The sequence below is a fragment of the Cajanus cajan genome, chromosome 2 (assembly GCF_000230855.2).
Source record: "Cajanus cajan strain Asha chromosome 2, NIPB_CcT2T_4, whole genome shotgun sequence".
Lineage (NCBI taxonomy): Eukaryota > Viridiplantae > Streptophyta > Magnoliopsida > Fabales > Fabaceae > Cajanus > Cajanus cajan.
Window position 1 is genome coordinate 51,793,538 of NC_138518.1, and position 72,089 is coordinate 51,865,626.

Consider the following 72,089-nt stretch of genomic DNA (forward strand, 5'->3'; position numbering starts at 1 on the left):
GTTATAATTGTAAATCAGTTTAATTCTATCAACGATCTCAAACATGGCAAGTATACCGGCCGTTCAAGTAGTAAAATTATCGTATCCAACGGGATTAGAAGGTAACATAAGCATTTATTGACTATTCGTGACTAAAGAATAATTCCAATTTGTAGTTTGTCATATGAATGTGAATTGAAGAGCATGACTACTGGAATGTTAAAACTATAAAATATTGGTTTTAGTGTGGAAAAGGGTTAGAAATGGTATTATGGTTTTTGTGAGATTGTGGGGTCAGATTTCACCGAACGTTATACTAATGAATCATGAATCTCTTGTTACATACATTGTTTAGTCAACCCATAAGTTTACTCAAACCTAATCCCTTAGAGCAAGAGCCTAGGTGTGGATATTGAATATCAATTCCTTGAGTATCCAATATCTAAACCCGCATTACGGCTAGGGTTTAAGACTACTAATGGGCCAAGCTCCTTTCCTAGATACATTTCCCACTAGGAATTTGTTTCAGAGCTAGTTTCAAAGGTTATTTTTCAATACCCAATGGAACCTATATCATGCAAGGAGAATCAATCCAAGGCAAGCATTAAGAATAGAAACATACACAACAATGAATGAAACAACATGTTTATATATCATTAAAACGTAAGGATTACAATAGAGTACGTTGGTTACATCTAACCCCAAAAAAAATGGGTAGAACCACTCAAAACAATGAGGGTAAACACAAAATAGAGATGAAGAGAGAATGAATAACCGAAGGAAAGACCCACACACGAACGGCTCCAAGCTCCGGGAATCCTTTCCACAGCTCCTAAAAGGCGCCCAATGTGTGAATGAGGAAGAAACCCTCGAAAATGGCTTCAAATACGAGCTTGGGGAGTCAGATCAGGGTTACGCGCCCGGCGCATAAGTCTTTGCACCCGGCGCAGGGCCTTCCAGAGAAGTTGAGCATTATCTGCCTCAGGGTACGCCCGGCGCATTTTCCTTTTACGCCCGGCGCAATGGCTTCCAGAGAGTTTGAGTTACTCTCTGCCTCGATCACGCCCGGCACAGGTAGTCTTGCGCCCGGCGCATATATAACTTGCAGAGATAAGGCACTCTGTTCTGCTCAAGCCCGGCGCGGGTAATGTGGCACCCGGCGCAGTTACTCTTCCCTGTTCCTTAGCTTCTTAGATTTCCAATCCAAAGGATCTTCTATCCTCAATTCTCTAGCTCAATACCTGCACAAAAATGAGGTGTATTAAGGTATTGTTAGCTACATTCTGGGTTAGCTATATCTTCACAAAGAATGGATCAAAAAGAGAACAATTATATTACAGTGGTTCAAAGAATGAGTAGAATTGTTCATTAAGTCTTGTCCAAAAAGAGGTATAATTGAGACTTAACAAATATCTAGTACACTGAAGAGCTTTATCTACTACTTATCTTTAAATGAAACTATCCTTAAAAGGAAAATGTAAGAACTTTAATCATTATTGTTATATGAAACATTTTCCTTCAGTAGACGATAAATCTTTCAGATGCAATGACCTTGTGTTAAGCAAATTCTGCATAACCGTCTGGTATCTAAAAAGTACATTGGACGAAGAACATTATTCTTGCGAAAATGGTTTAAAATTCCTTCTTACACACACACACATATTCAACCCCCCCTTTCTATGTGTTCCATGTCTAACTTCAGTGACCCTTGGCACTCTGATTGACTCTTCTAGATCTAAGTGTTCCTACCTTTTTTATCTTACTTTTTGATGATATTTCTGAGTTTAGATAAGAATTTACTCTCAAATTCTCTCTCTCAAAAGTCTAAATTCTCTCTTTGATTTGCTTCCATTTCTCTTATCCTCTTTATAAAAGTGTGGTGAGATTTGAAGTGGTTTATCTTCTATCTTGAAGTGACACCACTTGAAAAGAGTTTTTCACCATTGAAGGTGAGACCAGAAGTTTCCTCTTCCATAAAAGACCTTGAAAAATCTTAAGTGTCAAGAAGTCAAAAATCTAGGAATAAACTTGAAAGAGAAGCCTCATTAATCACATCTCTTCTTGAGGTTTCCATCAATTATTATAGGGTAGAGCCTAGAAATGTTTGACTATAAAAGAATACTTAGGGTTAAGCCTAAAGAGTCTTGTTTGTAAAAAGAATACTTGGATAGTGGCTTAGTAAAAGAATACTTGAAACTTTGTTGAAAGTTAGTGGAACTCAATCTGGTTGGATTGAGAACTGAATGTAACCTTAGTGGTTGATGTGAACTAGTATAAAAACTTCTTGTGTTCATAAACTACTCTTACTAACCATTCATTTATTGTAGATACTACTTCACGTACTTGAAAACGTGCGAGTTTTTTATATACATTATTCAACCCCACATCTTCTAGTGTCTATCTTTTCTTTACAATATCTACCTAGAATTAATATATATATATATAATACCTAGATATATGTATAATAATATATACGCATAAAATTTTAAAGCAACAACTAAGAGTATATAATATTTGCATAAGTATATAAAATATGTAAAATAATCTAATAGTTAAATAATAACCCTAAGTTGTTGGTCAAGCAAAAACTAAACCATTTGGTTACAACAGAGTAATTGATGGAAGACCATGGGCCAAAGGCCCAATTACTAGAGCTATGGCCAAGAGCATTCATGATGGACGGGCTATCTTAGAGGATGGTGGGCTTTCTAAGCCCAAGCTACTCTTTTCATGGTCCACTACACTTTGAGGCTACATTGTATATAGAATAGGGTTAAGTCTTTGTATTCCCTTTTGTATTTTGGGTGAATTTGAGACTGGGCTTTACATAGCCAATATTGGTATCATTTTCTTTGTCTTTTAATTTTATGAATTTTTGACTAGTTTATTTTTGACCTTGTATTTTAGGTCATGTAGTTTAGGACCATTTAGGGTAGAATGGATTAAATGTACATTAGAATATAAATTAAGATGCATTTCATTTGAATTTGAAGCATGCATGGAAGGCCACACTTAGGTGTCGTCCACATGCTTTAAACCTAAGTGAAATGCACCTTAAATTACATTCAATTAGACATGAAATTCGTGTGTGTGTGTGTACAGCTTGTGCGTGACCGGCCAAGGCACCCAAAATTTCAATTTCAAATTCAAATTTTGGGCGAGTAAGGTTTAAAGTGGCCATACCATGGTTTACTTTAAACCGTAGTTAATCTAGCTTCTCCTACAAGCTTCTCCACCTTATAAATACCCTAAACCTGTGTAGCTGATCATTTTTTGATGATATATGAATTTCACTTCAGAAATTTCTCTCAAAGAGTCCTTAGAACCTTAGGAAAATTCTCCCTCCTTAAGCACCTTCACAAAGGAATCCTTCCTTTGTGCTTTGGAGCTTCTTCTTCCTTCTCTAGGAAGATAAGAATAGCCACGGATTTAGCTGCTTCTACACCATCTTCAGAATCTTTTTCTACTATTGGAACCTCAAAGAAAGATCTCATGGATTCGGAGGAAGCTAGGATGAGCTCATTCTTCCACTTCTTCAAGTGTTCCTCCATCAGTAACCCAACAAATAGTAGCAAGCCATCCACTAGCATGGCCTCACAAAATTCATATTGTCTCTAACCTAACCCTGCCTTTCTCCCATGTAAACATGATCATTGCAGTCCAACAACAAGTAAACATGCAAGGTTAAGCTAGTATTCAAAAAAAATAATTATACAAGTATAGGAGTAAGGGCCACTATCCTACCAACAAAGACATGTAAACCATGCAATATATCACCTCATGGTCTACAACATAGCAACACAATAGATATCACTGGAACATGATATTCAAATCATACAACATATGAACAACACTAAAATTACCACATCTTATGCATAATATTTCAACTACATGTGTCGTCATGCATTCACCTATGGAGACCTTTTACAATAAAGATGAATAGTCTACGTGGCTTGACCTTATCACACTCACACGATTTTTTTACACCTGCTAGATCAACAACCAATTGAGATACCAATCCCTAACAACATGGTTTCTTGAATATTACTACTTAAACTAGGAAGTCTAGTATTCTTGTTAGGGTAGAATAATTTGGGTGTGAGCCTACAATGACATTAGTTTGCATAACTAAGCCCTTTATGGAATTAGCTCAATAATTATCCTCCAAATACTACACTCTTCCAGTACTCAATTAGATACTAGCCTTCAACCTTATACCTTACTCGATTGGTCACTTTATACATGTATGTCTCAACCTTACCTACATACAAATCAATGGCCACTTGTAATCAATATAGCTCGACCTAGTCCCTCTACCATGGTCACTTATAGTTGGTATGTCTCAACCTAGCCCACATATCACATCAATTAAAATCCTAGAGAAGACCCAATTATCCACTTCAAGAGTCAACTACTCAAGAAAATTTCTCAATAATTGGGCTCATAGAGCACCACACAAATATCCTCACAATGAGATATCCAACTTTTGAAAACACTCTCTCCTCTAGTCTTAGGTCAATCAACATAACACACCCTGATGCCTAAATGCCTCGAGCACTTTCAACATCACCACCTCACCATTTAATAGTTAATCAACATAACATGCCTAAATGCCTAAAGCATTTGCAACATCAATGTCTCAATAGTTCAACAATTGTTCATCTATAATATCCTAGATCAATGAATATATAACTATCAACATTAATCAACATACAACATGCAATAGATTCACCTAACCTATCCATATTCAACATTTTCTCAATCAATCAACAAAGTTTTCATAAAGAAACTCATGCCCAGTGCCATTCATATTGCGCCTAGTGTCATTGAGATAGTGAGCTCTTTTTCTCGCCCATGCCTAGGGCATTCAACTTGTGCTCAGCATGGATGAGATCAAAGATCCTTTGGGACAATCACGTCTAGCATGGCTAAATTCATGCCTAGCCCCAATTTAGGCAAAGGTGATTCTCTTTCTTCACATCTAGCGTCACTCCATTGGTGCTAGTGTTAATCAGGCAAAAAGCTCTATCTTGGTCATGCTAGGCTATACATAACCTAGGCCCTAGCATCACCAAGTTAGAGACAATTCTCTCACCTCAGGCCTAATATCACTCAACCAATGCACGACATGACCGAGTCGAGGGTTTTCTTTCTCCTCATGCCCGGTGCAAGTAAGATAGAGAACCCCTAATTTGAGTCACGCCTAGCTCCATAAAGGTGCGTTCGACGTGATGATGAGTCTTGCACTTAGTAGATTTCGAAATTGACTCAAACTACTTGAAATTCAAAAAAGTTCTAACATGCAATATAAGATATCATTCATACACATTATCAATAACTTGAATCAAATCCTAATAACAACATGCAACATAGATTTGATCACTATTCATTAAAAAACCTTCCCACATATTCAAAACTCTCAAAACTTCACAACATAAGAAAATCCATCATTCAATCATCAATACAACCACATTTTGAGTAGTTCAAACAACATTCAATTCATCAACTCAACAAAATATCATTTCTAACTTCTTTTACCTCGTAATCAAAGAGATAGAGGAGAAGGAAGAATAACATTGAGGCCCTCCAAGAACTCCACACCAATCCTCTAGGGTCTTCGATTATCAGCTCTCTAGGCTTAAATCAACCAACAACAGCCACAAGTAGTAAAGGAATGATCCTACAAGTACTTTGGATTAGTAGAAGAAGAAAAATCCAACTAGCTCCAAAACACTTCGCTCTAGCTTATCTTTATAAGGTTCTCAAGAAATAAACTTATGAAACTCAAGTCTTAAAAAAGACCTTATATATTTTTCCCTTAAGGTCAAACTAGAGTTATGCCCTAAGAAACCCTTTAAATGCCTTAAGCTCGCAAGAATTTCTTAATTTTTAGAGTTTCTCAACAAATAAATTTATATTTCTAATCAATAAATAAAATAAAATATGAAAAGAATATCCTAACTAATATGTAAATACATAAATTATATAACATAATACATAGAGAGGTAGGAATAAAGGTGGATATTTAAGCAAGCTTGGCTCATTTAAGGCCTAACTCGCAAAACTAGCATTTTTAATGGGTTAGATAAGTCTTATCCGCAAAATAAATGGTCTTTTTCTCTTGATTCATATTTGCCTTGCGAAACATGCAGTTAAACCAGCAACTTCACGACCCTAAATAACAACATTGAAAAAAAATTACAAATTTATCAATCAATAATGATTTTTTCCATCCTTTTTTTCTATGCTAAGAAAATATGATGCAGAAATATATTAAAAATATTATATAAAGTATAAATATCAAACATTATAAGATAAAAATAAATTATGAAAGTCTTAACATAGTAAGGTTTACACATTTTAAAGTAAAACACTAAAGTATTAATTTATCAAACTTACACATTAATCTAAAAATATTAAGATAGAAAGAGTACAATACCTTTTAAAAATTGAAAATATACTAAATTCAATACTTATTATTGTAACTGTTAGACAAGTAGCCTCATATAACTTAAGAGGGAGGTGAATTAAGTTATCCAAATTTTCCTCTTTTTACAATTTTTTCGAATTACTTTCTTATAAGTCTAATTCCTTAGATAAATTTATATGTAAAGAACTAAGATGCACACTACTTAAACACATTTAAAACAAATAAATAAAAGCGTAGAGAGAAAGAATTGCAAACTCATTTTATAATGGTTCGGTCAATCCTGCCTACATCTAGTCCTCAAGTCTCCAACTTGAGTTTTCACTATTCTTGTAATTCTTACAAGACTTGAATCCTCCAACACCTTGGAATCTCCTTTCTTTGTGTTGAGATTCAAAACCACCAAGGAGAATAACACTTTCTCCTTTACAAATTGAAAGATAAAATGGGTATTACAGAATTACTCTCTAGGAAGAGTATATATTACAATATGATGATCTTAAGGAACTCTTAGAGAATTTGCAAATAATTTTTGCCAAGAAGTTTTTGTAATGGTTTTTCACTCTTAAGTCCGTAACCCTTTCTTGAAAAATTATACATATTTATAGTCAAGTATCTCATGGTTGTATCTTTTCATGAAAAGTTGTAACTCTTTGAATTTTTCAGAGAAGATACACTACTGATCAATTACAAGGGTTTGGTAATCGATTACAACAATTATAATTTCAAAATAATTTAAATGTTATATCTTCCAATTTGAATTTTGAAGTTTCCTCTTTTGGTAATCGATTACAGCAACTCGTAATCGATTACAACAGTTATAATTTTGAAATAACTTAAACGTTGTATCTTGGAATTTGAATTTTGAAGCTTCCCTCTTCTGGTAATCGATTACCTGACCAATATTATTACTTTTGCTTCAAAAACTTTTGATATAGAAAAATTCGTTTCAATGATTAAGGATATAGTTTTAAAAACTATTCCTTAGAAAATATTTTTGTTAATTCTTTTTGAACATTCTTTTACTTTCTTTTCAAAAGATTTAAAACTTGCTTTTAAATTCAAAAAGATTAATTGAGGTTTTTGAAATCTTAATTTTAATGGCCAAGCATACTTGCAATTTCTAAAAGTTTTTTTTACATGTTTAGCTAAGTTGACAAGACTTATCTATTTAATTCTTGAGATCTTGTTCCTTGATCAACTTGTTTTAACTTGACCTTCAATTTTCTTCAATGCATTTGGCATCATCAAGACTTTTGAGCTTATTTTCTTCCACAGTAACGACCTAGCATGTCTTACACATGTACAACTATAACATAAACATCAACTATGTAGCAGAAAAACATAGATCATCCATCATAGGTTTATCATGTTTGTACAATTATATCTACTTGGGATCTTAATGATCAACTGAAATCAAAAGAAGTAAAACAGTCCCTAGTCATTAAAGTAGTAAAATAAAATTCCTTTATAGGGTTAGAGTCCCATAATATATAACATATACTCCCTTTGTTCTCTATTATAAGCAACAAAAAATACATATTTTTTTTTCTTAAATACAACTAAATTTCAATTATTTTTGTATCATTTATAGATATTCTCCCTAAAGTTTTCTTTCTTTAATACATGACCTTTTAGTTGTATTACTTTTCTAGACATTTATAAAACAGACAATTTGCAAAGAATGTTTTGGAATTAGTAATATTTAATACAATTAACTAATTTCTTTAATATGTGTGAAATCAATTTTTCTGGTTATAATAACTAACAAATGGAATACATATAACAACCAAAATGGCTATACAACCAAGTCAATCCTAAACAACACAAAACAAAGTCTTAAGACCAATTGCCCCAAACTTCCACCATCCTACTAGATGGTAACCAAAACCATCTCCAAGTTGACTCGTCGTCCTCCAACTAAACTTGATATGCTCCCATGTTAAAACATTATCATCATAGTTATAAACAAACAACACAATAAACTTGATAAAAATAGCATAGGATATAATAACATAGAAGTTTGTATAAATATAATCATAACATACAACTCCAAGCCTTATCACATTGCTCACTACCCTATCATATAATTCCCACCACAGGGATTCATGCAAAATCATATCGTCATACAAGGTTGTATGTCATAACTTGAATACATCACAACACTGTGACTACTTGTACTTTATGTTGTCACATGTGAACGGTAGAGATCTCCTATACAAGCGATCTACTCGAATCAACCTACAAGATAGTAACAACCTTAGTTACTCAGGTATCATCGACATAGAATTGAAAGGTCCAATATCATCATCAGTAGAAAACAACTAGTACGAGCCTTACAACAACATATTGGTCTAAAATAACCAAGCCCCTTATGGAATTAGCCTATTTCCTAACTCTAATATACCATGCACCTTTCCAGCATTAGGTCAAGGTACACCTCAGGTGACCCCTTTTGACTTATGTGTCAACTCAACATCTAGATAACTCATCATTCTCCATTAAACCATCTAAAGGCTCTTTTCCAAACAACATGGATAAGAGGATCATGTCTTCACAACATCCACTTATAACATAATGAGCTAGGGGCTCAGGCCTTCCTTACACTCATCCTCAACAACTAGGGTGGGTATACGGATTGGTCCGGCCCGTTTAAGGCTCGGTCCGTAAAACCCACATTTTATACGGGCCGGATAAGTCCGGTCCGTAAAATAAATGGACTTATTTTTTAAGTCCCTATCCGGCCCGCCAAAATCCGCGGATAACGGACCGGTCCGCGGGCCTAAATAATGGTTCAAAAAAATAAATTTTTAAAAAATAAAAATACATAAAATTAGAAGAAAAAAAATATTTTTTTATTTATAAGCTAAATTTTATCATACTAAATTTTATCAATAGTTAAAATGGTTTAAAATACCAAATATTAAAATATTAAAATAAAAATAATTACAAATACTTAAATAATAATACCAAACTTTCAATAATAAAAGCATCAAAATGTCATAAAAGTAATTCAAATGACAAATACCTACCAACTAAACATAATTTTAATGTCATAATAATTTAAAAAATTAAATACACAACTTAATAACAAAATCATAATATTTAAAAATATTAATTAGTGAAGTCCGCGGACTAGCCCGCGAGCCCGTGGATTAAATCCGCCAAGTCCGCGGACTTCACGGGCCGGGCTCAAAATTTAGACATAGTCATACGGATTTGAAAAAAAAAAGGGTTCGTTATCCGCGAAATCCGCGGACTTACGGACTGGTCTGCGGACCCGGGTCCGTCTACCCACCCCTGTCAACAACATGTATAAAGCATACAATAATCAACTACTACCACTATTGGCTCATGCCAACATCTAAGCACTCAACATTATATATATATATATATATATATATATATATATATATATATATATATAAACATAATCAACATGATTAACATCATCATAATCACCATCACTATCATTAACATAAGCCATCAATAACATCAACATATGTAACATAAGCACCATCACTCATCAAATATACATCACACAGTGAATTAGGGGCTCAATCTTCCCTACATTCACCTTTAACATCATTCACAAGGCATAAGCAACCACATCATATCACCACCCAATATAACTATTGTCTCAATAGGCTTATGCCCACAATAGAACATACAACACAATACAACTACAACACATCTATAGCCTCAACAGGTTCATGCCCATAGCAAGGCATACAACACATATGTGTATAAACATGTAACTGCATACTTCATTGTCCTTCAAAACATCTCAAAACAGAAACATCATCCTCAACACAAAGCAACACTCATCAAAACAACTACCATCCTAACACATCACAGAACCCAAGGTAGAAGCCTCTTGTTCTTGACCTTTTAGGCTTTCTAGAACTCAACACTTATCCTAAGTTAGGACAATCCCAACATAAACCTCTAAGGGTCAAGAACATCACTTCCTAGTCCACTTAGATGTAGGAGTACACTACACAACACCAACAACACATATAAGGAAAACAGAACTTTCACTCAAGGAGTTTCAGCTTACTGAGCGACTAGAGCCCTCTATGGCTTCTCTCTAAGTGAAAATATACTCGTTGAGTGCCCCGAGCACTTTGTGGCTCCTCATTGACTAATCCGGACTGTTTGGAAGTCCTTTCCCTAAGTCAGCTCATCTCACTCAATAACCATCACCCTCTATGGTCATTCTCACCAAGTGAGCTATGGCTCACTAGGCAAGCCTTCATCAACCAACCCAAATTGTTGAGCAAAAGGAAGATTTTTGAATTTCTAGCCTTTATACCGTGAATGCTCGCTAAGTGTGAATATGCAACATCCCATGGTGTTGGGGCTATACATTCTACAACCATCTCCAACACTCCAAACTCACATGCAAACAATACAATCTAACTAATAGAACAACTAAATCATGAATTTAATCATAAACACACATGCAACCACAATCCAACACAAGATCAACAATTCCACTTCATCTTCACCAACACCCAAAATCCCAAATTATATTTTTGTATTTTTATTTTTATAGTTATTAAAAATATAAATTAATTATTTTAATAGTTGAATAATTTGAATTATAACAATGTAGGTAACAAATTTAAAAATATACATTTAACAAAAATATAATTTAATTCTTAAATATTTACTTGTCATTTCTTTCTTATTTATTTTATATAATATTTACATTATAATATAATTTATAACTTAAAATTTAATTTATTTAAAATGCATAAGTGAATTTAAATTATAAAAAAATGTAATGATTTCTTGTTGAGTATAATTCATTCATTTGAGTCGAACTTTATAACAATAACTGGTAGTTTTATTTTGATCGATACTAAATCAAGAATCAAACTCTTAGTTAAGAAATAAAGTATTAAATTACTTGTGTTAACCACCTTTTGGTTAAAGTGAGCATATTTGATGGTAAAGAAATCACTCAATTTTATTTTGACACAAAAATGACAAGAAATGTGGAGCGTCTTTACATACATTTGATTTTACACCGTAATAATCGTTTGTCAATAATTCTTAATCGATTATTATTTGTATTTTTATGCGAAATCGTTAATTTTATGATTTAATCAATTAAATCTTTTATTTATTAGATTAAATTGTAAAATCAATCAATTATTTAATTTAAAGTAAATTTTTAAAAAATAATTTTTTCTATTTCTTAGATCAAATATTTTTTATTTACACTTTATTTTCACATTTTTTTCATTTACTAATTTTTATCCGCATCTATGAAAGTTAAACACATGTAACTAATGTGAAAATCCAAAGCTATATGTAAAGTTGTCAATTTTGGACCCGACCCGATGGGTTGGTTTGACCAACTCGCAAATAAAGTCAAGTTGATCCTTAAAAATAATAGCCTAAATAGAATTAGATCATTTTAACCTAGTCCACTAAGTAAAATAATCTAAATTATCACCAACCTATAAATCTATAATGTATTATAAAATAATAGGGTAAAATAAAATATAATCATAGTAATAGTCTTTCACTTTTTTGTATTTGTTTAAAGATGTGGTTATAAGCTTAAAATTAGGGTTAGTTACAATGAGAATTTTGTCGTTCTATCTCATTGTGTCCTTGATGATTTAACCATCATCTCTATTTCATTTGTTGAAGAAGACAGACGCAAACATACTTGTGTTTGTGCTCACGAAGTCACGGTAAAATTAAGAGTAAGAGTGTTAATGATAAAGATCAATATATTGTAAATCTTTGAGGTGTGGAATTATTATGAAAAGATTAATCTAGTTGATAGAATAAATAAATGCAAATGTAATGATTGTGAAAAATTATATATATGTAAAGTTATTAGGTGTTTTATGATAATATATAGTATCAATTAATCATATTATAATTTTTATTTTTTTCACTATAAAAGAATAGATTTAATTTTTCTAGATGTATTTTTTTTAATTTGACCCGTTGACTTGATAATCCGAGATGAACCAAGTTAAGCCAAATAAATGACAGGCCAAAAAATATATAAATCAGAACAATCACTAATCAAACTTAAAATTGCATTTAACTCAAATTGAGTTAGATTCACTCGAACTATTTGAAACCATTAGCTCTATGGAATAACTTTGCCGAGGACGTAACTGCTGTATTCGCGTCTAGCCAGATGCGTTGAGATTCTAAACATGCACAAATTCTTCTTTGCCGAGGACGTGACTCTTTTATCCGCGTCTAGCCAGATGCGTAGAGATTCTAAACACGTACAAATTCTTCCATGATATGTAAAAATCGTTGAAGTAGATTTTTACCCCTTGATAGAGTTTTCTTTACGTGCGTACACCAAAGAAATAAATTTCTGTCGCCATCACTAAGAAATTCAACTTATATTCGATCTAGTTGGTTGGTTTCAATATTGAAGTCATTAATTAAACCTTTTGCCAACGACATAGCGTAGTCATTTCTCTGTCTATATATAGGGAGAAATACTACGTAATAACTACTGTACATGTCTGATGGGCACACTAAGTCTTCTAGTAGTCCAAAGGCCGAACGAGAACTCCGATCCGAGACGTGGATGAAGGGGTTGGTACCTGCAAAAGGCACTCCAACGCTCAAGTCAGGACAAGCACAAATATCTAGGGTAATTAATGAACAGTGACGTTACCTTTTGTCCTGAGCTATTTATACTGACATTTATGGGCCTTGGACCCCATGGGCCCTGTGACATACTTACCGTATTAGGTAATACACCTTAATCGACTAATTAACCCCTAATCTTTGATTAAGAATACCAAATGATGTTAGGCCGATCCTGGTGGCCGATTGGCATTCGGCTTCCTGGTTCCGCCATTCGGCGGCCGATGGGGTGGTGGCCGAACCCCGCTACCTGTACACTGCCCCCCAGCCTTGAGGAAAGGTGAAGCTTTCTTCAAGGGTAAAATGGAGACAGTTGCTAGGGTAAGGTGAACGGTTGCATGCCTCTAACCGTTGGATTTCGGAGATCGAACGGTTACATTTTTTTTTTAAACTTGAATTTTTTTTCCTGCCCATTTTTGAGCTTATAAATAGCTGGTTGGTATGGCCATTCACACGTATTGCTCTTAACCGAATTGTGGTAGCAGAAGGTCTGAAGCCGATCCGACTAACGATTGTGGCAGTGTGAAGAAATTGGTAAGTTTTTATCGTCATGGTTAATACTTCTGGAAGTTCTTCGGCCAGTAGCTCTCGGTCATCGTCGTCTGAGGGGGCCTCGTCCGGTAGTTCGAGCTTTTCTAGTGTGGTTCGGTCTTTAGATCATGCCGAAAGGCCGAATGAGAATACTTCGGAGGAAACTTCTACTAGCGGGGTTGCCGAGGTACAGGGAAAGTCGAAACGCGTGTCGAATCGGCAACGGTATGGTCCGTCCGAGGTGCCTGGCTACGAGTGGGTGAACGGGGAGGTGACCTCCTACTATTCACGATACCAAGACACAAGCATGATCACCAACCTTCTAGATTATACAAATTGCTTAACTTTTAATGCTAAGGAGAATCCATACCCGATTGGTATTCGATCGTGCCGAAACAATGCCTTTCCGAACCCTGATACCGTTTGTCTTGATCAAAGTGGGGCGAAAATGGAATCGTTCTACATATATGATTGTCTCCTTCGGGATCTCAAAGTAAAACTACCTTTTGATGAGTTTACTATGGGAGTGTTGAGGGTTCTCAATGTTGCCCCAACCCAATTACATCCAAACAGCTGGGCTCAACTGCAGGGTTTCAAGCACTTGTGCCGATGTATTCACATTAAGCCTTCCCCACTGCTCTTTCTTTATTTCTACTCGTCCAGACCCTCCATATTGGCCAAGTGGTTGTCATTGAGCCGAGTAGGGGAACGACAATTGTTGGATAGCTTTACATCTTCCTATAAGAATTTCAAGGCGGGATTTTTTCGAGTGACCATTCGTCCAAATGGGAGACGTTTCTTTTTCGGTGAGGATAACAGAAGCTTGTTTCCTCTATACTGGACACGGGCCCCTCGGCCATACGATGTAGTACCGAAGAGTCTTCTTTCGGCCGAAGAACGGAAAGATTTAAAACTGTTACTCCGCCTTCCTCGGCGTTTGCCGACCCGATCTCTGATTAACTTGGTTGAGTCTCCCCTATGGGAGAACGACCTGATAGGTACGTTATCCCTCCTATTTCGGCTATTGGATAAATTCCTATTGATGTTTACTTTATCTTTTTGCAGGAATTATGGTGTTTAGTGGAGCTGACGAACTTAACATCCGCAACTTGTTAGCCGCTCGAGTGAAGCAGGTTAAGCAAGTCAGGGGTGTTGGTACTTCGACTGTTGCGCGCACTCCCCAACGTGAGCAAGATAACCGAGAGCTTCCTTCGCCCGAACGGAAAAAGAAGAAGGGGAGGAAGGGTAAAGAGGCTGATCGGGAGCGAATGAAGAGGAAGGGTTCTGAGGAACAATCAGGGAATCCGAAGAAGGCTAAATCGGTGCCCGAGGCATCACCCAATCGGACTGTGATTGTGGTGCCGCCCCAACTAATGTCTCGGGCTTTTCTGAGTGATGATGTATCGGCCGATACCCTGATTCGGTCTGATGCAGTTTCGCTATTCGGGCAGGAGTTCTTGGCCGGCCTGGAGACGAGAACCAAGTGGAGACTTTTCTGCGAGATGCAAGCGCGTTCGTTGGCCTTGGCTCATCACCTAGCCATGGATCCTGTCGGCGAGGTGATGCATCTGAAACAAAGTCTCGAAGAGGCCGAGAAGGCCACAGCCGAAGCTATTTCGGACACCGAACAAGCAGCAGCCAGAAATCGCGAGTTGGCTGCCGAGCTGGATTCTGTTAGGCGGGAGAATGACACTCTTCGCCTGGATCTACAAAAGGAAATCAATGAAGAGCGCCGCCGAGCAGAGATCGCCCAAGCTGAATACAACCTCCTGAAAGAGCAGGCTAAGGAGAAGATCGTCGCTCAGCACGAGGCTGGATTTAAACATGATGTTCGGCAGGCAAAGCACTTCGGCCAATTCCCAGAGGACTTTGAATTCGACATGACCCAGGATTTTTATCAAGGGTCATTTATATCCTTTGCTGAGATGCCCGAGGGGGCGAATCTTGATGACTCGGAGCCGGGAGCTGCCCCCCAGCCAGAAGGAGATGCTGACGCTTTGTCTGGTGAAGAGGAAGATGAAGAACATGTCAATCCCGAGCCAGAAGGGGAAACCGAGACTCATGCTCAGGATGACACAGTCAGAGATTCGGAGGAGTAGTGTTGATATTTTACAAGGTTTTTTGTAACAAGGGGAGCCGATAGAGCCTCCGTTTTTTTAATTTTTGTAGCAAGGGGGCCGGTAGAGCCTCCACTTTTGAATGAAATGGCACTTTCTATTGAATCATGTGGTGTATTTTTGAATCAATGCTAATTCGGATCGTCTCTCTTAACTTAAAAACTTAACCAATTTATTCCAAGAGTATTTTATATAAACTGTTCCGAAAGAGTTGTCGAAAACCGAGTGGACGTCACTCGAAAATGCTTTGATTTCCTAGCGAAACCGAGTGGATGTCATTCGGAAATGTCTTGATTTCCTAGCAAAACCGAGCGGATGTCGTTCGGAAATATCTCGATTGCCTAGCAAAGCCGAGCGGATGTCGTTCGGAAATATCTTGATTTCCTAGCAAAGCCGAGCGGATGTCATTCAGAAATATCTCGATTGCCTAGCAAAGCCGAGCGGATGTCGTTCGGAAATATCTTGATTTCCTAGCAAAGCCGAGTGGATGTCGTTCGGAAATATCTCGATTGCCTAGCAAAGCCGAGCGGATGTCGTTTGGAAATATCTTGATTTCCTAGCAAAGCCGAGTGGATGTCGTTCGGAAATATCTTGATTTCCTAGCAAAGCCGAGCGGATGTCGTTCGGAAATATCTCGATTGCCTAGCAAAGCCGAGCGGATGTCGTTCGGAAATATCTTGATTTCCTAGCAAAGCCGAGTGGATGTCACTCGGGAATGCTTGGCATTCTAGCAAAACCGAGTGGAGGTTACTCGGAAATGCTTGATTTCCTAGCAAAACCGAGAGGGGGTTACTCGGGAATGCATGGCATTCTAGCAAAACCGAGTGTAGGTTACTCGCAAATGCTTGATTTCTTAGCAAAACCGAGTGGAGGTTACTCGGAAATGCTTTGATTTCCTCGTTGGCCGAGTTGAGCAATTCGATAGAGAATTGGCCGAGCTAATTACTTTGGGAGGGAAACCTTTATGATTTATAAGGTACATCCTTAGCCGAGTTGACCAACTCGGGAGGGAAACCTTTTTTGATGATTGTGAAGGTACATCCTTAGCCGAGTTGACCAACTCGGGAGGGAAACCTTTTTTATATTTTGGAACAAGTAGAAGAGTAAGAATAACCATGACATGAATTGTCTTTCATTGATGTGTGTGTGCCTCGTTAAAAACCTTGTCGGCCAAAACCCCTTTTCACTTTTTTATAAGGGGAGAAAAGACCGATCAAGGAAAAGAGTGCACTTTGGAATTACATTGTCATTATATTACAACCTTAACTATAGTATGTTTTCAAATGCGACGCGTTCCACGTTCTTGGGATGATCTTGCCCGAGAGCTCTTCAAGCTTATATGCTCCGTTGTCGAGGCTGTGTCGGACTCGAAATGGGCCATCCCAATTTGCCGCCAGCTTGCCTTCTCGCGGATTGCGTCTTGCCGACCCTTGTACTCGCCACACTAAATCTCCCTCCTTGAAGCTTCTCTTAGTGAGATTAGAATTGAATCTTCGAGTCATCCTCTGCTTACACGCTTCGGCCACGATCTGAGCCTTAGCACGTACCTCGTCGACTAAATCAATATCCACCCGAATAGATGCATCATTAGTGAGTTCATCGAAATGTGCTCGGCGGAACGAGGGTTCGCCTACTTCGACAGGTATCATTGCATCAACACCATATGTCAATCGGAAGGGGGTCTCCTGGGTGGTGGATTGAGGGGTACAACGATACGCCCATAACACTTCCAAAAGCTCTTCGGCCCATGTGCCCTTGGCTGTCCCTAGGCGCTTCTTTAGTTCCGAGAGGATGACCTTGTTGGCCGCTTCGGCTTGGCCATTTGACTGTGGGTGCTCAACTGATGTGAATCGGTGTTTGATCCCCAAGTCTTGAAGGAACTTATTGAACTTCTGATCTACGAACTGAAGTCCGTTATCTGTGATGATGGCATGTGGGATACCGAATCGTGTGATGACACTCTTCCAGAGGAACTTCTGCACATTGTTTGCCGTGATTGTTGCGAGAGGTTCAGCCTCAATCCACTTAGTAAAATAATCCACCGCGACCAGCAAGAACTTGCATTGCCCTTTAGCGAGTGGAAACGGTCCTAATATATCCATTCCCCATATGGCAAACGGCCATGGGGAAGTGATGCTGTGTAGCTGCTCGGCTGATGCATGTATCAAATTGCCATGCTTTTGGCATTGGATGCATTTTTTGACGAATTCCATGCAATCAAATTTGAGTGTCGGCCAATAATAGCCGGCCCGAAGGACCTTTGTTGCTAAAGTTCTCCCTCCCGAATGAGAGCCGCAGATTCCTTCATGCACTTCCCGCAACACATAATTAGCCTCTTTATTGTTTAAACACTTGAGTAAAGGAGACGAGAAATCTCTTCGAAAAAGCTCCCCTCCTATAACAGAATATCTCGCAGCTTGGGTTCTTAACTTTTTGGCTGCCGAAGGACATGTCAGCACGACTCCTTCAGTGATGAATCGTAGTATGTCGGTCATCCATGTTGCCGACTGCTCGGAGACTGATAAGCATTCAACTACCTCAATACTTGGGGTTGAGAGCTCCAAATGAAGGGTGGTTCGAAGCTGTCCTGGTTTCTGATTGCTGGTTGCCAGTCTGGCTAGCTGATCTGCCCTGTCATTATGTTCGCAGGGGGTGTGCTTCACCGATACTTGGTCAAAATGTTGGCACATGTTTTGAAAAGTATGATAGTATTTTAACAGTTGGGCATCCTTAACCTGAAAATTCTCGTTGACCTTCTCCGAAACAACTTTTGAATCAGTCCAACATAGCAAATTCTGAACGCCAACTTCCCGAGCCAACCTCAATCCCGCCAGTAATGCTTCGTATTCGGCTTGATTATTTGAGGCTTTGAAAGCAAAACGAAGGGATTGCTCAAGTGCCAAGCCTGTTGGTCCCTCGAGAATTATTCCCGCCCCACTTCCTTGGTTATTAGACGAACCGTCGACACGAAGTACCCATTGATCATTCTCAAAATGGCCCATCGGTTGCAACTCATTGACGAAGTCAACTAGGCACTGAGATTTGATCGGTCCTCTTGGTTCAAACGCTATGTCAAATTCAGATAACTCTACAGACCAGGCCATCATTCGTCCTGCTAGCTCGGGTTTTCGTAGGACCTTGGCAATGGGACAATCAGTCCGAACGATTACCTTATGGCTGTGAAAATACTGCCGAAGACGTCGTGCTGTGTGGACCAAGCCGAGTGCCATCTTCTCGAGTAGTTGGTATCTTTTTTCGGCATCTTGTAGCATTCGACTCACGAAATATACCGGCTTCTGAGATTCTTTTTCTTGCACGAGGACGGCGCTGATTGCCTCATTGGAAACACACAAATACACTATCATGTTGAGGCTTGGATCGGGTTTTGAAAGTATCGGGGGTGTGCCGAGTCGATGTTTGAGGATCTTGAATGATTCTTCACACTCTCCAGTCCAAGTGAACTTATTGGCCTTTTTTAACAACCTGAGGATGGGCTTAGCCGTTTCGGCTAGGCAGGGAAGGAACCGAGAAAGAGACGTGAGTCGTCCGGATAACACTTGAACTTCTTTAATATTATGCGGGCTTCGCATGCCGATGACCGATTGACACTTATCTGGGTTAGCTTCAATACCTCTGGCAGATAGCATGAATCCAAGAAACTTACCCCCCGCTATACCGAAGACACATTTTTCAGGGTTCAGTCTCATGTCATGCTTTCGGACTTGCTTGAAAACTTCTTCAAGATCACTTTGGTAGGTGCCGAGGTCATCTGATTTGAAAACCATATCATCAACATAAACTTCCAAGTTTCGGCCGATCTGATGTCTGAAAATTTTGTCCATAAGTCGTTGGTACGTTGCTCCGGCGTTTTTTAGGCCGAAGGGCATGACTCGGTAGCAGTAGTTGGCCGAGTCCGTGATGAAAGCTGTTTTCTCTTCGTCCTGCGGGTGCATGCGTATTTGATTGTAGCCCGAGTAAGCATCCAAGAAAGTCAATAAACGATGTCCAGACCCCTCTCAACCAAGCGGTCAATGTTAGGTAGTGGATAGGCATCTTTCGGGCATGCCTTGTTGAGATTGGTATAATCTGTGCACATTCGCCATTTGCCACTTGGCTTTTTAACCATGACTACATTGGCTAGCCATGTGGTGTACTGTACTTCCCTAATGAAGCGGGCTTGCAATAACATGGCTACTTCTAACTCAACAGCAGCTTTTCTCTCTGATCCCATTTTCCTTTTTCTTTGTGCCACGGGTTTAGCGGCCGAGCAGATCGATAGCCTGTGACACATAAAGCTCGGATCTATTCCAGGCATGTCGGACGGAGTCCAGGCAAATAAGTCTTTGTTCGAGGCAATTACTTTACTCAATTCAAGTCTTTCAGTGTCTGACAAACCACTGCCGATGTAGGTGACTTGAGATGCCTGTTTTCCAATTTGTATTGGGATCTTTTCTTCCATCGGTTCTGCCCTTTCATCATTCATTCATGGATCGAGATCACATAGTGAAGCCGATTCTTGAGAAGGGGTGATCGCATGAACCCTCCTTGATTTTGCTGATTTTTCTTGAACAGGTGGTACGCGCAAGCTGGCAAAATAACACTCCCGAGCTGCCTTTTGATCGGCGTGTATGGTGAGAATGTTTCCTTTGGCCGATGGGAACTTCATAGCCAGATGCGGGGTTGACACAATTACCCCCAGGGCGTTCAATGATGGCCGACCAAGTAGTATGTTATAAGATGTGTTGGCTTGGACGACAATATATTTCACCTGGATATCTCGGTGCTCCCTTTCGTCGAAACAAAATCGAGTAGAGAGTTTAATAAATCCCTTGGTGTTGACCCTTTCCCCTGCAAAACCAACCAGCGGCTCATTGTAGGGGGTTAGCTCTTCTTCGGGGATACCGAGCTGTACGAAAGTGTTCCAATATAGAATATCAGCCGAACTGCCCTGATCAATTAGTGTCTTCTTCACAATACAATTGCGTATTTCTACGCTGATGACCATAGGATCATCCTGAACTGGATCAATGCCCTTAAAATCCTCATCAGTGAATGTGATGGTGGGCAATCGCCGAGTCACCCGTTGCTCAAGAGCATTCACCGATCGAACAACTCGCAAATTTCATTTTTGAGCCGATGATGTCGACCCGCCACCGGCAAAACCCCCGGCAATTGTGTTGATTACCCGGCGATGCATTGTATGAGGGTCCTCTTTCCGATCCCTTGATCGGCTGCGCTCGCGGCGATGCCTATCTGAGCGGTCAGACCTGTCTTGCTGCCGAGGTTGGTATGTTGACTGATGGCGAGATGAGTTTGGCCGATCCACGAAATTTCTGAGTTGCCCTTGTTTGATCAAATCTTCAATTTTATCTCTCAACGCCGCGCACTCTTCGATCGAATGTCCGCGATTGCGGTGATACTTGCAAGATTTGTTGACATCGGCGCGGGGCGGTGTTGAGGCTCTTTTTGGGACTGCTAACACTTCTGAGGCGAGTGCTTGTTCAAGCACAACGGCTCAGCTTGCATTGAGTGGTGTGTAATGGGAGTACTTCGGACCTCGCACAGGTCGATCACGTAAGGTTAACTCTTTGTCTCACCCCCTGTATGGTTGTTCTGGTTGCTTCTCAGGTTTTCCACACTGTTCGGCTCGGGCCTGATTGCGATACTCTGCCAATTCTTCCATCTGCATGTATTTATCTGCCCGCCTTCGTAGGTCATTCATGTCCGAAGGAGGTTTCTTGCAGATGCTATTAACAAATGGTCCAGGTTTCAAAGCTGTTGTGAGATGGTGGAGCGCTACAGCCGGATTAAGATCTTGGATCTCCAAGGTGTGACACCCTCTACCCCAACATAATTACAATAGATATAAACCATCTATATATAAATTCTTTCTTAGTCTAATATAAAATAATTATCTCAAGTATCATTGGGTAAAAGGTGCACATTCATAGTTTTCAACTGTAAGTATCAAATTATCAAGAAATAATAAAATAAAGATTATAGATTAATTCCAGTAAAGGTGGCAGGGCCTCCTAGTTAGGAATTAACTTATAATCTTTTAGTAAAATTATAATATGACAAAAATACACACTTTCAACATAAATAACATAAAAATTACAAAAGAAAAATAATAATAATTTAACAATAAGTCTAGCTAATCCCGATGTCACATCCTATCAGAGCGAAACCCAAACAGAAGCCTAAGCTTCACCACCAATATCCTCAGCCTCATGCTAATTATCTGCATCATAATTTAAATATACACAAAAATGACAAGGGAGTGAGAAACTTCTCACTCAGTTGCAGATATAGAAATAAAAGTTAAATAGCACACACACACGCAATATAATTCACATATATAATCAATCTCACATATATGCTTATGTATAATGATTTTCTTGACTTGACTCACTAATGTATGCATGTGGCGCCATACGGAAGTTTCAGAATTTATCACTGGTGACCCAAAGGTACACCTATCACTGGTGTTCATACACCTCGTTAGCATGTTACATCACTGGTGTCCCGAAGGCACACCTATCACTGGTGTTCATACACCTCGTTAGCATATCGTGGGTGACTCAAAGGTACACCTTGTTAGTCGTGGGTATGCGGCCTCAGCGGCACACCTGGAGTAATATGTGCATATGATGCATGTCATACATTCACAGACTCAACCTTTAGCATGTTACACATATCATATTCATATTTCATAATTAAGAATTATTTCAATAATCCAATTTAATAGTCCAATAGTCCAACAGTCCAAACAGTCCAACAGTCCAAACAGTCCAACAGTCCAACAGTCCAACAGTCCAGAGGTTGCTTAGGTATCATATTTTTCAATAATAATATATTAAGATCTTTTAAGTAAAGTAGGAAGCTTAAAAGGTAATATAAGATAATAAGGAGGCTCAGCCTTCCATTTAAATAACAGATTACAAATTTATAAATACTTAGGAGGCTTAGCCTTCCATTCAAATAACAGATTCTAATATGTAAATAAATAAGATATAAAACAAAACACATCAATAATACATATTCAAAGAAATAAACAACAGGTAAGGGATCGGGAGCCAATCCAACAAACAAACTATTTAACAATTATTCCCACACCCCCAAGCGAGGTTTCCCACTCCCCCCTTACCTGGGTTTACAGAAATTTGGGCAGAATCTCCTCCTCTCTATCTTTCCTTAAAAGGAATCGGAATTAGGGCAGAATCTCTTCCTCTTTCTCCTTAAACAAGGCACTAGAGCAGAACCTCCTTTTCTTTCTCCTTCTCTCTCTCTTACTTTCTCTCTCTAATTCTCCAGAATTTCCTTCTCTCTAGAATTCTAAATTTTCAAAACCTTAGGCCCCTATTTATAGAATTTTTGAAGTTACTATGCACTATGCACTATTCATTAAAATAATATTATAAATTACTATGCACTATTCATTATTATATTCAAATTAATTAAAATTTTGAAACGGAAAGAATCCGCAGCCCACGTTTCAGCCGCCCCTTCACTGTGCAATTGCATAGTAAAATACTATTCATACATACGTATTCGTAAATAGTAAAATACGTATACATAAATAGTAAAAATATGTATACATAAATAGTAAAATACGTATAAGTAAATAGTAAAATACATAAATAAAATACTTATTCACATAAAAAAAAATATTTCTTTTCATTGAATAAAATTTGGGATGTTACAATTCTCCCCTCCTTTTAGAAATTTCGTCCCCGAAATTTTTGCAATGGTAAACTCTTCGCATTCTTACTTCTAATTCTTATGCAACATCACTACCTTGTTGATGTACAACTTTTATCAATTTCCTCAAAGGATTTGCTTAGGGAAAGATCTTGACGAATTTATCCACTTAAACACAAACAAAATCAATTTCTTAAGCGTCTTAGACAAATCTTCCACTAGGGTCTATCTATTCACCATCTTACTTCCAAAATGGAGCATCTAAGTGCTACAAGATTCTTAAAAACTTTTAGTATGCTAACCATAAATATACAATTGCTTTACTCCTCTCTTCATCTTAGGTCACAAAATATCTTCTTAAGATTTTGGTACATCTTAGTAGTTTCTGAATGGATACTAAAGATACTCTTATGACCTTCTTCTAGGATTGCTTTATTAAATTCTAGCACACTAGGAATGCCCAACTTATCCTTAAATCTCAAAACTCCATCCACTCTAAATTTAAACTCACTCTCCATACCTTGATTCAAGTTCTCTACTTCTCTTTCCATATTAGACCATCACGCTTCCCCTGCGCCACTCTGATACATTTTAGTAACTCCTAAATAAATGTTAAGAGTACTCTTATGTCCTTTCAAGTTTTATAACTAAACATTCAACTGTGTCCTTTCTGATCTCTTGCTTACTTGGGTCACTAATAAAGGATCTAACTCCTAGTTCCTCTAATCTCATCTATTAATCCGATAGTTACTTCCAACATAAATAATTCAATGCTACTAGGGTAATCTTACACATCAAGCATAAGTTTCTAAATTCTGCAATCAAATTCAATCCTTAAATCATCAAAATAATAATTTGGTTATCATTGTAATCCAGATATTTGCCACAACATCAACACCTAAGCATTAGATACACATATCAGATCACTAATTTTACTACTCTATCTACAACCAATTCAAACTCTTCTATGATCAATTCTAAAGATCAGGTACCTAAGCATAATGTACACTCGGTATCCATATCAGTTCTCTAGTTTCACCATTTCATCTTCACCCAAGTCATAATCATATCCATCACCTTAACCTATAGCCTTATAACTTGTTACCAAAATAAATCAACTAATTATGCTCCTATAATTTTCTTCAACAATCCATTCGTTATTCATACTTAATCTCACAATACTAGAAGTAACCTTATAATCCAAACTTAAATTTCTAATTTGAGCCAAAAAGATTCATCTCTCTAATCATAATGAAAGATAAAGATTTCCTCAAAACATCAATCACCACAATGGCTTTAGCCAAATAATAAGATCAAAATTTTACTCCTTAAGAAATTTCAACTATTTCTTTTATCTCGTATTCAACCCCTTTGGTCAAAAGATATTTAAGGTTCTTATGATCATTAAATACCTCAACCATAGAATCATATAGTTAGTGTCTCCAAATCTTAGTATAAATGACAAAGTCGCTAACAAGGTTATGGGTAAGGTAATTTCTCTCATGAATTTTCAATTTCTTAGAAACATAAGCTACTATCTTTTCTTCTTGCCACAATATTCTTCCTATACCTATTTTCAGAGACATATTTATATATCACAATAATCTTACTAAAATCTAGTAATATTAACACTAGTCAATCTTTCCTTAAGAGTTTGAAAACTACTTCCTCAATTGTTATCCCATACTAATGTAACTCCTTTCTAGTCAATTCAGTCAAAGGTACTAGTAAGTAATTCAAAGAAGTAAGCAACAAAATGATTTGGGTAGTTAAAAATATACAAAGGTTCAAGAATTCCTGATATAGATTATCCTTACGGTTGATTCCAAGGGTAGGCAAGAAACAACCTAGTGAACTGAAACATCTTAATAACCAAAGAAACGAAGGCAAAAGCAATTTTTATAGTGAGAGCAGTTTAAACCATGAACAGCTGTTAAAAAAAAATTACTCACTGAATTTTCATATAAACTATCAAACAAGACTCCTGATTTTACTAATTGACTCAAGTATCTCTCACTTAAGCATAACTTAAGTAGATCTTCCTCCGCAAGAAATTTCATGGTCTAAAATACTCACTTCATACAATCCAAATTCATACTTAGACAATCTAGTTTAAATCTATTTTTATGCCTAACAACTCAAAATATCATGATAGCATATATCTGCCTGACACACAGAGTTGTATTCATCCAAGTGATTTCAAACTTATCTCAAACGAAAGTTAAGTGAATAAGCTACAACTCTTTATGAAGACATAAGATTTCCAAGAGATCATCTCTTTAGCTAAAGATTCAAATATCACCACTAATAAATTCAGTGCTTACTAAATTTCTAATCACCAAGGCAGTCATAACTTGAAGTTCTAGATTTTTGTTTCATCTTATCCTAGTTCTATTGAAAAGATAATATCTAAAACCATATTCTTCATAAAGACCTCAAAATATAAATTTTGTCGATATAATACTCATACTATCATAAAAAACTATAATGAGAATATTTTCGACACCAAATAGCAATAATGTATCAATATATCTAATGCCACAAAATACCTCAACTCTTTCCAAATTCACTACTTAATTTCTCATTCAAGTCTCTCCTTACTTTTCTCAATCAAAACAACTCACATGCTATCTAAATCATAAATAATTAACATACCAATAATAACACTTAAGGGAATTAACATCATTTCGATCTCTCACCAAAGAGACAACCACCTTTAGATTCAACCTGCTACAACTATAGATGTCAGAAACTTCACCAATCATAAACTCTTAGTACACTCAATATATCACCTCCCATCCAAGGTTCTAATAATTCGAGTTGGCTAACACTATCATGATTATCATTCCTCTGATTACAAACTAACTTAACAATCTCAAACTCAACAATATCAACACAGGACGAACATCATCATCATAGTACACAACAAACAAGACATAGTCAGAGTACACAACAGAGTCATGATAAGCACATAACACACACGGTTGATAAAATCGACTTGCTCTGATACCACTAAATGTGACACCCTCTACCCCAACATAATTACAATAGATATAAACCATCTATATATAAATTCTTTCTTAGTCTAATATAAAATAATTATCTCAAGTATCATTGGGTAAAAGGTGCACATTCATAGTTTTCAACTGTAAGTATCAAATTATCAAGAAATAATAAAATAAAGATTATAGATTAATTCCAGTAAAGGTGGCAGGGCCTCCTAGTTAGGAATTAACTTATAATCTTTTAGTAAAATTATAATATGACAAAAATACACACTTTCAACATAAATAACATAAAAATTACAAAAGAAAAATAATAATAATTTAACAATAAGTCTAGCTAATCCCGATGTCACATCCTATCAGAGCGAAACCCAAACAGAAGCCTAAGCTTCACCACCAATATCCTCAGCCTCATGCTAATTATCTGCATCATAATTTAAATATACACAAAAATGACAAGGGAGTGAGAAACTTCTCACTCAGTTGCAGATATAGAAATAAAAGTTAAATAGCACACACACACGCAATATAATTCACATATATAATCAATCTCACATATATGCTTATGTATAATGATTTTCTTGACTTGACTCACTAATGTATGCATGTGGCGCCATACGGAAGTTTCAGAATTTATCACTGGTGACCCAAAGGTACACCTATCACTGGTGTTCATACACCTCGTTAGCATGTTACATCACTGGTGTCCCGAAGGCACACCTATCACTGGTGTTCATACACCTCGTTAGCATATCGTGGGTGACTCAAAGGTACACCTTGTTAGTCGTGGGTATGCGGCCTCAGCGGCACACCTGGAGTAATATGTGCATATGATGCATGTCATACATTCACAGACTCAACCTTTAGCATGTTACACATATCATATTCATATTTCATAATTAAGAATTATTTCAATAATCCAATTTAATAGTCCAATAGTCCAACAGTCCAAACAGTCCAACAGTCCAAACAGTCCAACAGTCCAACAGTCCAACAGTCCAGAGGTTGCTTAGGTATCATATTTTTCAATAATAATATATTAAGATCTTTTAAGTAAAGTAGGAAGCTTAAAAGGTAATATAAGATAATAAGGAGGCTCAGCCTTCCATTTAAATAACAGATTACAAATTTATAAATACTTAGGAGGCTTAGCCTTCCATTCAAATAACAGATTCTAATATGTAAATAAATAAGATATAAAACAAAACACATCAATAATACATATTCAAAGAAATAAACAACAGGTAAGGGATCGGGAGCCAATCCAACAAACAAACTATTTAACAATTATTCCCACACCCCCAAGCGAGGTTTCCCACTCCCCCCTTACCTGGGTTTACAGAAATTTGGGCAGAATCTCCTCCTCTCTATCTTTCCTTAAAAGGAATCGGAATTAGGGCAGAATCTCTTCCTCTTTCTCCTTAAACAAGGCACTAGAGCAGAACCTCCTTTTCTTTCTCCTTCTCTCTCTCTTACTTTCTCTCTCTAATTCTCCAGAATTTCCTTCTCTCTAGAATTCTAAATTTTCAAAACCTTAGGCCCCTATTTATAGAATTTTTGAAGTTACTATGCACTATGCACTATTCATTAAAATAATATTATAAATTACTATGCACTATTCATTATTATATTCAAATTAATTAAAATTTTGAAACGGAAAGAATCCGCAGCCCACGTTTCAGCCGCCCCTTCACTGTGCAATTGCATAGTAAAATACTATTCATACATACGTATTCGTAAATAGTAAAATACGTATACATAAATAGTAAAAATATGTATACATAAATAGTAAAATACGTATAAGTAAATAGTAAAATACATAAATAAAATACTTATTCACATAAAAAAAAATATTTCTTTTCATTGAATAAAATTTGGGATGTTACACAAGGTTGCCTTGTTGAACCGATCCATGAAAGTTCGAAGCGACTCCTTCTTGTCTTGCCGAAGGCTAACCAGCGACAAGGACGTCAAACTGTGAGGGCGACTTGTTGCAAACTGAATAGTAAAGTGGGACGACAAAGTGTTGAACGAGTCAATGGAATTGGGGGGAAGCCGAGTGAACCAACTCAAGGCCCTGCCCTTGAGGGATGTTGGAAAAATTCGACACAACGCGACATCATCTGTGGTGCTCAAAGTTACCTGCGTCAAGAAAACATCCAAATGTTCGTCAGGATCTGTTGTACCATCATATTTGTCAATAGGCAGAGATTTCCAATTGTCCATTAAGAGGAGTTGCATAATAGAGGGGGTGAAAGGATGTCGGTGCGATCCGATAGTTGCCACATCTGCAGGACGACCAACTGTGGGGAGGGCCGAAGGGAACTTCTCGGGTGCTGCTGCCGAAGCATGGGGAACCGAGGTGTGGATCGCCTGGGACTGATAAGACCCTTGAGTTTGCGAGTTTGCCACTTGAGAGGGTTTCCATGACATATTATCCTTTTTTAAGGCCTCGTTCTCGGCTTTCAAGGCCGCAAGTTCCCTTGCATCTTTTTCTCGTTGCTGTTTCATGATCTCCATTTCCTGCTTTAACACCCGAACAGCTTCAGAAAGATCTGTTTCGTCAACAACCTCAACATGTTCTTCATTCTCGTGTTGGTGGTCCTGTGTATTTGTTCTCCTAGTTATCGCCATGACTTAATCCAATTAATCTTCGAACTCTCCGTTCGTCCCCACGGTGGGCGCCAAATGTACCTGTCTGATGGGCACACTAAGTCTTCTAGTAGTCCAAAGGCCGAACGAGAACTCCGATCCGAGACGTGGATGAAGGGGTTGGTACCTGCAAAAGGCACTCCAACGCTCAAGTCAGGACAAGCACAAATATCTAGGATAATTAATGAACAGTGACATTACCTTTTGTCCTGAGCTATTTATACTGACATTTATAGGCCTTGGACCCCATGGGCCCTGTGACATACTTACCGTATTAGGTAATACACCTTAATCGACTAATTAACCCCTAATCTTTGATTAAGAATACCAAATGATGCTAGGCCGATCCTGGTGGCCGATTGGCATTCGGCTTCCTGGTTCCGCCATTCGGCGGCCGATGGGGTGGTGGCCGAACCCCCCTACCTGTACAACTACTACAACCACCACAAGAATACTCACCATGAGTTCAAAAATTTATTTGTTTGCATGTTTATTTTTGATAAGCATGAGTTCAGGAAATTGTACAGATAGCAGGAAGCATTATGTTCTAGTGCATGGGGCTTGCCATGGAGCATGGAGTTGGTACAAACTGAAGCCACTCTTGGAATCTGCTGGCCACAAGGTCACGGTGCTTGATCTAGCAGCTTCTGGCATCAACATGAAGCAAATAGAAGATGTTGATACATTCTTAGAGTACACTGGGCCTTTGTTGCTGCTATTGGCCTCACTTCCCACAAATGAGAAGGTAGTTCTAGTTGGTCACAGCCTTGGGGATTGAACATAGCACTTGCCATGGACCAATTCCCACAAAAGATAGCTGTTGGTGTTTTCTTAACAGCTTTTGCTACAGACACTCAACACCGCCCATCTTATGTCTTGGAACAGGTCTGTTTCTAATACTTCTGAAAATTAATATGAAAGTTCTTTAAATTTTAACTATCACAAGTTTCACTGATGTCCTTTTCTCCATTAAAAAACAAAATCATCTCAAAAGCTTTAACTGTGATGAATGAATAGACAAGACACACGCATTCGCATCTTATTCATTGTCAAAAAAAAGAGTGAGATTATAGATTATACTCATCTTCACGATAAGATATTTTTTACTTCAACAGTATAATGAGAGGACCCCATCGTCTAATTGGTTGGACACTGAATTTGTCCCAAGTGGAAACAAAACAACAATGTTATTTGGTTCCGAGTTCTTGGCCAACAAGCTCTACCAGCTCTCCTCCGTTGAGGTAATATCAAGTCTTATCTTTCTATTTACTTGTATATATAACAATGATATTTGAACGCTCTTTAATTACAAACATTTCATCAATACCTATTTATTCTCTCTACAAACCCGTGCAACAAAACTTGTGCGATAGTGGTTACTAGCTATGCTACAAAGTGTTGGAAAATTTCAAGTCTCAAGTCTTGAATGAAAACAAATTAATTTGCAGGACCTTGAATTGGCCAAGACTTTAGTGAGGCGATCGTCACTCTTCATCGAAGACTTGTCGAACCAAAATAACTTCTCCAAAGAGGGATATGGATCAGTTTCACATGTCTTTGTCGTTTGCACTGAGGACCAAGAATTCCATTGGATTTCCAACTCTGGATGATCCAAAACTTTGGGTTCGATGACGTTGTAGAGATCAAAGGCGCAGATCATATGGCTATGCTTAGCAAGCCACAAGAACTATCTAATTCTCTCCAACAAATAGCTACTAAATATGCATAGCTTCACGATTCATAACACAAGCTTTACTTTTACTTGTGTTTGAATAATAAGATCTCGTTTGAAATCACGAGACAAATAAATAAAGCGATAATCTTGCAACTCTGTCATTTGCGATACAAACACGGATCTGTATAAGCTTCATTTTTTAAAACAAATATATGTTATACGAAGTTGTGTTAATACTTGTCAAGTCATGCTGATGAATAAGTGAAACTTATGAAATAAACTAGCTTTTAAACCCATATACACGATAAATTTATTTTATGGAAATAATAATTATTTTTTACATCATAATTAATTTGTAATAATTAATAAATAATAAATATTAAATAAAGTATATAATAAAACTATATAGTAAACATGTATAAACATATAATTACGCAATTTAATTGAATTAAATAAATAAAAATAATTAATGAGATAATTCAATTATATAAAATTCATTAAATCGTGTTAAGTGAATTGCATAATAAATATAACTGGGAAAATTAATGAATAAGAAATGAGAGATAGAGAGAGGGGGGGGAGAGAGTGAATTGGGATAAAAATAGAATGTTTTTAGATATAGCTTTAAAGTTTGTGAATTTTTGTATTGTTATTTAATGTTATTAACATTCAAGATATAGTTAATTAGTTTAACCATTAGGGTCAATCTAATGGTTGGAGTTAAGATAGTATGCATTGGATTTTTAGATTCGAAATCTAAAACTGTCATTGTAATTTCAATGTATCAAAAATACATATAGTTAGGTTTTTTTTATTAAATATTTTTGGTTTTTCAAGCATCACAATTATGGGATTTTAGTTCCTTAAATTTTAATTTAGTAATTTTAGTCTCTCAAGTATTATAATTGTTCAATTTTAGTCCTTCAATATTTAATCAAGTAATTTTAGTCCCTAAAATAACACAATTATGTGATTTTAGTCTCTTAAGTATTATAATTATATAATTTTTAACTATTTGAGTTATATTATATATATATAGAGAGAGAGAGAGGGAGGAGGAAGGATCCACTTACTATAAGAATAAGTTTACCTAGATTTACTTCACTCAATAACTCATGTTCTACATCAAATTTTAACAATTCAATCACTAAATTTAAAGTTCTTAATACATAAATTAAGTTTATAAATTTTTTAAAAAAATTTAAATTATTTAATACTGCATTTCATTAATTTAAATCAACTTGTAAAATGATTTTACAATTATCTATTAATTTAAATTAATGAAATAGTATATCAAATAATTTTAAAAATTTTAAACACTCCATATATCTTTTTATTAGTAAAATGTCTAGGCGGGAAATCCTCTTCTATATATAAAGGGATACAAGCTTACCAAGGGTCCATGGCAACGGTGTTTTTCACTTTAGGTCTACTACTGCATTACATGCCTGTTTGGAGGAAGAATAATGCAAGCTCCAAGTACCAAGAAAAGGCATCCGCAAGAAAGATATATATCCTACAATACGGGATTTGCTTGAATTAATTACTTGGACTTGGAGGATATAGTACAAAAAGGTGTCGCTAAGGTAGTATTGCTGGCTAAAAGTTGAGGGGAATGAATTAGTACCTTTACAAATTGATGATATGAAATGCTAACGTACCTTCAAACACATTCTCTGGTACACAGTTTATTAGTGGTTGAAATTTCTTAACAATACAAAATTTTGAAGATCTCATTTCTTATTTAATAACTTTCTCTCTTAATTTTATAATTTTTAATAAATTTCAACCAATAATTAATAAAGTATAATAGAAAAAATACATTAGAAAATATATTGCTAACATTCTTCATAGCTTGAAGATAGGAACCATTCATAAAAACTACAAAATACACTTAAAATTGAAATTTTATATGCACACTATCTTAGAAATCAGAGGAGGGGGAAAAGGAAATGGAAAAAGTAGCATAGCTGAACAATGAGAGTAAAACTCATGAAATCATTTTTAATTGATAGATAGAATTATACAGTGGAAACTCTTATTCATAGAATTGTTTAACCATTTGTTTCGTAACTGATTTAATAGCTTTCTATATCCTCTGTTACCCTGCATCCACGTCCATGATACCGTTCATCAGACTCTCCGGAGATGGCCTGTAACCCCAAACCCATAGAATAATCAATAGATTTAAGAGTGAACCAAGGTTGTTACTAGATGGACACCAGCAGCAAAAAAATCGTGCGCTGGCACCAATATGATATCAAGGCAACTCAGAACCAGCACAAAATTTCTCTACTTTCTGTCCATCCGTGCCACCAATACCTGTTTCCAGCAAGTAGTCTGTTCAATCAGCAAACTAAAATTTAAGCATGACATGACAAATAAGAAGAGAATTTTATAAAGCATTAAAAACACACAAGAAAAAGATAAGGCCTACTTTTTTTTCCATGAGCATCCTACTCATCCAAAAACGTAATTCAATGGTCATTAATAAACACAAGATAGCCAAGTTTTCAGGGTCAGACATGCAGTTTGGTAATTACTCGGTCTTCAGTCCATGGAATCCCTCTTCTTGACAGCAGAACTCTTGAAATCTTCTTAGACTACAAGAAATAAGTTCATCACTTCTTTTTTTTCTTCAGGTACACAGAATAATAATTCCAAAATCTTGACCCATCTGTTGTGAACAAATAAATTCCTAGTTAAGCAACATACCGTTTCAGAAGCACTTCAGGATTATATGGAAACAACTCCTTTTGATGAAGATTATTTACAGAATTGTACAAAGATAGTAAACATTCTGCTGCTTTCTTGAATGGCTTACTACCGTAGTACTTGAAGCCACATCCCCTGTCTTCCTTATAATTATCGATATGCAATATGATACTTCCACTGTTGTCAACTGACGTAGGCACTCCATCTGCTAGAAACTGTAAACCATCATCCCCTACAACTTTTCTTCTCTTACAAGATGATTGATTCGAAAATTCTCCAAATAATGGAAATTCCACAAATAACTTCCATGATTTGCATATCAAATGCAAGCATCTATCGCACAAACGAGCAAAAGAGAAAAGGTAAAAGTCAACTTTCAAGTAGCAATAAGTCAGGATAAGTAAAACAACCAAAATTTATAATTTTTAGTAATTCTCCTTCTAAATTGGTTTCACCCTTACATTAAACTAATAATGCAAACAGTTATTCTGAACCCTGAACTAATCCTCCATTATTGAATAAAGGAAAAACAAATTGGGGACTGGAACAAGAATTTATAAAATGCGAGCCAGACCAGAGTTTTCTTTTACTTCATGGAAAGCAAGATACCAAACCATAACCTCGGAATAATACATGCTCAAAATGTCTGGCAAAAAACTAGTCAAATACAACCAGATCTGACGATTATAGCTTTGCAAGTTTATTTGCAACCACAGAAAGGGAAAATTTTCTAATCCAGTAAAGTTACAATGAGATACCTTAGAAGATATTTAACACAGCTTATTCCAGTATCTTTTGAAATGAGGTAATCAAGAAGCACTTGATGATCATAATGTATCTGCCGATCAGTAAATAAATGACAAGATAATAAGTTTTTCTTTTCGTTGTTTTACAAATTCAAGTATTCAACTAATTAATAAAGTGGATAATTTGCATGTGCTAAGCTTGTGTGTAATACTAGCCTCTGAAAGAAACAGATGGAAAAGGTGCACAGGATTAAAAATGTCTGACAGCTCAAAAGGAAAATCTTTCATTACATCCAGATACTCAGCATCCTTTCTTTCAGGCCTACATCATCCAAATCTCATTACCGTGAATCCTTCCATTAGGTAGTTAATAATAATAAATAAATAAAATGAATACAATTGCTTACTGTTGCTGGAGGAAAGAAGATATGCTAATCAATTGCAACAGCACTTTAAACAATAGATCATCCTGCCATTCAAGTGATAAATATTAAATAATACCAATGAAACTACAAGTGATTGTCATTGAAAGATTCAAAACTATTATGCCAAAGGAAAACAAGTATGATTTCAGACTCTCATCAATGCCTCAGTTTTGCGAATATATTTTGAACCTATGAAACATGGACACAGACACACTCAAAATTTCCCATTAGGATTTGAAGTGATCTGGTATGAACACGGCTTATTTTTTAAAGTTTCTGAGCTTCACAGTTTCCAATACATGATCAGGTACCCAAACTTGTCATAGTAACTTAATCAAAGCCCAATAGTAGATAACTTATCATTTAAAACATCCCATATGGATCCAAGAGTTATAAAAACCCAAAATTTACAGAACTGGGAAATGTTTTGAAGACAATGGCTATGCCAAACAAGCTGCATTCTCACAAACCAACACATAGAAGTAGCATGAATAGACAAACCTCACGAAGATATAGCTGGAGGAAAGATGACAAGAAGTTCATACATATCTGCAAGTACTTTTCATGGTTGACAGAAACTGCAGTTGGAAGATGTCCTTGGATCCACTTGCAAAGTTCTAGTGATCCCTTCTTTCTGCAGAAGTGATCATCCTCTGAATCTGGAATAGGGGTTAAATGGGAGCACGAAGTTGAGCAATTACAATGGTTTGCCTTTTCTTCTTTCTGATGGATCAAACTGAAAGAACAAGCCAGAAAGAGGTAAACAGCTTGCCTTTGTAGGTGGCCAGAATGCATCTTACATGCTTCTCCATCAGACAAACTCAATAAAAATGGAGAGCCTTCCAGACAACCAATTTGATCAGAGTCAAAATGAGTTAAGGGTTGCTGCAAAAGCTCTTGAAAGTAGTTATGAAGAAGTTCAAGCCAAGAAAGATGGGTTTGACAGTCTAGACCTGTGAGTGAACCAAGTCTGATCATCAGAATCTGCAGAAAGCATTGTAATTGGTTTCAAGAGTGCCTTCCACTCTAAACATAACAACCCACAAACAAGTCTTTTAACAAAGATTTAAATTGCAGAGTTATTTCTCTTCTTTTTCTCAATCAACTTTTCCATTGATTATAAACTCGTGAAAAATAAAGCAACTTTAAATAGCAACTTATAATAACAACATACTTCCCAATTTTCTCCATAAATCTGATACAGTTTCTAATACCCTTCAAGTTATTTGTTTTTTTTTAATATTATTTTATAACTAAAAATCAAAAAATATTTAACTTTTATTATTATTTTATAATTTTGATTTGATTATTTCCAATTAATTTTTTCATATTTAAATGTAAAACTTTAATATTTTACCTAATTTCATTTTTCTATTTTTAAAAATTGTCTCTTTTTATTTAATTAGTTTAATCAATATTTTTATTTTTAAATTTTTGGTGGGTCAATCCAACCAAAAATGGGGCAGGTTGTTGTTTATCTCAATTTTCAACCCACTTTCCATATTGGAGCAGGTTGAACTGACCTGTTTTCTGACAGATCGATGCAGGGTTGGTCAACCCATTTTTCTAACCCTAACAAGTAATTAGAGATTGATTTTGGATAACATATGAACAACAAGGACAACTAAGCTTTTACAACCTTTCTTCTAATTGCACACTGAGGCTTTAATTGGTGCAACATATCTTCTATAAGCTGGAATGTGGGGAAAACTCATAATTATTCATTATGCAAATGCCCAATGAAATATATTGAATTTAGATGGGGAAAATTAGAGTAAGATAGAACATAATATTATACAGAGAATTTAGAATGTGAGAATATTTTATTATTCAAGAGAATGTAGTACTTGGGTTCAGCATATCATCCATATGTATACACTCTTGATAGACTCAGTGGAGACTATTTCCAAGGCTAATAATATTGAGTACAACTTCCTAGATACTAACACAGATGAGTACTAAATGCATTTTATCATGTGATACATGAATATACTATTTTCTAACTGCATTTCCAATTTGCCATCAACTAATACTATTTCCAACAGCAGATAGCTGAATACCAGGCACACTACTGAAATTTAGGTGTTCAGGTGGAAAAGATAGAATCTGTTTCGCTAATGATACTCTGAGTAATTGTTATACACAACATTAACCTAGCTTATAAGTTATGAATACATCTCACTAATCTAGGTGAGTTACAATAAAATTAGTACAAGTTTAGCCTAATACAGTAACACTAAAAACCTACTGTCAGCATTAAAATTTTACTTGTTCTCCACATACCACAAAAGACATTCTTTATAACAATAATCTACGGTTCCATTAAATTTGACGTGGCAACAATGAATAATGCTCGCATCTCGGCACCAATCCAACAAGAGATGAAAATTCAATTCTCAAGTTCATTGCACAGGTGGATAAACCTTACCAGCAACTTGTGTTTCAAGTAATGAACGATGTGTGTCTCCGCACTATCTTCTTGCTTGTTGAGACACCACTTTGCAAGTCTAGGTACAAGATTCACTACTGTGACAAAAAGTGGATGTTTCTCAACAGAATCACAATCTGTTTCCACTAAATCATTCCGGTCAACCAAAGAGCATAGTAACTGAAGAAAAGTCCCAAGAAAATTCATAACAGGCACCATGGCACTAAAAATTTTTAGGTGCAATTGATTGATAGAAGAGTTGTTTTTTGTGCCACCAAACTCACAACTTGAGTACTTGTCCCACAAATCCCAAGGCATCTTCAAAAGACAAGAATTGACAGAGTCATAGTACACTTTAAAAAGTCCATCATCATAGTCCTCCTCCTTCAAACATTTACATATAACACGCAGTGCTCTAACAATGCCAGCCACAGTAGACCAATCAAAATTGATAAGCCCATGTTGCATCAGAAACTCAACATCAGAACAATCAAAATTACTATTTTCAGGTCCAGAAGGAGGCTCAGATGAACACGAAATCACCCTAGCAATCGCCAACTCCAACGAACAACACAACAAACGAATGAACCCATCCCAATTGTTCCCCTGCAAATCATTATTACAGGGAATCATATAGTAGCTTCAAACGCCTAATATAAACCCACCAAGGAAACTAGCTTCCACATTCATACCGTTGCGTAAACAAACTGTGAAGTTAAGACAAGAGCATTGACAGCCACGTGTTGAACAAATTCACTCTCAACAGTTAACAAAACCACCTGCCACCAAAAAGCAACACGGAATAACATTTCCAACAAAGTAACTCAAAAGCGCGTCGATAAAAAGCTGGTCCTAATAACACTCACCAACTCTGCGACAATTTTACGCAGACATTGATCGACGGAGGAATTCTGATTCGAACCGCACAATCGCTCTTCGTTAGGAGCACGTTTCGCCTCTGCACGAGAATCAAACTCGCGAATCCGAACCTGAATTTTTGTCACGACCTAAAATGCAAAAATAATAATATTTATAATAATTATTATATCAAGTAGAGAACATTTGACAGTGTTTTGAAGATGAGGAAAAAAGCGAAACCTGAGAGGAAGCGATTAGAATATCTTTCTCCTTCTCTTTGGAGGTGGAAAGGAAAGAGCGTGGTTCCTGATGCACATGGAGAGCGTGTCTGGTTTAGGGAATGAATTGAGAATTGAAAAACGAAAGAGTTCGAAGTGAGAAGAGTGAAACAGACTGTGTAGGGGCGGAGAGACTCGTCGAGGAGGTGGCAGAGCCACCTGAGTTCACCGGCCGGAGACATTTCACCGCCGCAACTATCGGTATTGGATTTGTACTGCTACTGCGCGACGTTGTCGTCTACCGGAGTATTTGCGACGCTGCCGTTTTGGAGAGAAATTGAACAGGGAATTTGCACATTCAATGGGCTGTCTCCAAGGCCCAAGGGAAAATTCCCAGTTGCCCAAGCCCATGATTTTCACGGCCCATTTTCATCTTTTCACCTCCTTTTTGTTTTTTTTTTTTGTGAAATTCTCATTTTATGACTCTCTTTACACCTCCCTTTCCAAGCACCCCCTCACCACTTACTCTCATGTCTCAACCCTACTTTTGCAACACATCATACTTCAACCCCATTCTTCACCTTCCAAGACTATGGCTAGATTTTGTCTACCAACCATGATTCCTCCAAGAGGCTATTAAAACTAAGTTTAAGTCTATCAATAAAATAAATCTATTAAAATTAAGTTTATCAATAAAAAAAATGTTTATTGTTGAATTTAAAAAGAAAAGTATATAAATTGACAAATAAGTCTTATATGTTTGGTAAAAAAAAATCCAATAATATACATTTTTATTTAAAAAAAATTTCAAAATTTACATTAAGACTCCCTTATTATTGGATCAATAGTAAGCCTTTAGTACATTTGTTATTTTAGTATATGATTTTTTTTCTTATTCATGAGAATTTATTGTAGCTGTGTAACTAAATCCAATGAATGCAAATGGATGTGTAATTGTAGCTCCCATTAATTGAGATTGAGATTTAGATGGGTTGATATTTTGAAATCATTATGTATGGTAAAGGAATTTAGTTAGTTCATCAAGCACAAATTTAAGTATTCAACTATCTTAAATGTTTAAAAAGAAAGTTTTACTATTTATAATAGTTTTGAACAAGATTGTCATTATTGAAAGATACATATCATCTCTAAAAATAAATAAATAAATAAAATTAGTTTAAAAACAATTGCAATACTTATATGTTAAAAAAAATATAAGATTTTATGTATCTTTTATTTTTATTCTTTTCGAGATGATTTTTGTATACGATGATCGATTGTTGGTTGGATCCTACACAAAGATAGTAAAACTAGCCTTGACCCATAAGTGGACTCATTAGCCTTTGTCACATTTTTTCGAGATGATTTTTGTTCGTAATGGTTAGTTGCAAGGCAATTCTTCTCACATCTTTCTGACACATTTTTGTATTTGGTGGTCAGTTGCAAGTCAATCCAACTCACTTCCTACAAATGGCATTCAATCAATCACCACACACAAAAATAGCCTCAACAAGGGGTGAATGGGATCAACTTGTAATTGTCCACCACACACAAAAATCGTCTCAGGAAGATAAGAGTAGGATTGGATAGCAACCTACCACCACACAAAAAAAAAATCATCTTGAAAAGGCATTAGTAAGATTGGCTTGCAACCAGTTGCCATGCACAAAAATCGTCTTGGAAAGACGTGAGTTAGATCAACTAGTAACCGACTAGCACACTCAAAAATCATTTCTAAAAGACATGACTAGGACCGACTAACAACTGGACACCAAACACAAAAATCGTCTCGAAAATACATGAGTAGAAACAACTTGCAATGGTCATCACTCACAAAAATCTTGTTGGAAAGATGTGAATAGGACCGATTAACAGCCGATCACTACGCACAAAAATTGTCTTAGGAAAACTTAAGTAAGACCAACTTGCAACCGACCACCATACACAAAGTTTGTCTCAAAAAGACGTGAATATGACTGACTTGCAACTAGCCACTACAAATAAATAATTGACTTAGAAAGATGTAAGTTGGATCCACTTGCAAAAGGTCATCATGCACAAAAAAATTGAAGGATTAAGGTTGAGGGCAAGTCAACTATCTAGAGATTATTCTAAGAGGCCTCAACTATTTAAAAAAAAATATATATATATATATATATATATATGGAGAGAGTTATCTGCAACCTTTACAAACCTTGTGCTTAAGGTTGAGAAACAAGTTTACCATCTTGAAAATATTCTGAGAGGCCTACTCATTATCTAATACTCAAGTTAGTGTAGTCTGAATTCAAGTATTGTTAGATATTCACCAAGTTGAGAGATTTAATACAAAGATCAACACCATTAATGCATAAGTTTAATTTCATAATATAACACCAATCATTGCAAGATTTTATGGTGAAAACTATGGAATCATTGGACTCAGGTTGACTGACTATTGTAGGGTTCTTTTTGAAACTAATTACGTAAATAAGGTTATTTTGAAACTATTTACACCTTTGGAGTAGTTTACTATAGTGTCGCTATAGACCATAGCAACACTAGAGCCGTGTAATATATTTTTTTTAGAAACCATGAAAGTCATGCTGTAAAAGTTGCTACAGCCAGTAACGCTTCAACTAAAGTCGCTACAGCCAGTAACAACACACAACGGCTTAATGTTATATCTATGAAGTCGCTACACGCTATAGTGCCAATAATTTTTTTTAAAAAATAATTAGATGAAGTCGCTACAGGCTATAACGACATCAATTAATTATTTTTTAAAAAAAAATACTTTAATTTTTTTGTATATAACATTTATAAAAAAATTTAAATTTATTTAATAATTTTTAAAGCTAATATAAATTATTTAGAAATAAAAGAAAAAATAAATTCATTTTTTAATTGAATTATTTAATATAAGAAATATAATTATAAAGTATATAATTGTTTATATATATATATATATATATATTTATATATATATACACCTATTATAAAGGGCATATATCTTGGTAATCACCCCTTTGGTCTCCACTTTTTAGTGGACCATTATACCCCTTGAAAGTAAAAAAAAATCTTTTTATATTCTTTCTGAATAACTATCCGCAACTTCTAATATTTTTCTATGTGTAACTCTTACAGGCATGAAGTGTCTCGGCCCCTATAATATATAATAAAGTAAGTAAATTTTTTTACTAACAACAAAATATAAATTTTTCATAAATTATTAAATAAATAATATTAATTTATTTTATATAATATGTAAACATATTAAAAATTTTAAATTATTAATTTATGTTTTAAAAAATGAGCGTAATGTAATTTGAAAATTTTAAATTTAGAAATAGTTAAATAATTTTACTTGTACCAAGTCATTACAGATTATAATGTCTAAATTTTTTTTATAAAAAATACTTAAATGAAGTTGTTACAGGCTGTAGCAATACCAATTAATTTTTTTTTCTAAAAAAATTAATTTAATTAAATTTTTAAGATATAGTATTTGTAAAAAAATTAAATTTATTTAATAATTTTTAAGACTAACATAAATTGTTAAAAAGAAATAAAAAATAAATTCATTTGTAAATTGAATTATTTAATATATAAAAATATAATTATAAAATATATATATATATATATATATATAATTGTAAACATAAATATAATAAAATAAATAAATAAATTTATTAGTAATAAGGTCCAGTTTTTCTTTTACTATGGGGCACAACGACCTTTTTTTTCTCTTCAATTTTACGTTTTTTATTAGTTTTTTTTATGAATGATATCGTACAACCCATACTAATAAAAAAAATCCGTGATGGCCCATAACAACCTTATTTTTTATTATTTTTATTTTTTAATTTTACATTTCTTTTTAAAAAAAATTATAAGTGACACAAAAGTTACTATGGTCCATAGCGACCTCCTTTTTTTAATTTCCATATTTATTTTAACAATTTTTTCACTTTTTTTTATTTTGTAATTTATTTTTTTCTTTTGCCTTTTTTTTACATTTTTTTTCCTTCACTTATTCTCTTTTTTTTCCCTTTTATCTTTTTTTTTCTTTTCTAGATTTATTTTAACAGTTTTTGTTCACTTTTTTTTAATTATGTAATTTAAGTTTTTTATTTTGCATTTTTTTTACTTTTTTTTCCTTCACTTTTTTTTCATATTCATTTTTGACACATTTTGTATTTTCTGATATTTTTTTCTTTTTTTTTCATTTTGTTTTTCTGTTGTGACTCACTTTTTTTTTTCATTTTTCATCGGCTTTTTTTCTAGAATTTTTTTTTTCTTTTTAAAAAAACTTTTCTTTAAAAAAATGGATTTTTCTAATGTTAATTATTTTTATTTAAATTTATTTTATAAAGTACTACTAATGTCGTTATGGTCCATAACAACCCACTTTTTTTTTCATATTTTTCATTTTTATTATTTTAACATTTTTTTCAACACTTTTTTTTCTAGTTTTTTAAGAGCTTTTGTTTATAAAAGTGGATTTTTTTGAATGTTAATTATATTTATAAAAAGTACTACTAATTTATTTTGGTTGAGTGAACTATTCTAGGTTATTTTAAAAAAAAATATTTTTTGTAAATTATTAAAATATTTTAAATGATTAACTCTAAAATAAATTTATTTAAAAATATATTTTTAATTTTTACAAAAAAAATAATTTTAAAAAAATGAGCCATCTAAGGAGTTAAAACTGTCGATGGCGACATTACTAAGTCGCTACAGCTAGTAGCGACTTGTGCACGGCAATTTCAAGCCTTTTCAAAAAAAAATTACACATGGTATTAGTGTCGCTATGGCTCATAGTGACATTGTAGTAAACTGTTCTAAAGGTGTAAATAATTTTAAAAAACCCCATTTATGTAATTAGTTTTTAAAAAAACCCTAGAATGATTGATCAGTCTTGGACTCATAAATGATAACTTTGGTATAAATAAAAACCTTTTGTACCAAAGAAAAATAGATTACACATTCTGAATGTTTCAAACTTGGACGATAACTAAATATTTTCTAGTGCATTTTCTATATCTAATGAACAAATATACTTTAAAATTAAATAAAAATATTTATTATCTATTGTTATTAATATTATACAACATTTTCTTTTAACCATTAAAGCCGCTTATGAATAAAAGTTAAGACAATATACTTAAAACTCTTTTAAGCTCAAATTTTATTCTAGTTATTATAATTTTAATACATATTAATACCACATGTATAAAGTATGGTAAATAGATCTTGCATAGAAAATAAATGAGTTTAATGTCATTAATTCCAACCACAAATTTAACAAATGTTAGACTAAATAATATTTAGGTATGTCAAATAAAAAAAATTATATCTCAAAGATATTTATAAATAAAATCTGCTATGAATTTTAAATAGATATTTATTTAATAATGAAATAAACATGAATAGTAAAATACTCGTACTTACAATTATCTACACTTTAAAAATATTATAAATATTTATATATTAAGTAGTTTAACTTAATTTATTCTTACACTAAATATATACGTTATAATTATTTATTTTTGTATAAATATATGTTATAAATTTTTTTAATATATATATATATATTTAAAATTATTTAATTTTATAGATATTCATGAATATATAAAAATTTTCATAAATATTTACTCAATAAATACACATTAAACAAGGTGAGTGACAAAAATCTACAGCACACCCGTTCTCATCCTTATAAATATTAGACATGTTGATCATAAAACATAATTGCTACTGGAATAGTAGCAATTTTGAGTTTTGTTTTGTGGTGTATAATCTTTTTTTCTTAAACAGCAATGTTGAGTATGATGTTCCGATTTAACTCATCAAATATTTAGGATCGAAGATGTTGAGTTTAATGTTACGATTTAGCTCATCAAATATTTAAGATCCAATTAGGTGCTAGTTAAATTTTATAGAGACCTTTATTTATTTATTTATTTATTTATTTATTTATTTATTTATTTATTTATTTATTTATTTATTTATTTATTTATTTATTTATTATTATTATTAGAGTCGTAGCTAATAAGTTAAAACTGTACTGTACTAATGATGTAAATAGTTGGTTGTATTCAACGAGGGATCCAAAACAGTAGTTGTGCAGTATAAACATTAGAAAATTTGAACTCGTACCATCCGATACTATTTTGCATGAAAATTGAAGAAAATAACAATCTACAACGACAGCAAGGGCTCTGGCAGTAACCGACAAGTAGAATATTTGATGTGGGAAACGTAGAAATATTAGAAATATTACTGCACCAATGAGAAAAAAAATCGGTGGAAACAGAAGAATATAATAGCAGAAGAATAAACTTCACCAGAGCACGAGTTTGAAAGTTGATCCAGCCTGCCGACAAAATCAAAATACCCCAGCTAGATACCTCATACTAATCTACTCACCACAACCTAATGCATAGTCCTACCATTATGTTAGTCATGCATTTAAGACCTTCTATGGTCTCATAATTTTAAAATTCGGAGAGTTGATTGATTTAGTAGAGGTACTTAATTTAAAAATTTTCTAATTGAATTATATATATATATATATATATATAATTTCTGTAATTGGGTTCTTAAAATTAATAAAATTGTCACAAATTGTTGCTCTTGTAACGGTTTAAAACCATTACAAATTCCCTACAATAACTCAATTATAAAAATATATATAAAATATTAGAAATTTAATTACAATTTTTTTAAAATTTTTGAATCTAATTAAAATTTTTCAAAAGTTTAAGAAACAATTAATACATTAAACCACGATAGTAAAATATGTTTTGGAATTAATTTGAATAGTTTTTTTTAATTCATGTGTATTTTCTTTAGTGACAATTTTAATTGGAACCATGGTTGTCAATCTCGAGTTACAACTCGTAATATTATTCGAAATTACGATATTTCAAGTTTATTGAGACAAAACGGGACAACTCAGAGGTAATCTTGTTTTCGAGTAAACTCGAACAAACTCAGGTAATCTTGTATAAAATCACGAGTTTACTATGAGATCCACGAGTTTACCAAATCCCAAAACGTGTATTTTATTATGGGTTTCTTATCTTTCTCCCTCTTCTTTGCGCGTTATCTCTGCACTACTTCTCCTCCTCATGTCTTTCTCATCCACGTCGCTACTCCTCTAAGCATCATTCAAATCATGTCGCACTGCTTCTCCTCCTTCGCGCATCATTCTTTGAGAGTTGCAATCACTGCGCTCGCAGTTGCACTCATTGTTCTCTACACAGACGTTTTGTCTGAGTTGCGTCCGTGTTCTTTCGCGAGCCACATCAACCACCAAGACAAAGGTTCTCCTCAATCTTAACTCAACCATGTTCTTTCTCCTTTTTTATTCTCTATATAATATATTTTATCTAACCCATTTTTCTTTGTTCTTTATCATGTTTGGGATTGAATCAAATTCTTCTAGTTATTTTATTTTTAAGAACTTGTAAGTTGTTGTGTCTTATGTGAAATTGCTACTAAACTTTGCTACTTTATCATTAAAATTTATTATTTTGCTTTAATATGAAGTTGAATAATAGTTATTATGTTATTTCAAAGTATTTTTAACATATTTGTTATATTAAGTAAACTTTTACGATTTTACGATACGAGTTTATGATTCAAGCTTACAGAGCCTTCATAAGATTCCATAAACTTTCGAGATTATAATAAAGTATCAAACCTTAATTTACCACATTATCATAAACTATCTCCTTCTATTAAGTATATTTTTATTGATAATTTGAATAGTTTAAAAGGAATTTTAATAAAATAATATATATTTTTAATTTCCTCATAATTATTAAGGGGATAGCCGGATAGGAAGTAAGAACTAAGTATATATGAAAGTAACTACAATTTAAATTTATTTAAATTAATGTCTATAATTATATATTAATTTATTTTGAATATAAATATTATATTTTTAAAATATTTAATTTTAGTAAGAATATGGTTAAAAAAATTATTTTTAACTCTAAAGGATGGGTTGAGTGAATAAAGACAGGGTCTTGCAAAAAAAAAATAGTATTTATTTTGTCTTAATTTATATTTTAATAAATATTCATAAATGTTCACATATAATTAAAGAGTTGAAAATAAATAATTAATGTATTAAATTTAAGATCAAACCGTTCAGCTAACGTCTAATTTTAATAGAAATAATCATTGATTAAATTTTATTTATTTTTTAACTGATTCATATTAATCTAAGACGATACCTTAAAATATCGGTGGAAAAAATAAATGATGACATATATTCATATAATCCGTAGATATTGGTGAAAAAATAATTCCCATCTCGTATCCATTATTGTCATCCTTAATCTTACTCAAGCATGGACCGCAAAATATACATTTCATCTCACGAGGGCCTACATACCAACCCATTCTTTATTATTATCATGTAATATGGGGTACGTGGCATCACCCTATGCAATACATCATTAAAATCATATGTGTGAGAAGTAGTCCAACTACACTAATGCTTTGTGTGGCTAACGAAATAAATTAATAAGCAGGAGAGCATAGACAATGAGCAGAAAATAGATAAATTTTTAAGGTGTTTTAAGCAAAAGTAGAAGAAAAATAAGAAGTAGGTAAAAATATACATATATATTTTTTTAGTGGATTCCATAATTTTTCTAAAGTTTTTAATTACAAAATCTCTTTATCTATGAAGAGATTCTTTTTTTTTTTTCACCATGGATACCACTAGCCATTTTATCTCTTCTTCCAAAGAATTAACAAAGTTATTTTCTCTAACACTTCTTTTGCATATAGTTCCCACTTCTTAAAATCTATCTAAACAATAAATAAATAAATAACATTAACATTGTCTTTATGTAAAACAATTGCAATATTTTTACATCATTTCTTAAAATAATTAACAAAAAGAAGAAAATCACACATTTTAACAATCATATTCCTTTTTATATATTTCTTTCAAATATATAAAGTGTAAAAAAAAATCCAAAAAGTATTGATCGATGAATAAAATTATTATTTTTAACTAAGGAAGCAAATGGAATTAGATTAATGTACCTATAAACGGACCAAGCAATAGAAAGAAAAAGTAGAATCTGATAAATCATCTCAATATTTGTTTTCAAAAGTTTAAACAAACTACGACCAGTTATAATTTATTATGTACATCAGTACATGATATTCAAATCTTCCTTTTTAAACACTGAACAAATGGCATCTAATAATTAATAGGAAAGTTTTTCTTCCTTGAAATCGTGATTTCACTTTTGCAAGCTGCTATATGAAGTACACTTATTATATGTTGTGTTCTGTAAAAAGAAAGAAATAAAGATAAAAGAAGAGAAGATAAGAAAATAGGAAATTCACTAAAAATTGATATTGATTGGTCGAAAAAATATGAGGAGAAAATAATCTATTTAATTGGTTTATATTACATCAAATAAAAATCAAACTTGAAATTATTAGTTAAATTACATAATTATTATTTACGTATTATAAAATTAACCTCAGTACGAGGGTTAAAAAGTAAAAAACCCAACTGCACCTCTAATCCTCGGTCCTGCAAGTTGCGACAAGAATGATTATTTTATTATTCTCATTCACATAACTAAGCCATATCAGATACGAACTATATTAATTTTTAATTTAGAAAATAAATAAAACTTTTGAAGAATAAAATTAAATATTTAAATAAAATAAATGAAATGCAATTAACAAAATTAAAATACATTTTTATCCACTCAGTAATGATTATTTTCTGTGTCTAAGCTGTTATCAAGCTGTCCTTGCTGGTACAAAGCCAAATTTGTAAGTTTAAAAGAAGTGAATAAACAAGTTGGCTCCAATCCAAAGATATATAGAACAAGATTGTTAAGTGTTTATAATCTAATAAAATCACTTTTCTTTCTATATCATAATGTAAGTGCCTTAAGTTAATTTTCATATATAAAAAAACTAATTAATAAATAAAAAAGTAATTATTTTATAATTAATTTTATTTATTAAAACGACAAAAATAAATAATATAAGCAATTAATATTACACAAAATTAAAATAACATTTATTTTATTTATTTAAAATATAACACTTAGCAAGTCCATTACATATACTTAAGTTAAATTTTTCAATTTATGAAAAAAATTAATAAACATGCATATAAAAATTAGAAGTATAATAATTTGTAGTCCTTGTTAGAAAAACAAAACAAAACAAACGACAAACTAAGAGCCAAACTGTAGTGAGAGAAAATACCAGGCAAAGATAAATGTCTCCACTCTTCAGCAATGAATTAAGCAAATGCTTGCGGCGGGTTCGTCCTCGTTTCAACACCCTCAAACAATTAACACATTCAACTCAAACTTCGTGTTCAATTAAATACTTAATTTAATACTATCAAATTATTTTCTTCTAAAACTATGCCAAGTCTACAAACAGCGAAGAATTAACACTAGCTAGGTTCTTAATTGTTCTATTAAAACAGTCAATTTGTTCTTACATTATACGTGTAGATATGGTTGCATTATCTTCGCCGGAACCGATCCAATTTCAGACATGATTAAAAAAGAAAAAAAGTAGAACACTAATGACGTCAGTTACTAATTGAATCACACAGCTTAGTAGCAAGTAAACATACACAGAACTAGACAATTCAAAGAAGTAAAATTAAGCAAAAACAAAAAATAAAAGATAAAAAAGAAAAAAGAAAAAAAAAGTCATAGCTGTCCTTCAAATTTCACAGATGATTATACCCTGGAAATAGTAACCCTAAACATGAACCTCAAGCACACCCTCCATTGCACCCAAACCATTAAAAAAAAATGCAATTCATTTAAGACCATTCCCCGGTGTTGAAATGGCAAGTCCAGGCCAAGAGAAGCAATCTCCACCAACGAACCCACCCTCGCCACCTTCTAACTGCCACGTGTTGACGCCGGAAGCCGCAACGCCGCCGCCAATGTTACCCCCGTCGACCATTCCAGGGAAGGCCCAACCCGACCTCCCAATCCCGAAGCCCATGTCATCGAAGCCGTGTCCAAGCCCAAGCCCAAACCCGCCGAGGGCCAGAAAGCCAGAGCCCTGGGTGTTGTTCAGCAACGAAGTGAAGCTCCCGCAGACGCTGACGTTACTCTGTTTGACGTCGCCGTCAACTCCGAACTGCATGGACCCCCCTTGGCTCGTGGCGATGGGTGCCAATGCAGGTACAGTAGGGTCCGGCGCTGACGTCATCGAGGAGGAGGACGATGACGTGGCGGAGTGGTGGGTGCGGGAGCGCTTGGCGTTCTTGCGGCTGCCGCCTCCGACGGGGATGTCGCGGAGGGTGCCGCCGTGGGTCCAGTAGCGGCGGCAGGCCTTGCAGAAGTGGCGCGGCTGGGAGTAGTTGTAGTTGTTGTAGTAGCAGAACTTGGTGTTGGTGGAGTCGCAGCGGGGGCAGGGGAGGTTCTCTTGCTCCGGCGGAGGAGGAGCTCCGGCGGAGGTTTGAGGCTTGGCCGCTCTGCGGCTCTCGCCGGAATTCGACGATGGCATTGGGTGGGTTGCGAGAGTGTGAGCAAGTTGAGATTTTTTTGAAAATGGGAGGAGTGGTGATGGTGATGGTGATGATGATGATGATGATGTGTGAGAGTGAGAAGGTTTTGGTGTGGAGTGGGTGGGTGAAGCCTGAAGGGGGGTTTTATGGGAAAGGAGAGAGAGAGTGAGAGAGAGAATATCTGCGGTGGAAACAGAGACATCTTCTGAGGCTTATATGAGGCAGAGTGGGATCAGCTTTACAGTGTTCTGTTAAGCACGACATTTCAGTCGGCTCCAGAAGACCCTCTCTCTATTTGGGTCGGCTAATAGGGCTGCGCCTTCTGCACCAACCAACCCCTCTCCTCTCTTCCCCAATCCAATCCAATCCAATCAATTTTCCTCTTAACACAAATTTAATTAATTCCCTTTCCCCTCTCTCTCTCTCTACATTCTACATTAGATGCATTTTGCCTTTCATATACTATATACTTTCTATTAATTAAAATTAACTTATACTTAAAACAGATAGAGTAATTATTATTTTATTAAAATAAGAATAACATAGATTGTGTTAACGATTAGTTAGCTTAGCTAGCTCTTGTTCTATCCAACCAGTCAAGCGAATGATGGGCATGTTGTAATATTATATGCATATATTCGTTTCTCCTGTCTTTTCTGCTTTGACGTAGAGGTCGTAGGCTGTAGGGGGATTAGCCAAGTCTAATAATATGCATCCAAGTTTGATTTTTGTTGTTATTAGAAAGCATGGATAATGCGACACTCTAGTCTAGTGTTAAAAATATCTGTATAATCAGGCAAAGGTAATATGGAAAATGGGCATTAGGCACATGTAAAAATATGCATATCCTGGATAGCGAGAAATTGGTAATTGGAAACCTAAGTTTGATTAATTATGGCGAGGTGGTAGATTGAGTGGGGTATGATATGATTTTGGAAAACGTGGGAGGGCAATGTTGGGTTTGGGGAAAATGTAAATGTAAATGTAAATGTAATTGTAATTGTAGTAGCATGAGATTGAGACAGTGGGTGGGGACAGAAGCGACAGAATTATGAGTGTCGGGCAGCGTGGGGAGCAATAATTGGGTCTCCCCTCTGATTTCGGACGCGTCATGTCCGCATCAGATTCCTCCTCCGTACCCATTCTTTCTATCTTCCACCGGATTTTGCGCTCCACTGTAGCCATTAGCACTGTGCTGAGCGCTTGATAGCGATCAGACGGTGATGGTCGTGTCCGGTGGAGGGACACCTGTCAGCGACAGAGCGGTGGTTGTCGGTCATGCTCCATCTCCGGCACAGCCAGAGAAAGAAAGAATCATGGGTCGCTGTCAATCAGGAAACAAAACTTGGAAACTTGGAAAGTGGAGACCCTTGTTTCTTTCTCGGAGGACCCAAACACACAATCGCTATCATCCTCGCTTCGCTTATGTTTGTGTTTATCCTAATAATAATAATAATAATAATAATAATCACTGACCTCTTTTTGGCCTTTTCTCCACGCACATGATTCCTTGCACTCCATCAAAATGAATTGGAACATCGCACGCTTCCGTTTTCTCTTCTCGTGGGGTATTATTGCTTACTACAACCAGAATTATGAACCATCATTTACATCCAAAAAAGATATCCCCCAGCATCCTTTTACAATTTAATGCCTCTATCTCTGAACGCAACATTCCATTCTTTTTTAACGCCAAAACAGACGCAACAAAATTCACCTACGTCAAACTGGATATCATTATCATATGCATACACAATCACATAATAAATTCTACAAATTATTATAGAGCAGGGTGTCAATATAATACAAAATCAATTAATATTTTATTTTCAATTTCAAATAATATAATTGTATTTAGTATTATATAATCAACATACCTACTACCTCTGCTCATTGGTAATGGCCTAGAACAGAATCTAATTCAAAGAAAGTTTCCAAATTTAAAGAAGACGCTCCAAAATCTTCTCATTCAACCCCAACCTCATCTCCAAAAAGACATGATTAAGAAAATGTCACTATTTTTAAAATTCTCAAGACCTTTACTCCTAGATACCCATCAACCAACATTTTAGCTCTATTAATGAACAAATCACCATTTCAGAAGTAATAAAATAATACTTTTTTTTGTATCTATTGTCACCAAATAAATAAAATACTATTTATATAATCAATTTAGTATTTTTTTTTATAAATTTTAAGTCAAGAGTGTTACTTTATCACTTTTATAAAAATTAAACTAAAATATCTCTTACGTTAACTATTTTTTTTTTACAAGAAACATCCACAACTAAGTTCAACAAGTAGAGTTGGTAGAGGAGTCTGAATAATGTTAGAGGTGGATTAAATAAACATAAACTTAGGATAAAATTAATTAATAATATCAACTAAATCAACCAACTTTCTTGAATTAGATAAATGAGTTTTTTTAAAATAGAATCAAAGAAAATAGAAATTATATACGATAATGGATCAGTTTGTTTAAAATTAAAAAATATTTTTATAAAAAATTATTCTTAAAACAAGGAGTTGGGGTTGCTTCTTAAAAAAAATATATAAAAAATGGTTTTTTGAAAGCAGTTTAGACAAACAAAAAAATATTTATTTATTTTTATTAAGAAAATGTGTTATTTAAAATAAAAAAAAAAGATTTACACAAACAGACTAAATATGAATTGTACAAATCTGCAAAAGAAAAAAACAAGTAAATACTCATTCTAGTCTTATATATAAATAAAAAATTTTGGTTTACACTAATTAAATTAAGTTCACAAACATCTTTTAATTACACCAATTTCATTTATAAAATAACCTTTAATAAATAAAAGCTATTTTGGAGATGGTAACAATAGATAAAGTTAAATTAATTTAATTTTTTTATATTTGAGACTAACACATATGTAATTTATAATTACATTTTTTATTATATTTAGTTAGAGTATCTAATTCAGTCAAAAAAAAATATTAAAGTATCAAATTAATTTGTAAAATCTTAGTTAGAAAATAATTAAATGAGTTTTATTAAATAAGAAGGATTTTTTGAAAATAAAAAAATATAGTATGCTTTTATAATTTGGGTTATAATTTTTTTATTTAGAAAAATAAAAGGTATTTGTATGTTGGGTTTGTTTGCAAGCCAGTAGTATGGTTAGTTGAGTATTATTTACAAGGGGTCATTCAATTACACATGTATTTTATGCTTTTCTTAACTTCTACTCTAAACGTCACAAATTCACAAAGAGAACCTCTTGGTTAAAGGATTTTGAGAATTCCTAGAATTGTGTTTGGTATGATAGTTGTTTGTGTGAATTGAATTGATTTTCCTTATTGTATAATTGTTATCTATGTTGTGTATTTGATTCATTATGGATTGAGTTTGAATTCTATTATGAATCTTTATATTAGTAGAAAAAACACTTTTAAATTTGGTCATTTTTTATTTTTAAAATCTGTTTTTTGACCGATTTTAAAAGAGCTGATTTTAAAAAGTGACACTTTTAACATTGGTCAATGACCGATGTTAAAAGTATAACTAACTTTTAACATCGGTCATGCATAAACCGATTTTAAAAATTAGACTTTTAAATTGGCATAGGTCGTTCCAGTTTCCTCAAAAGGCCTAAAACTGTAATCTGGAACGGCCCGTACTGCAATTAGAACGGGCCATTCTGGTTGTAGCACGGCTCGTACGGCAACCAGAACGTCTCGTTCAAATTGCAGTACGGGCCGTTCCAGATTTGAAATTTACGGAAATGCAAGACATGAGAAAAAAATTAGAATATTACCTTGATATAGTCTTGCAAAGAAAATGAGAAGCTAGAGACTTTAGATGTGACTGCGAGAGAGAGTAAAGAAAAAAATTGAGGAAAATATTAAAGAGAATAGAGGGAAAGATCAAAGAGAATGGAGGGAAAGAATAAATATAGGCGTTGACTTTTTTAAAATCAGTTATTTAAGAATCGATTTTAAAAGTAGCACTTTTAAAATCGGTTCTTAATGAGCCGATTTAAAAAGTAGCTTTTAAAATAGGCTCTTAATTAGCCGATTTTAAAAGTAGCACTTTTAAAATCGGTTCTTAAGGAGCCAATGTTAAAAGTAGCTTTTAAAATCGGTTCTTAAGTAGCCGATTTTAAAAGTAGCACTTTTAAGATCGGTTCTTATGTAACCGATTTTAAAAGTAGCATTTTTAAAATCGGCTTTTCAGTAGCCGATTTTAAAAGCGTTACTTTTAAAATCGGCTACTTAAGAACCGATTTTAAAAGTTGCATCAGAGACCTTTTAAAATCGGTTAAAGGGTAGTCAATTTAAAAAGTAATGTCATTATTTACAAAATTGCCACCGCGTCACTTTTAACATCGGCTGCTTAAGAGCCGATTTTAAAACTCCGATTTTAAAAGTAATTTTTGTACTAGTGTTAGGTTATTATGAGACCCCTGATAACCCTTAAATTCATAGAGTTGTAATAATGTTAAAATTTATTGATTAATGTGTTTGGGGATTTGGGTTTTAACCCTAAAGAAATAATGTAGGGGTATGTTTTTGGAATCTTAGAGTCTTAAAATCCAATAGAATGAATCAGTGATTAAATTGATTGAATAATTGAGTCAAGGATAATTTGGAATCCTTAGATTAGGCTTTAGTTTGTATAGAAAATTGTGTGCCATATTAAACATATTATATTATCGAATTAGGCTTCACAGTCTACATAAGATTTGGAGTTATAAATGTTAGGTAACAAATGGCTTTGGAATAACTTTAAAAGGATGTCGTGAACTCAAATTATGATTAAATTAATGAGAAAATGTCAAGCTATCAAAATTAAACTTAAATGTTGTGGTTTTGTAATTTTTATGTATGGTAAACAATAAAATGAACATTTAAGGTCAATATAGAAGTTGTACATAATTATTTTAGCTTTCTAATAAAATTAAAATCAAGTTGATATTTCATTTATACCATAAAAGGTCATAGAAAATTAAAATAAGGAAAAAAATGTTTGTGAGTTATAATGGTGAGTGTTAAGAACTAGGAGGAAATTGAGAGAAATGTAGCGTTATGATTTGTTATGTAAGGGTTTAAGGAGTAATTATAACTGTGATGTGCATATGAGAAGTGTTAAAGGTGTGTTTGAGATGTTGTGCTATGAAGTATTTATGCTTATGAGATGTATGCGTGTTATGAAATAAGTCCAAAAAGTTGCTCAATAGGGAGAAACCCAAGTTTAAATTTAGATGGATCTCCAATCATATGTCTTGAGCAATTGTTGTCCAAATACCACATCAAACTTTTGACTCTCCAACATTCTTACAAAAGAACATCAAAAGATAAAATTTGGTATCCAAGTGTTAGGTTCTTTTATGTTGGTATTCAACCCTTCGCTTTTAGCAACCAAAATCTATCTTCCACTAAGAACAACATGCTTTTAAGTATGGTATGACCTTTCTTATAGTAATAAAAACATGTAATAGAGGGTCTAGAGGATGCCTTTTAAAAAGTTGGTGGTATTTTTATAAAATATATTTTTTAGCACTTGAATTAAAACCAAGTTTAGTTTTATTAAAGGCATGTTTTTGCTTACCCAAAAGCATATTTAAATTTTCCCTACCATTGGTGGACCTTTGCAAGTGTGGCTTTCAAATTAGAATTTTCTTTCTTCAACACTAAGCAAGTTTCACAATTATTTTTTGTTGGTAAGGAAGGAATAATGGTACAAAAGCATTCACCATTTATATGAAATTGTTTCAAGAGAATTATGCTCCAATTTTAAATATTCAACTCTTGTTCTATTTTTATCAAGTTGTTTTCATACTAAATGAATATGCTTTTTCAACTTGTTGTTAAGGACTCCAATACTTTGTGCCTCTTTGTGCACTTAGATGAAATCCTCTTGCAATTGTTTATAGTTGAAAGAAGTGTCAAGGTTTGAATCCTTTACTTCACTTTTGCTAATTTGCTTCAGCCATCAGGCACAAGTTAGCTTTTTCCTCCTCTCTTGAGCCACCAAAGGAACTCATGTCATTGTCCTCCCAAGCTATGTATGCCTTTGTTGCTTTGGATGTCTTTTTACCTTTTTTATCCTCTTATTGCTTCTTCAAGTATTGAACAATCAGCCTTAATGTGTCCTTGCTTTCTACATTCAAAACAAGTAAATGGAACATCATTTCCTTCTTTCTTATTGAAGATCTTCTTGTTGAAATTTAGTGCTTGCTTATTTTTTTCTCCTTAAGAATTTGCCAAAATTATCATTATTAGATTTAAGTGCTCTATATCTGAATCATTTGAAGCTTTAGCTATCTTCTTTCCTTTTTTTTTTGAAGAATGTGGCTTTTAACGAGACTCCATTGTGCTTCTTATCAAATAAATCATTTTTGAAAATTAGAAATATTTTCCTCTTGCTTCACGGGCAAGAGTTCATATTCTCTAATTAGTGTGTGTTTTCTAGATCTTTTTACATCACTTGTTCCTTTATGAGTTAGTTGTAAAGTGTCCCACGTTTCTTTAGAATATTTGTGTTGTGAGACACTAAAGAACTCATCATGTGATAGTGTATATGTAATGATGTTTTTAGCTCTAAAATCACATTGTGTTGTTTTATTCTTTTCATCATCACTCCACCCAATTCAATGTTTTTCTTCTTTCTTTCCTTTTTCCTCACTAGTAGATATAAATGGACCATTTTCAACAACATCTCAAATGGTTATGACAATTGCTCTTTAATGAAAATTTTCATTCTTATTTTCCAATACATATAGTTTTCACTATTAAAAATAGGGGGTCAATGTATTGAAACTCATTCACTATAAGGTAAAGTATTTCCAATCATTTCAAAGAAAACTTGATTAACTTTCAAAAATCTTGCTCTAAATACCAATTGTTAGAAAAGATAGTTGTATCTAAGAAGGAGGGTGAATTGTATCATTTAAAATTTTTTCTTGAAATTTTCTTGAATGAAAATTTTCAAGATTTTCAATTAACTCAATTGATTCATAAAAGATATTATTATACTACCTACATAATGTTCTTTTAATTAACCAAACATATTACATGGATAATATTCAAAATAAAGCAATAAAAAACTAAGAGAATTGGTAAGAATAGTTTGCACTAAATTTATACTAGTTCAATCACAACCACCACAACCTACATCCAGTCTTCCAATCAACTTAATTGAGAATATCACTAAATCTCTAAATTCAAAAGTTTTATAATCACAACCACATGCAATCTATTTCTAGAAGTTTAAAGAACCTCACTTATTGAACCCTAAGAAGTGCCACCATTGTAGAAACTCCACCACAAGTAACCATTTCTACTTGAGAAACTCACTTAAGATTTAAATAAAGATAAAGGAAGGGTATCACCTGATTTAAAGAAATAAGCAATACAAGTGTAAGGCTTAAACAGATTCTACAATCTTTAAGATTGATAATGATGACTCATGCTTCCTTGATTCATGATAATAAATTCTTCAATTGATAAAAGGTTAGTTTTTCTCTCAAAAATTCGTAGTTCAATATTCAAGTGTTTAGAAGTGTAAAAATATGAGTCACACTTAAGTTCTGAAATGAAATTCATTCTATAATTTTTTTTATGTGAAATAACTAATTTTTTTAATGATAATCAATTAATTTATTCTTCATGAATTTGAAAATCATCCAAGAATAATTTAATTAATTATTTTTTCATTTAATTGATTATTTTCAAGATTTTTTTTAAATAATCGATTACTTATTAGATAATCAATTATTTCAATAATTGTTTCCAAGTAACTTAAAAACAAAGGAAAATAATCGATTATTATTTTAAGTAAAAATTCAAAATTTTGTATTTTTCATTTCAAATCAATTTTAAATCTTAAACATGATCATCATCAACCAATTAAAAATATAATAAGATAACATATGATTTAAACCGATGCACAAAGCAAAACATGTACAAAACAAAATAACCAACACAAGTTAGGCTTAATCTCAACTATATTATACACTATTATAATAATCAAAATCTTGGGCTTTCAACTGATTCTTCATCAACAAACTCTTTTTTATGGTGACAAATCTCGTGTAAATGACAAATTTCATTGTGACTTGCTCCCATCCTCTTTAAGATACACACTTGTCATTTTCCTTTTGCTTTCATTTTTGCTTTTTACTTTCAAAAACCTGCAAAGGCATCGAGGACCACTTCCACCTTCTCCTTCGCGCAAGTTGCTACGGCACAACTTCAAACAGGTAGGTGTTTTTTTTCCTTTTTATTTTGATTTTGTTTTCCATTATTCTTTTGCATTTTTCTGTTAATAGGATGAATTAGTTGATATAATTTAAAACTTGTGGTTGATTTTTCTGAATTGGAGATGATTTAACTGGGTGTTGGAATGTCTTGATTTTGGAGTTTTAGGGACATGCATAACAACTGTTCGTGAAAATGTCTGAGCGAGTTTGTTGTTGTGTTTAGGGGCCGTTTGGGATTGTTTTGTGGTTCTATATTACATAGGATTTTTGTGTGTGTGTGCGAGTGTGTGTGGGGGAAAGAGAGAGAGGGGGGATAGTCTTTGTAGTTAGAAATTAGGGGCACTATAACAAATTAAAATTAGGGACACCAACCCATAACATATTTTAGATTTTTTTAACTAGATTATAAGTTAAAAAAATTAAGTTATTGTTGTATTATTAATTTTAAAAAAATTTAAGTTCCTATAATCTAGATAGTAAACCCAAAATAAGTTTTGGGTTTTATTTAATTTTCTTATAATTTTAAAATATTTATCAAATTTTTATAAAAATATTTTAGACACTCGTAAACTTATACTTTATAAGTTTTGGGTAATGGCAGATACAGTTATTCATTGTTTACATGCATCACAACCACTGTATATGAATTGTTTACTATATATGCATCAATGATGAACGTATACCTGCAAATTTCGTGGATATATTGAAGTGGTATATATATGTGGGAAGAAAAAATAATGATAGTTATAAAAAATGATATAACAAAAAAAATTATAAAAATAAGATGAAAATAATATAAAATAGAAAGTAAATATATATTAATATTCAGTCCACAGTTTTGAACTCATTCTATTACACTTTGTTTACATGTTAGTAGTTATAGGAGTTGTGAAACATCACAGCAGATAATATATTTTTATTGTTCAAATGTATCCATTTCTAGGATATAAAGTGTTCAATGGATTATATAATGTTAAAATAAATAATGATTATCACATTAAAAAATTATTGAAAAAATATCATCTTTTACTTGGATCAAAATGGAGCTTAAAATTATATGCTGCAAGAAAATTTTGAAGGTACGTACTTTCTTTAATTTTTCTTTTCTTCTTTCCTTTCACTTTTTCCTCTGATCCAATCGTATTACTAATTTTTCCATGACCTCATTCATGCTGCAAATTAGACAGATGGTAAATATTAGGAATCTTCTACAATGTCCTATAGTGTGATGGTCTTAAATTTTAACTGCTCGTAGACAGTTCTATGGTATTTAGTAGTTTGCCCTAAAGAATTGTCGTTTATAATTTTGGCAACACTCCTTACCTCCTTCCTCTACACCTGCCTCCTAGTTCTACTTCGTAGGTTAAACTAACTTTACACGGTGGTTATACCAAAAACTAATTTTACACATAGGTCAAACTGCAATTTTTCACACTTTTTTTTTTAAAAAAAAAAAAAAAACTTGTTTGATAGGTTACCACATAAATCTCGACCGCGTATTAGTTTATTATTAAATCAATGACTATTATTGGTTGTGACCATTATGGCAAAATCCAATAGATCGATAATTGTAAGTCATAGGTTGGTTTGGTTAGACTTTTTAAACAAGCAAGGCGCGGAAGTTGTGGAAAATGTGGAAAATATAAACTACCTATTGCCTATTGCCAAATGGTCACCATCAAGAGGGACAAGAAAATGAAATTCTCCCCACGTCTAATTGAGAGTAGCTAGGGTCAATTGATGAAACGTCCACATAACATATAATAAGATATTGAAAATAAAATTACATTTATGGTAAATAAAGGAAGCAGTGTATAATGTATGATAGTAGGTATGGTGGAGAAGAAGAAGAAGAAGGAGAAGTTGTAGGGAAGGAAGAATAAAAGAAGAAAGATCAAAGGTCCCGAAGTTGCCTAAGATTCACAGGAGATATGTATCTCTTGTCTCCGTCAAGTAGCTGTTTGGCTAGGATTAGGTTTGCAGCCTCGCTTGGGTGATAAGGATCCCAGAACACGTGCTTGTACCTATCTGTACACATGCTTGATGTAGGCCCACATGGAATTATCCCTGCAAATTGGCCCCCATTTCCGCAACAAGCTCTACTTGCGGTTGTGAATCCTGCAAAACAATTTTATAGTAAAAAAAGACAAAAATTAAACCTTAGAAAGTTAAATAAGATGGTTTTAAGTGAAAATGGTATAGTTAGAGAATGATTAAGATGGAGATTATAATGAGAGGAAGTATATTATATTTACCGTATTTATCGTAGTTTTTGATGAGTTCCAAGACTAAATCATAGACGTTAGCGAGGACGAAGGTGGCTCCGGGGAGGTTGTCATTTAGCTGAGCGATCAAATCCTTCAAACGAGCATTATATTGAAGGGCAAGCTTGTTGGCCAAATCCACACACTCATCTTCGTTCAGCTGATTAATAGTCTTCTGGTAAGGAATGCAGCCTATTGGCCCAACGTTGCCAATCACAAACTTTCGACCATCCATTTCGTAAAGTCTCTGTCATACAAACACACCAAGTCACAATTCTTTTTCTTTTTTTCCCACTATTGAAGGTCAATTTTTAAAACTATTTATCATAATCAAGTTGTTCAAAAGTCATAAAGAAATTAAGTGAAATTAATTTTGATCAAATTAATTTCAAACTTGTTGAACATAATTAAAAATGTATGTTTGATTTAATTACTTGTATTATATATACTAATAAGATCGAGATACTTTGTACTTTTATTAAAGATAAAATAAAAATAAAAATTAAATAATAAATTTATGTTGATCTAGAGTTATGATTACTTCATTAATTTTAAGATATTGATTTTGATAAAAAAATATTTTTTCTAATTTTTTAAAGTGAAAGGATATAATGATCAATAAAATGTGGAGATCAAGGTAGTTACTAAAAAGAATATTTCATTTATATATTAGTGCTAGAAAGATTGAGATACTTCGTATTTCTAATAATTTATACACAAACAAATATTAGAAGTTGCAGATAGTTATTTAGAGAAAATATAAAAGATTTTTTTTTTATATATCTAAGAGGTATAATGATCCACTAAAAAGTGGAACTCAAAAGGTGATTACCAACATATATTCTCTTATATATATATATATATATATATATATATATATATATATATATATATGATTTTTAATATTTTATTTCCTACACTTAAAAATTACATATTTTAATTCCTATGCATATGTGTTTTCTAATCCATTTTAGTTCCCCGGTTCAAAATTTTATGACTAAAGGGAATTAAAATTTGTGTTTAGAAACTAAAACTAGTTAAAAAGTACATGCATAAATACTAAAAGTTAGATATCATAAAAGTATAGAAATCAAACTAAATACTAATAAAATTGTTATTATTATCATTATTATTCACGCAACTTCTCTTCTATTTTACTTTTACGAAAAAAAGCATCGAAAACAAAAAAAAAATTACACACACTACCATTTTGTAATAGGCATGTATGATAAATCAATTGAATTTTATAATTATTTTAAAAATCATACTTACTATAATTTTTAATCAGTTAATAATATAAAATATTTTATATTGACAATACATAAAAATTAAAATAAAAAATATTTTTCTCTTATTTATCGTCAAATTATTTATGACATTCATTATTTTTTCTATCTCTATTTTTCTTCTTCCACAGTTCCACCCAAACACGAAAAAAAAAATAGTTTACGTTTTAACACTTTCCCTAAATTATTTTTAGTCATAAATTTTAGAAGGCGAATGATGGTACAAAATACCTATAATTTATAATCTATAATAATATTATGTAAAAGAGATATTCTATTTGAGTTTTTACTTTTTTTTCAAGATAATAATACCTTAATAACTATAAATATGAAACTACTCACAAATAAGATACAATCGCTCATGAAGAAGACGTAACCACTTTTTTTTTTTCTTTATATTTTTTTATTCATCAGTCACTGGAAAGTGAAATCAACATACCCTTTTCTTTTAATTTATATTTATATTTTTAAAAAAGTGAAATTAACATACTTTTCTTTTAACTTTTTTTATTATATTTATATTTTTAAAAATAAATATATATAACCACGAAATGTCTCTTTCAATAATAAGGATTTGGTAAATGAGACTTGTTAAAGTGATCAATGGTATTTAATTTCATTTACTGGTCTTGATGCAATGAATCAAAAAACTATTTACTGGTCTAGATGAAGATGCATACCGTGAGTTGGGTCCTGAAATGACTAATCATGTCATCTATGAATGAATCTGGACTTTGCGAAATTCTAGCTCCAATAGAGAGAACTGGGAGAAGGTAGTTGTTGAGAAAATCATTGGCCCCAACAGTGATAGAGAAAATTGATTTCTTCATAATGTAATCTTTCGCTTTCGATTCACCCAGCAATTTGTCAATTTCTTTTCTTGTTATGCTGAAGTAATCTATTTGAACATCCATTCCTATCCTATTCACCTGAAAATTTTTTTATGAACGTGACATGACACAATCATATTCCTTATTAAACAATGAATAAAATTAATTCAGAAAAAAATACTGACAAATATTCTTCCAGTAGCATTCAGTATCCCTCCTCCTCCCGAAGCATAATTCACTCCACTCAATATGGCTTTCCCTGTTGCATTTGGCGATAAAAATGGTACAGCATAATTTGGTTGTCCCAATTCCTCTCCTGATCCAAAATATTCAAATATAAATAGCAAAACATTATATTAAGAAAAAAAAAAGTTTTCTCCACACAATTTGTTTTTGGACAGTATTTGGTTCCTCACACTTCCTTGAACTTTATTATTCATCAATCATCAAGAAAGTTGTTTAAAATTGATAGAGTATTAAAAAAAGTACACCCATATTCCCGATGTTTAATAAAATTGTCTTCAATATCTCATTTTTTTCAACATTACACCGATTTTCCTAAAAAAATTATATAATAAATAAGAAATTAAAGGAGATAAATGTTTAAAGTAAATAGCATATGTACTCACAATGTAAAACATTTTTACATTATCATCTAATCCTAAAGCGTTATTATGTTAAACTTGTTGATTTTACAATAATTATCTTTAAAAGCCACACTGATGATGACATTTTTTACACTAATATTTCATAGAAATTAAACCTTGTATGTTAATGAAAATAATTCACAATATAGTTTCATTGAATTTTAGATAATATAAGTGTATTATGCATGTAACATTGTTGTTTAGAAGAATCAAAATATTAATTGTTTATTAAAGAGGAAAAAAATTACCTACTATATCACCAATGGTTCTTCCATTGGTGTATCGGCCAGTGGGGTTTCCTCCAGAGGCCTTGAAATCAATTCCATTGGGAGGGATGTTTGCCTTAGAAAGAGTTGACAAATAGTTATTGTTTCCTGCATCCACCAAGGAATCCCCAAAGATGAAAGAGGCCCCTAAGCCATTTTTCTGTGCATCAACATTTCCATAAAAGCTCATGCTGACAAGCAAAAACACAAGGACCATCATGTAACAATTCAAGGCCATGGCTTTTGAGTTTCACGAGACTTCACCCAAAGAAGCACTTTACCATTATTTCCAGTGAAAAGTCCAGCCTCACGAGGCTTATAAGGAGCATTTTCTTTTTCTTCTTCACGTGAGAAAACTTGTAATCATGTTATAATGAAGTTGAATTTGGTTTGACCCTTTTTATTAAAAAGAAGATTCCAAAAGAGTGAACAAGTTGAATAAAGATTTTCATGTGGTTGGTCATCAACATTGTGGAACTGGAATTGATCAATTGGAGATTTTGATTTGCAATTCAAAGTCACAGGGCGCTTAGTTTTGTCCACGGTGATCTACTCAACAAGGCACGATTAATTAAAAAAGAACGTTTTGAGGGATTTGACGCTCTTAATTAAAAACATTAAAAGCAACGCTTAACTCCTAATTTCATAATGTTATTGGACAAATAGGTATAATGACTTGTTTTGAATAAGTAGTAGGATAGTCCATCTGCACTCAACAACTAAGGAAAACCAATTAGCTTTGCCCTTTTATGTATTCTTCCCATTGGTCAAAAAGTCCCGAACGTAATCTTTTATTTATTTATTGTATTTGAAATTTGTGAACAAACTTTTTAGGTATAGTACATCTGGTTTACAATATTTGCAGTTTAAGATTTTAAACATAAATTAAAAAAATAATAATACTCCAGGGACGAAAAAAAAAATTAAAAAAAATAATAAATGTATCATCTTTTGATAATAAAATATTCTTTTTTATTTTTTTTTGACATTTAAGATTTATGTATGAGAATTAAGAAAATAATTGATATTTTAGTTTTAAAAATATTTATTACTTATTTTTTTGTTATATTTTTTTTCTTTTTATTTTTTTTTGCATTCAAGCCTTAAGATTGTTGATGTGTGTACACTTATTGTTGTTATGCACTTTAGTCCATAAGTTAATGCATTGGTTGTTGAAATACACATGTGAGCTGAAACCTACTCCATTTAATCATACCTCTAAGTAAATTGTGTCTTTTGGGTATCCTAATTCTTGAATGAATACTGTAGAAAGAAAAAAAAATCATGGATGAATGATATTACCTCTATCAAGATTAATCTAAAATTTGCTTACCACCAAAAGATTACTATTCAAATATTTGTGTTCCCTCTAAAAGATTTGTAATAGCTTCACTATATATATCTCATTTTAAGCTCAAGAAAATTACATCTCTACTAACATGGGTTCAAATAAAATTCCAGATTTGAATGTTGAGTTCACACAATTAGAAATGATAGTGAAGGTGGTCAACAATTAGCATGACACTCACTGTTTCTCTTATATATCTCATTTTTACCCAAGGCTTCATCTTCATCATCTAGAATTTGATTGGCTCCATCTTCATCCTCTGGAATTTGATTCAGATCAAATCCTTAATTAGTAGAAATATTTAAATCAAACTCACGATCAACTGAAATGTTTAAATCTATATCCAAGTGTGCTCTTTTCTCCATAAAAGTGTAGAATTTATGGATTCCTCATCATCTTTAATTAACACAGAATCGAGTGAGTCTTCTACCCTTTCCAAATATGGAGTCTTGAACCCCTTCTATGGAATCTTTTACTAGTTCTAAATTTACAGATTCTCTAGTCTCATCCATAGAGTCTTCTACCCTTTCTAAAGTTAAAAAGTCTTGAGTTCGTTCCATAGAGTCTTTTACTCTTTCCGAATCCATCAAGACTTTCTACTATCTTTAGAATGTGTAAATAGCTATCTATGTTTTTTTTTAATATATATTTTAATCCTAAAAAAGGAAGAAGACAAGAAAAATAGCAATTGATCATGAAAGTAAAAGAGATAGAAGGGATCAAATAGGTAGTCATATACGTTGGAAATATGTTGCACTCATAAATGCAGCAATAACTTCACATAGGTGGTTGGAGAAGAAATAGGTACATTGAAAATGAATAAACACATTATTCAGTAAACACACATTAATTATCAAGGGTAAAAATGAACAAAATTAAATAAATAATAAGTCATTGATTTTAGAAAAGTAACAATAAAAATTGAACAAAAAAATAGTGTCAAAACGTCTCAGAAAAAAATAGAGGGAGTATTACTAAAATAGTTTGCTTTCCCAATAAATGTATTACAGTATTTTGAATTGTGATGATTGAATAATTTATAAGAGGAAAAATCAAGAAAAAAATAATTACTTTACATTAAAAAGCGAGAACATTATTTATTTGATAACATTTTTTAAATGCTAAAACTGTAGTTATTATGAAATGGAGTAAGTACTTTGATGTGTGATTTGTTGCAAGTTGATAAAGATTTTGCTTAAATATAAGATTTTAAGAATTTTTGAGAAGTTTTGGATTCTAGCCTTGTGCATAAAGAAAACATGGTAGGAAGGTAAAACTCCATTAAAAATGATCAATCATATTTTTCAACACAAAATGAGGTATGATAAGGTTGGTGGATATTTCCTACCAATAACATAATTAAAAAATACAAATTTAAAATAACTTTTAAAAATTTATTTATTAAATAAGTTCTATATTTTCTATAAAACAAACTTTTAAAATTCTTCTAAAATTGTATATTAAAGTTAGAAAACTTGGGTTGAATTCTCATACTTGTAATCTTTTTCATAGATAAAATATTTATATCATACTCAAATTAGGATCTCCATGAGGTACGACTTGGGTGGGTTGTCCACAATATTCAAATCTGTAATGGGTAATTTCACTGAGCTCACACCCTTATGACATAGTGGTTACTGCTCCAACAGTCCAAAAATAAATATACATGCGAGTTAAAGGAGCAAAACTGGGTAAGGAACAAGGCCCAAAATGAAACTAGAGATCCAGATAACAAATCGACCAAACAATATATATATATATATATATATATATATATATATAAATCTTAGTATTTTGCAAAAATTTAAGTGTTGATGATTCTTATTTGTTCAGATATTGTTTAGCAGTGGTCCCCATTAAACAAGTAAATGAAAATATGAAATAAAAATAATTTGTAATGCCGAAAAGAATGCAAGCCTTTTAATAATTTACTAGACAATAATTAATCCTTAAGCCTTCTAACTTAAGTATCATATAGTAATTATTTTTACTAAATTTTACATTGTGATCTAGATTGTTGATAAATAAAATCCAAGGTATACCCAATGTGTTTTTAAAATTTCATAAAATTAAGTTTAGATTCCTTCTTAAGTGATATCGAACTTCTTTATGAATTTAATTTTCAAGATTCATTGGTGTAAACAAAATTAGTCCCATTGCAAAGAAAATTACTTGTAAGGATACCAGTTGCGTCTCATTTCAAATATACCAAGCAATTATTGTAAAAATACGTGTTTATTAGTCAAAATAATAAAATTTTAGGATAATATTAAAATAATTGTAATAGAATTTGTTTTTAAATTATTATTTCAATATATTTTGTTTTCAAATTAGTTGTAGACTTTCCTTAAACTTATACAAACTAAGAAATGGGGAAACTTCTACAATGGTCCGAAAATGTTAAGACTGGATGATTTTAAATGAAATCAGTCAATTTTATTGTAAAATATTTATCTTATTATATTAACTAATAATATTAAAAGAAACAATCTCTCCTTCCACTAGTCTCAATCCACTTCGCTATATCCAACCCAATCACAAACAATTTGGGCTTATCTCTTTTTCTTTTTATGACCTTTTCGATGATTCAGTGTCTATTTGGTTTTAGAGCGATAACTAATTTCTCATTCTGTAACAACGTTTTAATATAATTTTTTTTATCAAAATTAATTTAAATTACATTTAATCAATCAAAGTTTATTTTATTTTATAGACAATAATTGTCTTTCACAAGAGACATTTTGTTCGAGTATAATAAGAGTGACAAAACACTTTTATCGCATCATTAACGCATCCTTTTATCCCTAAGCTCCCTATCTTCTTCCATCTGGATAAGAAATGTAAAACTAATACTAACCCGTTCGGCATCTTTGGTAGCCTAAACTTGTTCGGCACCCTCGACAGCCTGAACCCGTTCGGTACCTTCGGTAGCCTAAACCCGTTCGGCAGCCTCGACAACCTAAACCTATTCGGCACCTTCGGCAGCCTGAACCTATTCGGCACCTTCGACAGCCTGAACCCGTTTCGGCACCCTCGACAGCCTGAACCCGTTCGGCACCTTCGGTAGCCTAAACTTGTTCGGCATCCTCGGCAGCCTAAACCTATTCGGCCTTCAGATTACGAGAAGATTACGAGTGTACCTCCCAGACAAGTATTACCCTCTACGTCGCTTCGCTCCTCAAGGCTGGGGGGCTTGTGTACCGGAAGGGTCCTATCGGCCACGTGGACCGACATGTGATGTCCTATTGGACTTCGACACAATTCTCGACACCACCTCGGCTCGGCAGAGGGCTGAAAACTAAGGATAACCCAACCCTTGCCAAAGGCTGAGAACGAAGAGGTTGTCTCGACCTTTTCCTATTGGCTCGGCTAAGGCCGACAGAGCCAGATAGTAGTTAGGATGATGATCATGATTAACAAGGGGAAGCACGCGATTAAGGCCACGTGGACCGACACGTCAATAACCTAAACCTGTTCGGCACCTTCGACAGCCTGAACCTATTTGGCACCTTCGACAGCCTGAACCCGTTTCGGCACCCTCGACAGCCTGAACCCGTTCGGCACCTTTGGTAGCCTAAACTTGTTCGGCATCCTCGGTAGCCTAAACCTATTCGGCCTTCAGATTACGAGAAGATTACGAGTGTACCTCTCAGACAAGTATTACCCTCTACGTCGCTTCGCTCCTCAAGGCTGGGGGGCTTGTGTACCGGAAGGGTCCTATCGGCCACGTGGACCGACATATGATGTCCTATCGGACTTCGACACAATTCTCGGCACGACCTCGGCTCGACAGAGGGCCGAAAACTAAGGATAACCCAACCCTTTTTCTATCGGCTCGGCCAAAGGCCGAGAACGAAGAGGTTGTCCCGACCTTTTCCTATTGGCTCGGCTAAGGCCGACAGAGCCAGACAGTAGTTAGGACGATGATCATGATTAATAAGGGGAAGCACGCGATTAAGGCCACGTGGACCGACACGTCATGTCCTATCAGATATTAACGTAGTTTGGACACTACTTCGGCTCGGTAAGGGGTCGAGAACCATGGAGAATTCAACCCTCTTCTTATCGGTTCGACCAGAGAGGTTGTCTCGACCGTGCCCTGTCGGCTCGGCCAGAGGTTATCTCGGCCGTTCCCTATCGGCTCAGCCAAAGAGGTTGTCTCGGCCGTGCCCTGTTGGCTCGGCCAATGACCAATAGAGAATAGTTAGGATGATAATCATGGTTAACGAAAGACAACACGCAATTAAGGCGTAACCAGCCGATTAACATCGTATTACCTAATTCGGTAAATGTCAGAGAAGGCCCACCCCGCTCAGGCCCATGACAGGTAGTATAAATAAGTCACACGAAACGAGGTATGTCACTGTTCATTTATTACTCTCGAGAATTATGCTTGTCTTGACTTGAGCGTCGGAGTGCCTTTTGCATGTACCTCCCCCCTCTAAAGCATCAACTCAAAGCTCTCATTCGGCCCTCCAATTACTAGAAGACTACGAGTGTGCCCTTAGACAGGTACATTTTGGCGCCCACTGTGGGGCCGAGCTGAGAGACTTAAGAAGATCAACTGAGTGAGAGCATTATGGCAAAGACAAGGAAGACCAACACCGAAGACCACCGATCCGAAGACGAACACCGATCTGAGGCAGACAATGCCGAGACAGTTGACGAGACAAACATGGCCGAAGTGGTACGGCAGATGAAGGAGGAAATGGCCGCCATGAAGCAACAACGAGAGAAGGATGCTCGCGAAATGGCCACCTTGAGGGAAGAGAACGCTGCCCTAAAACACCAAAATCAAGATCCCACGTGGAAACCCTCCGAGCCGACCCACACTCAGGGGTCATTCCACTCACTCAGACATCATACCTCCATCCCTCGTACTTCTGCTGCCGCCCCGGGAAACCATGCCTCGATTGCTCAGGCACCTGGCCAACCCATGCACACCGTGCTGGCCGGAGCACACCGACACCCCTTCACCCCAAACATCATGCAATCTTCACTTCTTGATCATTGGAAGTCCCTACCGTTAGACAAGTATGACAGGACGACCGATCCAGACGAGCATGTCGACGTCTTTTTGACCCAAGTTACCCTCAGCACTACCGATGATGCTGCCTTGTGCCGAATATTTCCGACATCGCTAAAGGGCTGAGCTTTAAGCAGGTTCACTCGACTCCCGGCCAACTCGATTGACTCTTTCAACACGTTGGCCTCCCAATTTACCATTCAATTCGCTACTAGCCGACCTCATCAATTGACCTCCCTAGCATTGGTGAGCATTCAGCAAGAGAAGAAGGAATCTCTCCGGACTTTCATGAGCCGATTCAATAAAGCGGCATTGGAAATTCGAGACCTGAACCCGGCGGTGGCACTTCACCACCTCACCACAGCGTTGAAGCCGGGGGACCTTTTGCCAACAGTATCTGCAAGAAGCCACCGACTGACATGGACGAGATACGACGACGAGCCGACAAGTACATGCAAATGGAAGAGCTAGCTGATTTCCGCAACCAAGCTCGAGCTGAAACTATGGGAGAGATAGAGAATCTGATGTATGTTTGAAATGATGTATACACAAAGGTGCACTCTTTTCCTTGATCGGTCATTCCTACCCTTATAAATATGTGAAAAGGGATTTTGGCCAACAAGGTTTTTAACGAGACACCAATCAATGAAGTACAATTCACTCTCATTCAAGACTTTCTTCTTTACTGTTTGCTCGAATATTAACTCAGAAGGCTTCCCTCCTGAGTCGTCACTCGGCCAAGGATGTACCTTCGATTTTCCTGATAAGGTTTCCCTCCTGAGTCGTCACTCGACCAAGGATGTACCTTCGATTTTTCTGAAAAGGTTTCCCTCCCGAGTTGTCACTCGGCCAAGGATGTACCTTTGGATTTCTTGAAAAGGTTTCCCTCCCGAGTCGTCACTCGGCCAAGGATGTACCTTCGATTTTTTTTTATAAGATTTCCCTCTCGAGTCGTCACTCGGCCAAGGATGTACCTTCAGTTTTTCTGAAAAGGTTTCCCTCCCGAGTCGTCACTCGGCCAAGGATGTACCTTTGGATTTCTTGAAAAGGTTTCCCTCCCGAGTCGTCACTCGGCCAAGGATGTACCTTCGATTTTTTTTTATAAAGTTTCCTTCCCGAGTCGTCACTCGGCCAACGATGTACCTTTAGTTTTCCTGAAAAGGTTTCCCTCCCGAGTTCTCACTCGTCCAAGGATGTACCTTTGGATTTCTTCAAAAGGTTTCCCTCCCGAGTCGTCACTCGGCCAAGGATGTACCTTCGGCCTTCCTGAAAAGGTTTCCCTCTCGAGTCGTCACTCGGCCAAGGATGTACCTTTGGCTTTCCTACAAAGCCTTCCCTCCCGAGTCGTCACTCGGCCAATGATGTACCTTCAAATTTCCTGAAAATGTTTCCCTCCCGAGTCGTCACTCGGCCAAGGATGTACCTTTGGATTTCTTGAAAAGGTTTCTCTCCCGAGTCGTCACTCGGCCAAGGATGTACCTTTGGCTTTATTGAAAAGGTTTCCCTCCCGAGTCGTCACTCGGCCAAGGATGTACCTTCGGTTTTTCTGAAAAGGTTTCCCTCCTGAGTCGTCACTCGGCCAAGGATGTACCTTTGGATTTCTTGAAAAGGTTTCCCTCCCGAGTCGTCACTCGGCCAAGGATGTACCTTCAATTTTTTTTGATAAGGTTTCCCTCCCGAGTCGTCACTTGGCCAAGGATGTACCTTCGGTTTTTCTGAAAAGGTTTCCCTCCCGAGTCGTCACTCGGCCAAGGATGTACCTTTGGATTTCTTGAAAAGGTTTCCCTCCCGAGTCGTCACTCGGGCAAGGATGTACCTTCGGTTTTTTTTGATAAGGTTTCCCTCCCGAGTCGTCACTTGGCCAAGGATGTACCTTCGATTTTCCTGAAAAGGTTTCCCTCCCGAGTTGTCACTCGGCCAAGGATGTACCTTCGATTTTTTTTGATAAGGTTTCCCTCCCGAGTCGTCACTCGGCCAAGGATGTACCTTCAGTTTTTCTGAAAAGGTTTTCCTCCTGAGTCGTCACTCTGCCAAGGATGTACCTTTGGATTTCTTGAAAAGGTTTCCCTCCCGAGTCGTCACTCAGCCAAGGATGTACCTTTGATTTTTTGGCTAAAAACCTAATTTGGTCCCTTATAATAATTGTTTGTTTCAATTTAGTCCCACTTTTATTTTTGGTTTCAATTTGGTCCCAAACTAATTAATTGGTTTCAATTTAGTCCCAAAAAATTTAATTGGTTTCAATGTTGTCCTTCCGTCAAAATTTTCGTTAACGTCGTTTGGTCAATTTCGACGTGGCGAAAAAATTAAATTTCATAAGTGTAATAAATCCTTACGTGGATTTCCAACTCCTTACGTGGATTTCCAACGTGGAAAGAGTTGAATTTTAGAAAACCGCGAGAGAGAAGAGAAAACCCTAAACAGAGAAGTGTGATTGGTTCATTGGTTTGTTTGGAGATAAATTCTTTGTTAGGGTTTTGAAGAAGAAGAAGAAGGCGCATGCATTGGTGATTGATTTGAAGAAGAAGAAGCGACGTTTGTGTGTTCTTCTAAT

The 72,089-nt window shown here is 34.3% G+C and overlaps 5 protein-coding genes, 1 long non-coding RNA gene and 1 pseudogene across 10 annotated transcripts; 1 reads left to right on the forward strand and 6 right to left on the reverse strand.

Moving 5' to 3' along the window:
- Nucleotides 1-16,958: 16,958 nt before the first annotated feature.
- Nucleotides 16,959-19,649, reverse strand: LOC109818341 (transposon Ty3-I Gag-Pol polyprotein). Its single transcript, XM_020383785.2, has one exon. It carries the CDS (start codon nucleotides 19,647-19,649, stop codon nucleotides 16,959-16,961), a length of 2,691 nt encoding a protein of 896 aa, XP_020239374.2.
- A 530-nt stretch (nucleotides 19,650-20,179) lies between these two features.
- Nucleotides 20,180-29,036, reverse strand: LOC145955026 (uncharacterized). Its single transcript, XM_083069723.1, has 4 exons — nucleotides 28,402-29,036; nucleotides 21,294-21,536; nucleotides 20,882-21,158; nucleotides 20,180-20,782 (listed from the first exon to the last, which is right to left on the reverse strand). The coding sequence occupies exons 1-4, from the start codon at nucleotides 29,034-29,036 to the stop codon at nucleotides 20,180-20,182; spliced, it is 1,758 nt and encodes a 585-aa protein (XP_082925849.1).
- Nucleotides 29,037-29,559: 523 nt separating this feature from the next.
- LOC109818350 (salicylic acid-binding protein 2-like) lies at nucleotides 29,560-31,377 on the forward strand (annotated as a pseudogene). The gene is made up of 3 exons (XR_014431555.1): nucleotides 29,560-29,939; nucleotides 30,170-30,295; nucleotides 30,503-31,377. The product of XR_014431555.1 is annotated as a salicylic acid-binding protein 2-like (transcript).
- Nucleotides 31,378-32,707: 1,330 nt separating this feature from the next.
- Nucleotides 32,708-38,504, reverse strand: LOC109818346 (golgin). 4 transcript variants are annotated; one of them, XM_083068387.1, is made up of 12 exons: nucleotides 38,296-38,494; nucleotides 38,142-38,207; nucleotides 37,910-38,050; nucleotides 37,736-37,822; nucleotides 37,044-37,649; nucleotides 35,117-35,599; nucleotides 34,598-34,659; nucleotides 34,407-34,512; nucleotides 34,203-34,282; nucleotides 33,445-33,777; nucleotides 33,167-33,332; nucleotides 32,708-33,085 (listed from the first exon to the last, which is right to left on the reverse strand). In XM_083068387.1, the coding sequence occupies exons 1-11, from the start codon at nucleotides 38,359-38,361 to the stop codon at nucleotides 33,269-33,271; spliced, it is 2,094 nt and encodes a 697-aa protein (XP_082924513.1). In that variant the 5' UTR covers nucleotides 38,362-38,494; the 3' UTR covers nucleotides 32,708-33,085; nucleotides 33,167-33,268. The 4 variants fall into 4 exon arrangements, with proteins under 4 accessions (XP_082924513.1, XP_020239380.1, XP_020239381.1 ...); XM_020383791.3 differs by having other exon boundaries at nucleotides 32,708-33,051; nucleotides 38,296-38,469; XM_020383792.3 differs by having other exon boundaries at nucleotides 32,708-33,069; nucleotides 38,296-38,469.
- Nucleotides 38,505-47,477: 8,973 nt separating this feature from the next.
- On the reverse strand, nucleotides 47,478-51,774 carry LOC145954351 (uncharacterized). The gene is made up of 4 exons (XR_014431556.1): nucleotides 51,117-51,774; nucleotides 48,612-48,639; nucleotides 48,368-48,446; nucleotides 47,478-47,675 (listed from the first exon to the last, which is right to left on the reverse strand). It is a non-coding gene; the product is annotated as an uncharacterized LOC145954351 (long non-coding RNA).
- On the reverse strand, nucleotides 48,689-50,093 carry OBP1 (OBF binding protein 1). Its single transcript, XM_020383789.3, has one exon. The coding sequence runs from the start codon at nucleotides 49,637-49,639 to the stop codon at nucleotides 48,941-48,943; it is 699 nt and encodes a 232-aa protein (XP_020239378.1). The 5' UTR covers nucleotides 49,640-50,093; the 3' UTR covers nucleotides 48,689-48,940.
- A 7,831-nt stretch (nucleotides 51,775-59,605) lies between the features above and the next one.
- Nucleotides 59,606-63,470, reverse strand: LOC109818349 (GDSL-like Lipase/Acylhydrolase superfamily protein). The gene is made up of 5 exons (XM_020383794.3): nucleotides 63,144-63,470; nucleotides 62,434-62,564; nucleotides 62,099-62,347; nucleotides 60,124-60,379; nucleotides 59,606-59,986 (listed from the first exon to the last, which is right to left on the reverse strand). Exons 1-5 carry the CDS (start codon nucleotides 63,397-63,399, stop codon nucleotides 59,763-59,765), a joined length of 1,116 nt encoding a protein of 371 aa, XP_020239383.1. The 5' UTR covers nucleotides 63,400-63,470; the 3' UTR covers nucleotides 59,606-59,762.
- Between the last annotated feature and the right edge of the window lie 8,619 nt (nucleotides 63,471-72,089).

Coding starts and splice junctions, on each gene's coding strand:
- LOC145955026 (XM_083069723.1), bottom strand. CDS start 29,036: ATGGCGATAACTAGGAGAACAAATACACAGGACCACCAACACGAGAAT. Junction 21,537..28,401: donor TCGTCCCACTTTACTATTCA/GTTTGCAACAAG, acceptor ATGTTGGGGTAG/AGGGTGTCACACCTTGGAGA. Junction 20,783..20,881: donor CTCATACAATGCATCGCCGG/GTAATCAACACA, acceptor AATGCTCTTGAG/CAACGGGTGACTCGGCGATT.
- LOC109818341 (XM_020383785.2), bottom strand. CDS start 19,649: ATGCACCCGCAGGACGAAGAGAAAACAGCTTTCATCACGGACTCGGCC.
- OBP1 (XM_020383789.3), bottom strand. CDS start 49,639: ATGCCATCGTCGAATTCCGGCGAGAGCCGCAGAGCGGCCAAGCCTCAA.
- LOC109818346 (XM_083068387.1), bottom strand. CDS start 38,361: ATGTCTCCGGCCGGTGAACTCAGGTGGCTCTGCCACCTCCTCGACGAG. Junction 38,051..38,141: donor TTCTAATCGCTTCCTCTCAG/GTTTCGCTTTTT, acceptor TTTGCATTTTAG/GTCGTGACAAAAATTCAGGT. Junction 34,660..35,116: donor TCCAGCTATATCTTCGTGAG/GTTTGTCTATTC, acceptor CTTGAATGGCAG/GATGATCTATTGTTTAAAGT.
- LOC109818349 (XM_020383794.3), bottom strand. CDS start 63,399: ATGGCCTTGAATTGTTACATGATGGTCCTTGTGTTTTTGCTTGTCAGC. Junction 62,348..62,433: donor ATGCTACTGGAAGAATATTT/GTCAGTATTTTT, acceptor AAAAATTTTCAG/GTGAATAGGATAGGAATGGA. Junction 59,987..60,123: donor CAAAAACTACGATAAATACG/GTAAATATAATA, acceptor ATTGTTTTGCAG/GATTCACAACCGCAAGTAGA.